Source organism: Ranitomeya variabilis, chromosome 4 (genome assembly GCF_051348905.1).
Source record: "Ranitomeya variabilis isolate aRanVar5 chromosome 4, aRanVar5.hap1, whole genome shotgun sequence".
In the NCBI taxonomy this organism is placed as follows: domain Eukaryota; kingdom Metazoa; phylum Chordata; class Amphibia; order Anura; family Dendrobatidae; genus Ranitomeya; species Ranitomeya variabilis.
In genome coordinates this window covers 529,617,309-529,689,397 of record NC_135235.1, presented here as the reverse complement: position 1 = coordinate 529,689,397, position 72,089 = coordinate 529,617,309, and the positions used below count along the sequence as shown (strand labels likewise).

The 72,089-nt window shown below is 47.2% G+C and overlaps 1 protein-coding gene across 1 annotated transcript; it reads left to right on the top strand.

Moving 5' to 3' along the window:
* The first annotated feature begins 54,455 nt into the window (after window positions 1-54,455).
* On the top strand, window positions 54,456-69,208 carry PGAP3 (post-GPI attachment to proteins phospholipase 3). Its single transcript, XM_077252353.1, has 8 exons — window positions 54,456-54,742; window positions 56,079-56,176; window positions 57,861-58,013; window positions 58,088-58,150; window positions 58,278-58,339; window positions 60,386-60,522; window positions 60,623-60,827; window positions 68,814-69,208. Exons 1-8 carry the CDS (start codon window positions 54,577-54,579, stop codon window positions 68,872-68,874), a joined length of 945 nt encoding a protein of 314 aa, XP_077108468.1. The 5' UTR covers window positions 54,456-54,576; the 3' UTR covers window positions 68,875-69,208.
* Window positions 69,209-72,089: the final 2,881 nt, after the last annotated feature.

The window sequence follows — 72,089 nt, the reverse complement described above, 5'->3', positions numbered from 1 at the left end:
TGCCTTACTCCCTGCCTTCTTCATCTTGGTTGACTGATAAAGATAAGCAGAAAAGTACTAACGGCTTAGTGTGCTTATTCCTGAACAGCTCCTAACAGGTATAAGAAACACTAATTTTCTAAAGTGTGGACTAAACTTTAATATGAGCTAATGTGGCCTACACAACTGTAAAGTGGTGTGTTTGGTGAACTTTATTCTTTATTTATTTTTTGGGGGATGAACTGACAACAGGGAGAGCTGCACTCACACGGAGACCGTGCAGACAGCCGTAAACGGCACTGCAAGGCCCCAAAAACCTCCTCTACGTTATCCTATGTAGTGTTTTTCCACAATTTAGCTGGATACGGGTGGAAAGCCACTAATAGGAATTATTTGAAAAAATGTGCAGCGGGCTGCACTATTTGCAAAAAAGGACAATGGAATGGATAGAACTGTATGAGTCAGTGAACCACCCTGAGCTGGATACAACCGGCTGTGGCTGCACACAGACTACAGGGCGAGCTGCACTCACACGGAGACCGTGCAGACAGCCGTAAACGGCCCTGCAAGGCCCCAAAAACAATCCTCTACATTATCCTATGTAGTGTTTTTCCACAATTTAGCTGGATACGGGTGGAAAGACACTAATAGGAATTTTTTGAAAAAATGTGCAGCAGCCTGCACTACTTAAAAAAAAGGAAAATGGATTTTACGGTATGACGCAGTGACGCACCCTGAGCTGGATACAACCGGCTATGGCTGCACACAGACTACAGGGCGAGCTGCAGTCACACGGAGACCGTGCAGACAGCCGTAAATGGCGCTGCAAGGCCCAAAAACACTCCTCTACGTTATCCTATCTAGTGTTTTTCCACAATTTAGCTGGATACGGGTGGAAAGACACTAATAGGAATTTTTTGAAAAAATGTGCAGCAGCCTGCACTACTTAAAAAAAAGGAAAATGGATTTTACGGTATGACGCAGTGACGCACCCTGAGCTGGATACAACCGGCTATGGCTGCACACAGACTACAGGGCGAGCTGCAGTCACACGGAGACCGTGCAGACGGCCGTAAACGGCGCTGCAAGGCCCAAAAACACTCCTCTACGTTATCCTATCTAGTGTTTTTCCACAATTTAGCTGGATACGGGTGAAAAGTCACTAATAGGAATTATTAGAAAAAATGTGCAGCAGCCTGCACTACTTGAAAAAAAAAAGAAAATAGAACAGTATGAGGCAGTGAACCACCCTCCCTGAACTGAATACAACCAGCTATGGCCAATGGCTGCACACAGACTAGAGAGTGGGCTGCACACACACACACACACACACACACACACACACAGACCTTGCAGATCGCTGTGAAAACAGTGCTGCAAGGCAAAAGCAAGGTCATTAGTAGGTGAACACAGCGGTTGCTAAATTAGCCTTGGAAAAGAACAATGAAGCAAATCGCTATCTCAACTGGCCCTCAGTCAGCACACAGCGTCCTGTCACTAACTGAATTCACAGCAGAGTGAGCGCAAAATGGCGCCAGCGACTTTTAAACTGCAGCATGACATCATTTCAGCAGCCAATCACAGCCTTGCCAGTAGTTACATGCCCACCATGCTGAACAGGATGTGCCCACACTCAGAATCATTCCTCATTGGCTGAATTCGTGCAGTTTGAATCCTGGGAACTTCCAATTCCGCTATCCGATATGCGGCAAGTATCGGATCTCGGTATCGGAATTCCGATACCGCAAGTATCGGCCGATACCCGATACTTGCGGTATCGGAATGCTCAACACTAGTTATCATACTTCTGTGGGCTTGAGTAACATAATTTACAAGAGGACCACCGATACCAGTGGCACACTATGCATGTCCAGAGAGTAAGCAGAGACGTAAGGCATAGCCAGCCGCAAGAGTTTGGGGTGACTGCCCACTAAGTCTTGCATCACCGCTGCCTCCCTGACAATGCACGGTAAGTTGGGTCTATGCTCCCCGGCTTCATCGGTGCATTGCGCATGTCCAAGGAGGCAATGGTGATGCAGGATCTACCAGCAGTTACCACTATCTCTCGATCCTGGCAATGTTTTCGTCACCGTTGCCTCCCTAGGTATGCGCAATCTGCCAATTAAGCTGTGGAGCGTATGTCTGGATTACTGGGTTAGTCAGGGAGGCAGACATTTGTAAAAAAAAAAAAACATTACGCTAATCTCGCAAATCATGTTATTCATGCCCACAGGTAAATAAATGGTGGTGGTTTTGGGGGCCTGGGGAAACTGTCAAGTTCCTTTACATTGTGCCTTACATCCATTTTTGGACATCATCCCTGACATGCATTACCTTGTACATTTGTTAAAGAGAAACATGATAAATGTATCATCTGTGCCCCTTTATAACCTTTATTATCGCAGATCATGCCTATGATTCCATGGAAAGAAATAAAGTCGTTTAGTATAAAAACACAAACCATGCCCTGCAGCCATAATGCCAGGCATCGTAAAAAGCTAATATGTAACTACTGAAATGTGTGCTAGTTACTCTGTAACTGAAATGTTGTTACCTTGAAGTAACCTAACAATGCCCACTGATAGCAACTATTTACTAAACATCAGATGGTTATAGTCTTTCTTAGCAGTAATCTTTGTATAGCTGCTTATAGTTCATCATTACCTAATTAACTAATTCCTGATGGTAAAGGAGAATACATAAACCTTTATACAGCTCTGGCAAAAATTAGGAGACCATTGCAAAACATTCAGCTTGTCTGATTTTTTGCTTTATGGGTATATTTTTGAGTAAAATTTAAATTGTTTATTTATTCTATAACCTTCTGTCTCCAAATTTCTAAGCAATACATTTCGTATTTTTTTTCTGAAAATGAGAAATGGTCAAAATTATAATAAAACAGCGCTTTCAGACCTCAAATAATGCAAAGAAAACAAGTTCATAATCATTTAGAGACAACAATACTAATGTTTTAACTCGGGAAGAGTTCAGAAATCAATATTTTGTGGAATAACCATGATCTTTAATCACAGCCTTCATGCGTCTTGGCATGCTTTCCACCAGTCTTTCACACTGCTTCTGGCACAAAAATGTAAGCAGTTCTTCTTTGTTTGATGACTTGTGACTATCCATCATCCTCTTGATTACATTCCAGAGGTTTTCAATAGGGTTCAGGTCTGGAGATTGGGCTGCCCATGACAGGGTTTTGATGTGGTGGTCTCTTAATTTTTGCCAGAGCTGTAAGATTTGTGTCATCCTCCAAACATATTTTATACAATGTCCAAAAATAACTTTTGATTTCATAAGGATCTTCATCGTTCATATCACTAATGTTTAACAATAGCCCAATTGCTTGGTGCCCCTGCCATGATCAAGATCCTAGTCAATCTGCCAGGACAGGGGATGTAGATGAATGAAGCATGTCACTGTTATATTAAGATGAGATGAGACTACCCCACTGATGACCAGAGACAAAACCCCCTCATCAGTCATGGTTTCCTGAACTGAGTACCAATGTCCGCCCACCTTTGCCCTAAGGAGATAGGACAACTGCCAGAAGGATGTTGCTGATTGACTCTGTTCCTAAATTACATTCTGTAGACATGATCATTAAAAAGCTTTTATTCTTTTGTAAATAAAGTTTAATTACGATATAAATAAGTTCTATAACTTTCTCTTAGTTTGTATTTCAGTTACTCTAGGTCTCTTACATTTGCTGCTATTATTGGATGAGAATAGTCTAGTTTACATCCAGACACAACAATCCCAAACATTCCTAGTTCTGCTCTAAGCAGTGCATACTATTATTTCCAGCTTTGGCAATGCTGCTAAATAGCCTGGACTTCAGTAATATACAGACGTGGACAAAGTTGTTGGTACACTCCTGTTTAAAGTAAGAAAAACCTACAATGGTCACTGAAATCTCTGGAATCTGACAAAAGTAATCTTCAATTTAAATTTACTGAATGTCAATTAATGAAAATCTGACATTGCTTTTGATTGTGGTTCAACAAAAAAATAAAATGAAAACAAAAAAAGCAAACTAATAAAAATGGCTTGGACAAAAATGATGGTACCCATAACAATATTTTGTTGCACAATCGATTGAGATAATCACTGCAACAAAGGAGTTTGATAACTTTCAATGAGATTTCTGCACGTGTACACAGGTATTTTGGCCCACTTCTGCTCTAGCCATCCAAGATGTGAAGGGTGCCTTCTCCAGACTCCATGTTTCAGATCCTTCCACAGATGTCCACTAACCTGTTTGCGTGGGTTTCCTCCGGGTGCTGCAGTTTCGTCCCACACTTCAAAGACATACTGATAACGAATTCAGTTTGTGAGTTAAGAACCATTTCTGCTCATTTTTCATTTTGTCTGGTTCTTAAAGGAGTTGCCACTACATTCTATAATTCCCCCACCTATTTAACTTTTGTATAGAAGTATATTTGTAAATACCTCTTGTTGTCCTCTCTGCCTGTGAGTGGCGCCATCGCTGACCGTTCACTTGGCATCACGTGACCTAGGCTGCAGCCGCCGCTTATGTCACATCAAGTACCAGAATGCCTTGCTTCACCTGGGCGTGACCCAGTTGCGCACACCTCTCTTGATTAACTGGTCTGTGGGCGGAGTTTCACCGCACGTCACAGCCCAGTATCCAGCGCGTGCTTGTGACTAATGAAAGCAGAGGAGAGGGGAAGCGCGCTCTGGATACTGGGCTGTGATGTGCAGTAAAACTCGGCGCACAGCCCAATCAGGAGGGGTGAGCGCAACTGGGTCACACCCGGGTGATACAAGTGATTCTGGTACTTGACCTGACATCAGCAGATGTCAGCAGCGGCTTTAGCAGGGGTCACATGATGCCAAGAGAGCAGTCACTGATAGCACCACTAACAGGCACAGAGAGAACAGCAAGAGGTATTTACTAACATGCTTCAATACATGGGTTAAATCGGTGGGGGGAATTATAGAAAGTAGTGGATCCACCTCTTTAACCTTGTATGGATTCCTTGTACTGTACTTTTTATATGTTTTTTATCAATTTTTTAATCTTTTGATAACATTGCATTTCTATATGGTCAGTCATGCTTCTAATGTTAGGGCCCTCATCTGTTCAAAGGACATTCTCCGATTTCACTATTTGTGATTTGCTTTCTATAGTTGGTTTACTCCTTCATCTTTCATGACGTACGCTTTGGCCAACATATAGACGGATGGTGCAATCTGACCTTCATGTACTTTTACCTTTGAGTTCAGCTCTAATCTTTCTGGAAGAGTTCCTGGGTACTTTGGTTTCCATTCATATATCTCTTCAATATGTCATCAATTTTCCTTTTGCAGCCACGTCCAGGAATGTTGGCTACAGTCCCATAAACCTTAAACTACTGAATAATATGTGTAACTGTAGTAGCGGGAAAATCACGTTGTTTGGAGATAGTCTTATAGCCTTTAACTTTAATATGTTTGTCAACAGTTTTCTTTCTAATCTCCTGAGACAGCTCTCGCTTTAGCTTTCTTTGGTACATGTTCAGTGTGGTACACCCTATGATACCAAACAGCACATTGACTACTTTTCACCTTTTAACCCCTTTACCCCCAAGGGTGGTTTGCACGTTAATGACCGGGCCAATTCTTACAACTCTGACCACTGTCCCTTTATGAGGTTATAACTCTGGAACGCTTCAACAGATCTTGGCAATTCTGACATTGTTTTCTCGTGACATATTGTACTTCATGATAGTAGTAAAATTTCTTTGATATTACCTGCGTTTATTTCTGAAAAAAAATGGAAATTTGGCGAAAATTTTGAAAATTTCGCAATTTTCCAAATTTGAATTTTTATGCAATTAAATCACAGAGATATGTCACACAAAATACTTAATAAGTAACATTTCCCACATGTCTACTTTACACCAGCACAATTTTGGAACCAAAATGTTTTTTTTGTTAGGGAGTTATAAGGGTTAAAAGCTGTCCAGCAATTTTTCATTTTTACAACAACATTTTTTTTTAGGGACCACATCTCATTTGAAGTCATTTTGAGGGGTCTATATGATAGAAAATAACCAAGTGTGACACCATTCTAAAAACTGCACCCCTCAAGGTTCTCAAAACCACATTCAAAAAGTTTATTAACCCTTCAGGTGTTTGACAGGAATTTTTGGAATGTTTAAATAAAAATGAACATTTAACTTTTTTTTACAAAAAATTTAATTCAGCTCCAATTTGTTTTATTTTACCAAGGGTAACAGGAGAAAATGGACCAAAAACTTGTTGTACAATTTGTCCTGAGTACGCTGATACCCCATATGTGGGAGTAAACCACTGTTTGGGCCCATGGGAGAGCTCAGAATGGAAGGAGCGCCGTTTGACTTTTCAATGCAAAATTGACAGGAATTGAGATGGGACACCATGTTGCGTTTGGAGAGCCACTGATGTGCCTAAACATTGAACCCCCCCCCACAAGTGACACCATTTTGGAAAGTAGACCCCCTAAGGAACTTATCTAAATGTGTGGTGAGCACTTTGACCCATTAAGTGATTCACAGAAGTTTATAATGCAGAGCCGCAAAAATAACAAATCATATTTTTTCACAAAAATTATTTTTTGCCCCAAATTTTTTATTTTCCCAAGGGTAAGAGAAAAAATTGGACCTCAAAAGTTGTTGTACAATTTGTCCTGAGTACGCTGATACCCCATATGTGGGGGTAAACCACTGTTTGGGCACATGGGAGAGCTCGGAAGGGAAGGAGCGCCGTTTGACTTTTCAATGCAAAATTGACAGGAATTGAGATGGGACGCCATGTTGCGTTTGGAGAGCCACTGATGTGCCTAAACATTGAAACCCCCCACAAATGACACCATTTTGGAAAGTAGACCCCCTAAGGAACTCATCTAGATGTGTTGTGAGAACTTTGAACCCCCAAGTGTTTCACTACAGTTTATAACGCAGAGACGTGAAAATAAAAAAAACATTTTTTTCCACAAAAATTATTTTTTAGCCCCCAGTTTTGTATTTTCCCAAGGGTAACAGGAGAAATTGAACCCCAAAAGTTGTTGTCCAATTTGTCCTGAGTACGTTGATACCCCATATGTTGGAGTAAACCCTTGTTTGGGCGCACGGGAGAGCTCAGAATGGAAGGAACAGTGTTTTACTTTTTCAACGCAGAATTGGCTGGAATTGAGATCGGACGCCATGTCGCGTTTGGAGAGCCCCTGATGTGCCTAAACAGTGGAAACCCCCCAATTATAACTGAAACCCTAATCCAAACACATCCCTAACCCTAATCCCAACGGTAACCCTAACCACACCCCTAACCCTGACACACCCTTAACCCTATTCCCAACCCTATTCCCAACCGTAAATGTAATCCTAACCCTAACTTTAGCCCCAACCCCAACTGTAGCCTTAACCCTAGCCCCAACCCTAACCCTAGCCCTAAACCTTGCCCTAACCCTAACCTTAGCCGTAACCCTAGCCCTAACCCTAGCCTTAACCCTAACCCTAGCCGTAACCCTAGCCCTAACCCTAGCCCTAACCCTAGCCCTAACCCTAACCTTAATGGGAAAATAGAAATAAATACATTTTTTTAATTTTTTAATTTTTCGCTAACTAAGGGGGTGATGAAGGGGGGTTTGATTTACTTTTATAGCGGGTTTTTTAGCGGGTTTTTATGATTGGCAGCCGTCACACACTGAAAGACGCTTTTTTTTGCAAAACATTTTTTTTGCGTAACCACATTTTGAGAGCTATAATTTTTCCATATTTTGGTCCACAGAGTCATGTGAGGTCTTGTTTTTTGTGGGACGAGTTGACTTTTTTATTGACAACATTTTCGGGCACGTGACATGTTTTGATCGCTTTTTATTCCGATTTTTGTGAGGCAGAATGACCAAAAACCAGCTATTCATGAATTTCTTTTGGGGGAGGCGTTTATACCATTCCAAGTTTGGTAAAATGGATAAAGCAGTTTTATTCTTCAGGTCAGTACGATTACAGCGATACCTCATTTATATCATTTTTTTATGTTTTGGCGCTTTTATACGATAAAAACTTTTATAGAAAAAATAATTATTTTTGCATCACTTTATTCTGAGGACTATAACTTTTTTACTTTTTCTTTGATGATGCTGTATGGCGACTCGTTTTTTGCGGGACAAGATTACGTTTTCAGCGGTACCATGGTTATTTATATCCGTCTTTTTGATCGCGTGTTATTCCACTTTTTGTTTGGCGGTATGATAATAAAGTGTTGTTTTTTGCCTCGTTTTTTTTTTTTTTTTGCGGTGTTCACTGAAGGGGTTTAACTAGTGGGACAGTTTTATAGGTCGGGTCGTTACAGACGCGGCAATACTAAATATGTGTACTTTTATTTTATTGTTTGTTTTTCTTTATTTAGATAAAGAAATTTCTTTATAGGAACAATATTTTTTTATCTTTTTGGATTTTTTTTTATTTTTTTTACACATGTGAATATTTTTTTTCTTACACTAAAACATTGCCCCGGGGGGGGGGGGGGGCATCATGTTATAGTGTAAGATCGCCGATCTGACACTTTGCTGTGCACTGTGTCAGATCGGCGATCTGAAGTGCACAGATCCAGGCTTCCCGGCGCCTGCTCTGAGCAGGCGCTGTGAAGCCACCACCCTGCAGGACCCGGATGCCGCGGCCATCTTGGATCCGGGCCTGCTGCAGGGAGGAGGAGGTAAGAGACCCTCGGAGCAACGCGATCACATCGCGTTGCTCCGGGGGTCTCAGGGAAGCACGCAGGGAGCTGTGCAGAGCCAAGCCGTATACACCCAGCCGAGCCATGCAGCCTGAGTGGAGCTGAGCCAGCTGTGCAGCAGCCTGAGAGAGAAGAATCCTGCCCTGAGAGCACCAGCAGCGTGCAAGCCAGTGCCTGTCATTGCCCGCCGCCAACAGTGGGGACCACGGGGAGAGAGAAACGTGCGGCGTGAGTCCGGTCTCTGTGTCCGTGAGTACTACACACATGCCCCATAAGGGTGACCAGGGAAAGTATAGACCTTCGCACCCTGACTGGGCCATTAAACACCTACCGAGCCACGCTGGGCTCGTACAAGACCGTAACCCGTATTACAGTCAGCCACTTTGGGCCCATGTGACCGAGACTGTCAGGAGAGTAGTACAAGAGACACGCCGGGCTTAGACAGTACTCTGGCCAGTAACCTTCGAGGCATCTACAGTATATGGACTGGGGGTAGTGGAAGGTACCGGAGACCGACCACTGTCATCAGAAGACGGGGTATTGTTGTTGCCGGCGTTATTGAGTGTTAGCGAACTGCCTTTATTTTGAACCGTTGTTCTTCACCTCAAGAATATCCTCTGACTTATAATGACAACTCTAAATTTTAAATCATTTTCTCTATGGCAAGAACAAGGAATAAAAAAAATAAGCGATATATATGACAGAGAGAACTTTACTACTTTCAGTATCCTGAAGAGTAAATTCCTTCTTCAGCATTTCTTTATTATTTCACTCTAAAAGAACAAATTCAAAACTTCATATTAAAAAAACCTTTACTTTCGGAAGCTACTACTAACCTGTTAAACAATCCTAAACATAATATATTTTGGAGCAATAAGAGTATCTACAAATGGTTTAATAGCGATACAGAGTTGTTTAAATCACCCTACATGAAAAAGTGGGAAGAGGAATTAAATTTATCACTAACCCCAGAGCAATGGGGAAACACTATCCACTTTTCCTACTCATCGAATATATCTATGACATTGCAAGAGTCTTATTTTTAAATCCTCACAAGGTGGTATTATACACCTGCCCACCTGTCACATATGGCCCCTGATAGCTCTCCTATGTGTTGGAGAAATTGTGGAGGATATGGAAGTTTCATATGTTCTGGAAGTGCCCAAGTGTAAAACCTCTGTGGAAACAAACCACAAAATTAATCAGTAAAATTCTAAAAATAAAATAAAAATCACCCCACAAATGGCTCTTTTATCGCTAGAAATGGAGTGCACTAACTCAAAAGCAAGACCCATTATAGTTCATATCTTCTTAGTTGTAAAGCAAACTATTGTTTTCTATTGGAAAAACCCAGTACTTCCAGCTTTCTCTGAAATCATAGAAAAGATCAACATGCACAGAGTCTATGAGGAAAAATTTGCGATTGCAAACAATTATTATGATAAATATGCTAAGCAATGGGAAAAATGGGTGGAAATTTACCCTGAGTTATTAGACTAAAAGAAAAGAGTGTGTTACTGCTAATATCTGTAATTTAGATAAGGAAAAAGTTAACAAAAGTTGTATTGCATGTTATGTACTGTATATAATTGAACCTGTTTAAGACGGAAAGTCCTCTCTGTTTTGTACCCAAAAACCCTTGGTATCCCCTCTGGCTATCCTTGTAACCCTCCCTCCTTCCCGTTTTTCCTCCCTATAAACCTGTGTCTTACTTTAATAGTCAATAAAATTACTTGAAAGAATATCCTCTGACTTAATGTACTGTTTGTCTCCCCTGTATAACCCATTGTCTCCCGACATCCTTTTCCCTTTATGCTGTCTAAGGTCTTTTTCACATTTCCGTAGGTACGGGGCCGTCGCAAAGCGTCGGCCCGACGTACCGATGGACGTTGTGCAAATTTGGCACAACGTGGGCAGCGGATGCAGTTTTTCAACGCATCCGCTGCCCATTCTAAAGTCTGGGGAGGAGGGGGCGGAGTTCCGGCTGCGTATGCGCGGTCGGAAATGGCGGATCCGTCGTACGAAAAAACATTCCCTTGAACGTTTTTTCATGTCGACGGTCCACCAAAACACGACGGATCCAGTGCACAACGGACGCGACGTATGTCCATAGGTCGCGATCCGTCGGCAATACAAGTCTATGGGAAAAAAACGCATCCTGCGGGCACATTTTCAGGATGCATTTTTTTCCCAAAATGATGCATTACGACGGAGGCCCCACGATGGAAATGTGAAAGAGGCCTAAACCGTTACTTCCCTGCATGGAGTAATGCTGTTAAATTAAATCATTCTGCTAACCCTTGCTCTGCCTCCCGTCTGTCACTGCATCCCTCGTTCCTGCTAGCTTCTTACATTTGGCGTAGTTGGCAGGATGCAGTCTACAGACACAGGGGGTGGCAGATCAAGCGGATGGGGGTGCCCCAAGGGCCAGTATACCGCTGGGGACAATTTTGAGTAATCTCTCCAAGTTCACAGGGAGCAAAGTTCGGTTATGGAGCTGGGCTGAGCAGGCCAAGGTGATGATGAGGATGTACCCCATAATTCCTACGTTAGAGGCGATTGTTGCTGTGATGGCCCTAGACGGAGAGGCGAGGAATTCTGTCATGCTATAACCACACCCCCCCCCCCCCCTAGGCATGAGACACCTTTGACAAAGTACTGAAAATACTTGAAGAGACCCATCAAGACCCCACTGACGTAGGGTAGCTGAGGACACGCCTCTTTAGCCACATGGACAGAGAGGGGGAGACTGCGACGCAGTACATGAGCGCCTGAGAACTAACCAGCGCATGACTTTTGCAGAAATTGGGGCAGAGGCGCGCATAGGCGAGCAGGAGCAGGGGATTGCAGCCTTGACAGGGATGGTCCAGTGTTGCAGAGTACCCAGCCCAAACGAGGAAGAGCCGGTGTGGACCCGCAAATTATGGCAGGGAATGCAGAAAGTAAGGGAAAAAGTTGAAAAGCTGAAGGAAGCTCTCCCGGCTGTCTTAGAGTCCCCTGTCATGCCCCAAGGTGGCTAGCAGCAAAACCTAAAAAAAGTTAGAGACGTGCGGAGCATCAGAAGTTCCCCAGCCGTTGTCCCAAGATTTACTTCCAGTACGCAGAGTGAAGAGCAAAGGAAAGTGAGATGTGCTTCCCGCCGAGGTCGACGATCCATTCCAAAGCGCTCGCCAAACAGATGCAGACGAGGGTGTTGGACTTGTGGAAGAATGGGACACCTGTCCAGAAATTGCCCCACCCGAAACAGACGACGGAGAAGATCCGCTCATCCCTCCAAGGGTCCTGCGAGTTGGAGAGATCGCCGTTCCTGGGAGAAATGGTACGGTGAGAAGAGAGCAGCCGCACCCAGAGCCAGACAGAGCCATGATGTCTGGTGCCGAGAAGAGATAGAGAGGGGTCGACTGTCTATGGTGGGGTGTCTCCATTGGTCAGGGGCGTGGATGCGAGCTTGGTAGAGCTCCAATTTGGATATGAGGGCTCTGTCTGTGAGACCCAGCCTGAAGAAGAGAAAGAGCCAGATGTCCCTGAAACTCCCACTCCCACGGTTCCTGTTTGTGAGAAGCAAGAATCACTTAACTTGCCATCTGAAGTGGACAGTTTTCCAGCCGTCGGCTCAAGAGACCCTGATTTAATGCAAGAGTTGCAAAATGCTCCTGAGGTACCTCCGCCAGAAGTGGTAGATTTAGAAGAGGAAGAAGTTCCTGGGATATTACCTCCGGCAGCTCTAGAATATGCAAAGGCGAGTCTGGTGACACTCCAAATTGGATCCAGGGGTGCCGCCCCTGAAGACCAACCCGAAGGGGAAGAAGAGGTGTCTAATCGAATGATCCTCTGAAGCCTGTCGTGTCCCTGCCTGTTACAGGAATCCGTAGAAAGGGAATTAGTGCCAAGTGTTCCCAGTATGCCCACTTCCACGATTCCCATTTGTGAAGAGGAAGAACCACTGACTTTGCTCTCTGAAGTGGAAAGTTCGCCGCCCAACAGCCCTGGAGATCTTGACCGGTTGGAAGAGGCAAAGCAGCCGGGTGAAGCAGAGAGTATGGCTGAGAAGCATTGGGAAGTGACGCCCGCAGTACCCAGCGAGGACGATGAAAGATTCGGTCTGCATGGTCTTGATCCATCCAAATTCAGTCCTAACTGGAGTGCGCCTGTCAAAGAGAGGGGGTGCTTTGGAGAAGAATTGCCAGTATTTAGTCCACAGACTGAGGAGTCTGAGCCAGAAGTTCCAAAGGTTTCCAAGGAAAATAAGAAAAAGGACAAACCGTCTGCTGGCAACAAAGCTAAGAAAAGGAAAAAAGAAGAAGAAGAAAGGTGTGAACGTTAGTGTTGAGCATTCCGATACCGCAAGTATCGGGTATCGGCCGATACTTAGCGGTATCGGAATTCCGATACCGAGATCCGATACTTGCCGCGTATCGGATACCGGAATCGGAAGTTCACAGGATTCAAACTGCACAAATTTGTACGAAATCAGCCAATGAGAATGATTCCAAGTGTGGGCACATCCTGTTCAGCATGGAGGGCATGAAACTACTGGCAAGGCTGTGATTGGCTGCTGAAATGATGTCATGATGCAGTTTAAAAGTCGCTGGCGCCATTTTGCTATCACTCTGCTGTGAATTCAGTTAGTGACAGGACGCTGTTTGCTGACTGAGGGCCAGTTTAGAGATAGCGATTTGCTTCTTTGTGCTTTTCAAAGGCTAATTTAGCAACCGCTGTGTTCACCTACTAATCACCTTGCTTTTGCCTTGTAGCGCTGTTTTCACAGCGATCTGCAAGGTCTGTGTGTGTGTGTGTGTGTGAGTGCAGCCCACTCTCTAGTCTGAGTGCAGCCATAGGCCATCCATAGCTGGTTGTATTCAGTTCAGGGAGGGTGGTTCATTGCCTCATACTGTTCTTTTTTTTTTTTTTTTCAAGTAGTGTAGTCTGCTGCTCATTTTTTCAAAAAAATCCTATTAGTGTCTTTCCACCCGTCTCCAGCTAACTTGTGGAAAAACACTACATAGGATAACGTAGAGGAGGGTTTTTGGGCCTTGCAGCGCCGTTCACGGCTGTCTGCACGGTCTCCGTGTGACTGCAGCTCGCCCTGTAGTCTGTGAGCAGCCATAGCCTGGTTGTCTCCAGCTCAGGGTTCTTCACTGCGTCATACCGTAAAATCAATTTTCCTTTTGTTTTAAGTAGTGCAGGCTGCTGCACATTTTTTCAAAAAATTCCTATTAGTGTCTTTCCACCCGTCTCCAGCTAACTTGTGGAAAAACACTACATAGGATAACGTAGAGGAGGGTTTTTGGGCCTTGCAGCGCCGTTTACGGCTGTCTGCACGGTCTCCGTGTGACTGCAGCTCGCCCTGTAGTCTGTGAGCAGCCATAGCCTGGTTGTCTCCAGCTCAGGGTTCTTCACTGCGTCATACCGTAAAATCAATTTTCCTTTTGTTTTAAGTAGTGCAGGCTGCTGCACATTTTTTCAAAAAATTCCTATTAGTGTCTTTCCACCCATCTCCAGCTAACTTGTGGAAAAACACTACATAGGATAACGTAGAGGAGGGTTTTTGGGCCTTGCAGCGCCGTTTACGGCTGTCTGCACGGTCTCCGTGTGACTGCAGCTCGCCCTGTAGTCTGTGAGCAGCCATAGCCTGGTTGTCTCCAGCTCAGGGTTCTTCACTGCGTCATACCGTAAAATCAATTTTCCTTTTGTTTTAAGTAGTGCAGGCTGCTGCACATTTTTTCAAAAAATTCCTATTAGTGTCTTTCCACCTGTCTCCAGCTAACTTGTGGAAAAACACTACATAGGATAACGTAGAGGAGGGTTTTTGGGCCTTGCAGCGCCGTTTACGGCTGTCTGCATGGTCTCCGTGTGACTGCAGCTCTCTCTGTTGTCAGTTCAGCCCCCAAAAAATAAATAAATAATAAAGTTCACCAAACACACCAGTGACACCACTTTACATTTGTGTAGGCCACATTAGCTCATATTAAAGTCTAGTCCACACTTTAGAAAATTAGTGTTTCTTATACCTGTTAGGAGTTGTTCAGGAATAAGCACACAAAGCCGTTAGTACTTTTCTGCTTATCTTTATCAGTCAACCAAGATGAAGAAGGCAGTGAGTAAGGCACGTGGGTGTGGGCGCGGAGCAGGGAGAGGACGTGGGGATTCTGTGCCTGCTGCGGGCACCGGTGACTCATCAGCACCCACTTTCACCAGGGAACAGTCCTTCATGCGCAGCTTTGTCGCAGAGCGCCGTACACCGCTGCTGCGTGAAGAACAAATTGAAGCCGTTGTCGGATGGATGGCAGCTAATGCATCAACTTCAATTAGTGCCACATCCTCTCAGACACAGAGCACTGGAGAGCAGCCATCTGTCTCTTCACCACCTGCCAAATTGCCCAGGCAGACAGAGATCCCAGGACAGGAGCCGTCTCTACTTCTGTTCTCTGAATCTCTTGGCTTGGAAACAGGGGGCCAGCCAAGCAGCATTGGAGAAATGGAAGAAGAGGCAGGGTGCAGTGATGCCCAACCGCTTTTTCTCTCTTCCTCTGAAGAGGCGGGTGGGCCAGTGCCTCCGGTCACCACATCGCAGGACGCATCCGCTGATGACACTCAGGTGCCACTTTCTGGTGCATGCTCTGCTGCTGAGACTACCCAGGAGGAGCAGTTGGGGGCAGAGGGTAGTGTAGATGATGAGGTCCTTGACCCATCTTGGCGTGAGGGACAGGAAGGTGGTGGGAGCAGCTCTGAGGAAGAGATTCCCCGTACGGCCCAAAGAGGGAGAGGGAGGGGGAAGACTGCGGATCCTGCAGCCTCCGCTTTGGCACCCGTTGGGAGCATGACTCTTCCAAAAGCCAAAAAGGGCGCTCCCAAGACTTGCAGTGCCTGGTCCTTTTTTGACACAGTTGCAGATGACATTTGCTATGTCAAATGCAAGGTGTGTCATCACAAAGTCAAAAGAGGTCGAAATGTCAGCAACCTCAATACCTCCAACATGTGGAAACATGTGCGCACCAGGCACTCGGCGGAGTTAGAAAAACACACTGAAGAGCTAGGCCAACCAACAGCGGCAGCTACCACCTCTTCAGCTCGTGTTGCCTCTTCCTCCAGCTCACACGCAGCTGGTTCGGCTTCCTCCCAGGATCGCTGTGGAAGAACCTCTGGCCCTGTTGTCCAGAGACCCGCTGTAATTCCACCCGCAGCACCACTTTCCCAGTCATCCACACACTCCCAGCCCAGTGTACAGCCATCGGTAGTACAGGCATGGGAGAAAAGGTGGCCTTTCTCGTCAAACCACCCACAAGCACAGGCTCTGACTGCAGGCATTGCCAAACTTCTGTCACTGGAAATGCTGTCATTCAGGCTGGTGGAGACTGACAGCTTCCGTGACTTGATGTCATTGGCAGTCCCACAGTACAATGTGCCCAGCCGCTTTTACTTCAGCAGGCAAGCCGTCCCTGCCCTGCACAAGCATGTGGAGGGACACATAAAACACGCGCTACTGAATGCCGTCAGTAGCAAGGTCCACCTCACCACCGATGCGTGGACCAGTCAACATGGACAGGGGCGATACCTTTCCCTCACTGCCCATTGGGTTAATGTCGTTGAGCCGGGTACAGATCGTGCGAGTGGCGCAGGACGTGTCCTGCCCACTCCAAGGATTGCAGGAATCCATTCTGTACGCATTGACTCCTCCTCTTACACCAGTTCCTCAGAATCATCGCTGCAGGAGCCGTCACAGTCCACCTCCACATGGACCCGTGATGAACGTTTACCTGTTACGACCGACATGAGCACAGCCGTGGCCAAACGTCAACAGGCCGTCTTGAAATTAATTTCTTTGGGGAATCGAAGCCACACAGCGCAGGAGCTCTGGAATGCCATCAAGCAGGAGAGCGATGTGTGGTTTGTGCCAGCGAATCTCCCGCCAGACATGGTAGTGTGTGATAATGGCCGAAATCTGGTGGCAGCTCTGGGCCTCGGCAACCTCACTCACATCCCATGTCTGGCACATGTGCTCAATTTGGTCGTGCAGAGTTTTTTGAGGGACTATCCGGATCTTGATGCACTGCTGCACAAGGTCCGCCTAGAGTGTGCTCACTTGTGGCGTTCCAGCACGGCAAAAGCACGCATTGCGGCTCTGCAGCGCCGACACCACCTGCCGGAACATCGCATCATATGTGACCTACCTACCAGGTGGAATTCCATGTTACATATGTTGGAGCGGTTGTGTGAGCAGCAGCAAGCTGTAATGGAGTACCAGCTGCATCAGGCGCAAAGAAGTCGCACTCCGCGCCGTTCAGACTTCACAACCACAGAGTGGGCCACTATGAATGACGTCTGCCAGGTTTTGCGTCCCTTCAATTATTTCACGCGGATGGCGAGTGCAGATGATGCACTAGTCAGCATGACTGTCCCCCTTATCTGCCTGCTTGAAAAATCACTGCAAGCGCTAAGGGATGATGTTGTGGAAGAGGTGGAGGATGAGGATTCACCATTTCCATCATCTTCTGGACAGTCAGCACCACGTGGTTCCTCACAAACGCGTAGGCAGGGGACAGTTTGTGAGGAGGATGAGGAGGAGTCAATGGAGGAGGAAGACATCCGTCCAGAGGAGGGAGTTACACAATTGTCCAGTACTCAGTGTGTACAGCGAGGGTGGGGTGATGACGAGCGGGCAGAGATCACGCCTCCAGCAGGGGACAGCGTTTCTTGGGCAGTTGGCAGTCTGCAGCACATGGTGGATTACATGCTGCAGTGCCTGAGAAACGACCGCCGCATCGCCCACATTCTCAACATGTCTGATTATTGGGTGTTCACCCTCCTCGATCCTCGCTACCGGGACAACGTAGAAAGCCTCATCACACCGTTGAACCGGGAGCGAAAAATGCGGGAGTACCAAGACACACTGGTGAATTCCATCATCTTCTCCATTCCAAGTGAGAGAAGTGCTGCTAGTGCATTACAAAGCAGCTCAGTGCGTCCAGGCAGTGGTGGAGGCTCTGCACAAAGAGGGAGCAGAAGCAGTGCCTCTGCCCAAGGCAAGACCAGTATGGCCCAACTGTGGCACAGTTTTCTGTGCCCGCCACAAAAGTCTACACCATCACAGACGGCTTCAGTCAGCAGGAGGCAACGGTTCCGTCAGATGGTGACAGACTACATGTCTTGCCCTCTTGCTGTACTCCCAGACGGCTCTTCACCTTTCAAGTTTTGGGTCTCAAAGCTGGATATATGGCCAGAGCTAAGCCAGTATGCATTGGAGGTGCTGGCTTGCCCTGCGGCTAGTGTATTATCGGAACGCGTCTTTAGTGCTGCAGGTGGTGTACTAACTGACCGTCGCATGCGACTATCCTCCGATAACGTTGACCGGCTTACTTTCCTGAAAATGAACAAGGCCTGGATCTCGCAGGAATTTGCCACTCCTCTTCCTGATTAAATAATTAGGTGACTGTCTACGTTATCCAGGTCTCCTGTTGTGCTCATCTTTCTACCACCTGAACTTAAATTCCTGGGCTCCAACACCGCCAGTTGAGGCTCAGAAGTGCCGTCTGCACAGTCAAAACATACGACCCAGTGTTATTGGGTTTCAGTAACGTCAGCTGATCCCCAGCTGTGTAGCTGGCAATGTGTCCTGCGACCGCCACGCTGACACAACAACTGAAATGTAAGGGAACCTGTCCCCCCCCCCCCCAAGGCGTTTGTTACTGAAAGAGCCACCTTGTGCAGCAGTAATGCTGCACAAGGAAAAGGTAGCTATTTTTGTTTAGCTCCTTGCACACGCAGAACTTAACACTTATAAAATGTGTCCACTGATACCGTAAAACCGTCCCGGAGGTGGGACTTTCCTTCGTAATATGACGCAGCACAGCTGTCATTCCTACCCCCTTGGCACCGTGCCCCGGCTCCTCAGCGTTGTTTGATTCCGTCACGGAGCCTGCGCTGTTATGTTATCCCTTGGCCAGGCACACAGCGCTGCCCATCTTCTGACATCATTTGGTGTCAGGCTGGCTGCGCCTGTGCGGCCGCGCTGGCCGAGAGCCCGCCTCGCATTGTCTTCTGATTTAATCCCACTGGGGGCCTGAGATCCATGGACATGCGCAGTGCATATCTGAACCTCCGCCTCTCACTCATCTCCCTACGCCTTCTTCAGACTGTGCGCCGTCAGCTGATCCCTAATAGCATGCCACGGCCGTGACGCCGCACAGTCTGAAGAAGCCGTAGGGAGGGGAGTGAGAGGCGAGGATATGCACTGCGCATGGCCACGGATCCCAGGCCCGCGGTGGGATTACATTAGACGACACTGCGAGGCGGGCTCTCGGCCAGCGCGGCCGCACAGGCGCAGCCAGCCTGACACCAAATGATGTCAGAAGATGGGCAGCGCTAAGTGTGCCTGGCCAAGGGATAACATAACAGCGCAGGCTCAGGGACGGAATCAAACAACGCTGAGGAGCCGGGGCACGGCACCAAGGGGGTAGGAATGACAGCTGTGCTGCGTCATATTACGAAGGAAAGTCCCACCTCCGGGACGGTCTCACGGTTTCAGGGGACACATTTTATAAGTGTTTAGTTCTGTGTTTGCAAGGAGCATAATGAAAAGAGCCACCTTTTCCTTTTGCATCTTTTGTGCTGCACAAGCTGGCTCTTTCAGCTACAAACGCCTTGGGGGGGGTTAAAGGTTCCCTTTCGACTTTCTCCAATCGGGCTTCGGCCTACATTGTGTTCCTCTGCTTCTCCTGCTGTCCCTGGGCTCCAACACCGCTAGTTGTTGCCTGGTAGTGCTGTACGCACAGTCAACAGTCGCTCCTCTGTTATTGGGGTTCAGTAACGTCAGCTGGTCCCCAGCTGTGTGTGTGGCAATCCCTCCTATCTCCTCCACCTCCTCCTCCTCCTGTCCCTGGGCTCCAACACCGCTATTTGCTGTCCAGAAGTGCTGTCCGCACAGAGCCAAACACCTCGCCAATGTGTTAGTGGGGTTCAGTAATGCCTGCTGCTCCCCTGCTGTGTGTGTGGCAATCCCTCCTATCTCCTCCACCTCCTCCTCCTCCTGTCCCTGGGCTCCAACACCGCTAGTTGTTGTCCAGAAGTGCTGTCCGCACAGTCCCAACAGTCGCTCCTCTGTTATTGGGGTTCAGTAACGTCAGCTGTTCCCCAGCTGTGTGTGTGGCAATCCCTCCTATCTCCTCCACCTCCTCCTCCTCCTGTCCCTGGGCACCAACACTGCTAGTTGTTGTCCAGAAGTGCTGTCCGCACAGAGCCAAACACCTCGCCAATGCGTTAGTGGGGTTCAGCACCGCCAGCTGTTCCCCTGCTGTGTATACGGCAACGTGTCATGCGTCCGCCACGCAGGCACAACAACTTAAATTTAAGGGAACCTGTCCCCCCCCCCAAGGCGTTTGTTACTGAAAGAGCCACCTTGTGCAGCAGTAATGATGCAAATGGAAAAAGTGCCTCTTTTCGTGGTGCTCCTTGCACATGCTGAACCTAACACTTATGAAATGTGTCCCCTCACACCGTTAAACCGTCCGGTAGGTGGAACTTTCCTTTGTCATGTGACGCAGCACAGCCGTCATTCTTACCCCCTTGGCGCCGTGCGCCGCCTCCTCAGCGTTGTTTGAATCTGTCCCGGAGCTTGCGCTGTTAGGTTAGCCCTTGGCCATGCACACATTTTGCGCTGCCCGTCTTCTGACATCATTTGGTGTCAGGCTGGCTGCGCCTGTGCGGCTGCGCTGGCCAAGATCCCGCCTCGCAGTGTCTTCTGATTTAATCCCACTGGGGGTCTGAGATCCATGGACATGCGCAGTGCATATCTGAACCTCCACCTCTCACTCATCTCCCTACGGCTTCTTCAGACTGTGCGGTGTCAGCTGATCCCTAATAGCATGCCACGGCCGTGACGCCGCACAGTCTGAAGAAGCCGTAGGGAGGGGAGTGAGAGGCGAGGATGTGCACTGCGCATGGCCACGGATCCCAGGCCCGCGGTGGGATTACATTAGACGACACTGCGAGGCGGGATCTCGGCCAGCGCGGCCGCACAGGCGCAGCCAGCCTGACACCAAATGATGTCAGAAGACGGGCAGCGCAAAATGTGTGCATGGCCAAGGGCTAACCTAACAGCGCAGGCTCCGGGACAGATTCAAACAACGCTGAGGAGGCGGCGCACGGCGCCAAGGGGGTAAGAATGACGGCTGTGCTGCGTCACATGACAAAGGAAAGTTCCACCTACCGGACGGTTTAACGGTGTGAGGGGACACATTTCATAAGTGTTAGGTTCAGCATGTGCAAGGACCATAATTAAAAGAGCTAAGTTTACCTTTTCCAGCATTACTGCTGTACACGATGGCTCTTTCAGCTACAAACGCCTGGGGGGGGGGGGGGGGTTAAAGGTTCCCTTTCAACTTGCTCCAGTGCAGGCTTCGGCCTACACTCTGCTCCTCCTGCTGACCCTGGGCTCTAACACCGCCAGTTGGCGCCCAGAAGTGCTAGCTGCACAGAGACAAACACCAGCCAATGTGTCAGTGGGGTTCAGCACCGCCAGCTGTTCCCCTGCTGTGTAGCCGGCAACGTGTCCTGCAACAGCCACACAGACACAACAGACCCAAAGCTGCCGCCAGTGCAGGCTTCGGCCTACACTCTGCTCCCTCTGCTCCTCCTGCTGACCCTGGGCTCTAACACCGCCAGTTGGGGCCCAGATGTGCTAGCTGCACAGAGAAAAACACCAGCCAATGTGTCAGTGGGGTTCAGCACCGCCAGCTGTTCCCCTGCTGTGTAGCCGGCATCGTGTACTGCAACAGCCACGCAGACACAAGAACTGAAATTGAAGGGAACTTGTCCCCCCTCCCCCAGGCGTTTGTATGTTTCACAGCCACCTTGTACAGCAGTAATGCTGCATGTGTGCAAGGTGGCTCAGAAACTTATTCTCCTTGCACACGTGGAACTGAACACGTCTAAAATGTGTCCTCTGTGACCATTAAACCGTCCCTGAGGTGTGACTTTCCTTTGTAATGACACGCTGCAACCCCCTTGGTAGCGCTGCCCGTCTTCTGGCATCATTGTTTGGCTGGCTGCGCCTCTGCGGCCGCCCTGGCCCACAAAACGCCCCTCGGTGTCTTATTTATTTTGACTGCGAGGGTGTGATTGATGGGCATGAGCAGTGCATATGTTCGCCTGTCCCTCATCTCCTTCGGCCTTCTTCAGACTGTGCGGCTTCATGGCCATGGCATGCGACAAGAGATCAGCTGACACCGCACAGTCTGAAGCAGGTGTAAGGACCCGAGTGTGAGAGGCGAACATATGTACTGCGCCAGGCCATGAATCCCAGCCCTGCAGTGTTTTAACAATGTAAAGACACTGCGGGGCTGGGATTCATGGTCATCGCGAACCGCACCGGCCAACATTAAATGATGTCAGAAGATGGGCAGCGCTAGTGTAGCGCCCCCACTGCCACAGGGCCGAGGGGTACCCGGTACCGGGCCTCTGAGTCTCTGCTCTGGGGTTGTCACGGTGGCTAGACCCGGTCCGTGGCCCTGCTGAGGGGCGTACAGTGATAGATGTAGATAGTGGGGGTGGTGCGGTGCAGTAAATAACGAGGACACCAGTTTGCAGTCTCTTTACCTCTTTACTGAAGGTCTCTGGGTCCTCAGTCCGGAATACAGTTCACCAGGCTGCGCAAGTCCGGCCGGTCCAATGGCACCTCCAGAGTTCTCCTTGCAGGTGGAAATCTGTGCCTTCCTGCTAGCGCTATGTGTTGTGGTCCTCCCCTGCTGTGCTTACGGGATAGTCCCCACAACTGTTGTGTCTGTTTCTCGTGTTCCCTCACAACTCGATTAGATGTTCTTCTGCTAATCTTCCGTAACTCCCAGGTGTTATGGTTGGGACGCACCCGTATGACGGGTAGGCTCGGAGCTCTTCCGGGACCCTAGAGTCGCCCCTCTCCACAGGTTGCCCCCTATGTCTGCGTAGGTGATTTATGTGAGACAGCCCGCCTGTGACTGACTGTTTTGCCGTTGGTTTGAAGTATTGCTTAGAGCTCGATGTATGAATACTTCCTCGGCGTTCCGGCCGCCGGTTGTGCGCCTCAGTAGGATGTTGCCTCGGTCTCACAGCACGACTCCTACTGGTATTCTCCTTGTTGCTTTGATCTCGTTTCTCACTCAGCACAATCTATCTCGCTTCTAATCCTTCCTTGGGCACCGCCGCTATCCTGAGCAGGCACGGTCCCGTCACGTTCTCTCAAGTTGCCAGACCTCTGTCAGGATCCCACCCCCGACAGGGGCCCTACCGAATCTTTCCCCACAACACCCTCTGCCACAAGGTGTTGCCTGGTTCCAACCCAGTCAGCTTTCTACCTAACTTCCTGCCTGACCCCCAGTTTTACCAGTATGTGAGGAGTGGCCTAATGAATAGAACCCTTAGCTCCCCCTGGAGGCCCGACTGTGAAATGTATTGGTGTCTGTGATACCTGGTCAGATGAACTCCTTCAGTGCCATCAGACGTACCATAGCTCCCCTTAGTGGCGGAGCCACAGTACTGCAACGACCAGGACTCTGGGGCGCTGCACTCCCCCCCCGGTTAAATCCAGTACTCCTGGACTGGGAAGAAAACAACAATACAGGTTAGCAAAAAGACATACAATTTTGAAAATGTAATAACAATAAGTAAGCTTGAACAGAGCTTACCTTTATGGGAGGTGAGGACACTTGAACGTTACAAACATGGTTAAACATTATAAATTACAGGCTATAAATAACTCCTGTTACCCAACCGGGTATTCTACGTAGTGCAAACTTTTGAATAACAAGTTGACATTGCCTTTAAGGACGTATACTCCCTATCCACTAAAGACTTACTTATAAAACATTATGAAACTGACTTCTTCTTTAAGGGCGTGCAAGCTGACCCACTAAAGAATTATTCTGAACATTATAATATTAATTAACTCTTTCTCTTTCATTCTTCTTCGTTAAATCTGCAGGACCGCCTGTCCTTACTGCTCCAGGCCTACTGCCTCTTCAACTACTATACACAGTATAGAACATAACATTTACTTTCGGTTTGAAATCACTGAGCCATCCTTACATGGCTCCTAAGAGGACTCACTGACTAACCCAGTACGGGTTCACTCTCTGTCCTCATTTTTCTATCAACTTTATCAATCACTTCATACAATCAACTAGTTGGATACATATAACTTTTACATGTAAGCATCATCATCACTTTCTTTTTGTCAAGACATTATTGCCATCTATCTGTCTTAAAGCAATACCATTCTTTAAGTGTGACAAGTGAACATCCCCTTTAAGAGGGGATCCAGTCTGTATGAGGTAGCACATCTTCTCAAGCTACCAGTCCGTACTCAGCAAAGGCTCCTGTGCGGTATCTTCGCAAAGAGTCCCTCTTTAAGTAAAACCAGTAGGGAGCACCTTTAAGAAGGTGCAAACTATTTACAAGCAGTTTGTATCATGCACTGTTCATGATTCCAGCAGTTCTTGGTAGCGAAGAAGAAAATAGAAAATAACCAAAAAGCAGTAGGGATCCCGGGTCAACAAAGAGATCCCTTTAAGAATAACCCTAGACGGGTTTTAGCAGCAACATGGTGAAAACAGTTAACTTATTTACAGTCATTAAAACTTATTCACTACTCAGTTTCTGGCAGCCCCCACCGAGGCTTTACCTGGCAGGTGGCTTTCTGCGGCCCGGATAGGCTGAACTCCAAGTCCACTCCCGCAGCCAGGTGTACCCCGTGGGTTCGGGTCTTCTGCACGACCAGGTCGTGTGCTGCAATGAGGGTCTGGGTGGGTCGATGGATGATGCTAGCAGCGGCGGCGGCGGCAGCAGCGGCGAGCTCCTCCCCCTCGGTTCGGGATACCGCCAGAACGGCGGTGCAGCGCTGCATATCCCGGGCCCACCAGCTGCTCCCCTTTAGGTGCCGGCAATATGTGACCACATCCCCCGGCTTCAGGAAGGACTTGGCGCCGTCTCCGCACAGGCAGGGCTCCACTTCATCCCGGGTGATGCGGACCCTCAGGGCTGTCCCGATCTCCTGCAGGAAGCCCTTTCCTGTCTGAGGCAGGTAAACAATCACGACACCCCACTTCGGCAGGGAGCCCTCTAGCAGCTCACCACGCGCCTCCCGCTCCACTTCCCGCTGGAACTCCGCAATCAGGTGATTCCTGTACTCTCCCCAAGGGAAGGGCCCCATGTCTGGCCCCCCCGGTTCTTTGGGAGCAGGCGGCAGGAATGCTGGAGCGCCAGTGGCCGCAGCGGCGGCCGGGTCTGGTGCAGAGGTGAGGCGGTCTCCCTGGGGGTCGCAGCACTCCGTACCCCTACCTGGGGTGACTCCCCCAGCGTCACTCCTTTCCCCTGGGGGAGGCACACGGGCTGGGGACTGCGCAGGCAAAGGATGCCCCATCGACAGCTCCCACGGATCCAGATCCTCCAGCGGGGGCATATCCGAATAATCCTCCGGTGACGGGGGTCGATGCGGGGCCATCCTTTTCTGCAGGCCTTCTCCAGTCTCCAGTCCCACCTCATCTGAGTCATAGTTTCGTATCTTCGGCCTCCGCCCGCCATAGAAGATCAGGAGGCGGATCTCCCCTGTTGACGGGCCCGCCCTTAGGATGGAACAATATTTAGACTGGGCGGCCATTGTCCTTCACGCTCTTCAGCTGGTCTACGCCTACTCCACGCCCCTCTTCTCTTCCTGCGCTCTCCTCAGCGCTGTAATGGCGGCGGATTTTGGCGGTAAATGGCAACACACAGTCTTTGCAATAAAGTACAGTCCAAGTATAATAAATCACAGTTCCAAGGCACACATGACCTGATCCTTCAGGCTTAAGTAGATCCTGTTTGTGACGCCAAGTTGTAGCGCCCCCACTGCCACAGGGCCGAGGGGTACCCGGTACCGGGCCTCTGAGTCTCTGCTCTGGGGTTGTCACGGTGGCTAGACCCGGTCCGTGGCCCTGCTGAGGGGCGTACAGTGATAGATGTAGATAGTGGGGGTGGTGCGGTGCAGTAAATAATGAGGACACCAGTTTGCAGTCTCTTTACCTCTTTACTGAAGGTCTCTGGGTCCTCAGTCCGGAATACGGTTCACCAGGCTGCGCAAGTCCGGCCGGTCCAATGGCACCTCCAGAGTTCTCCTTGCAGGTGGAAATCTGTGCCTTCCTGCTAGCGCTATGTGTTGTGGTCCTCCCCTGCTGTGCTTACGGGATAGTCCCCACAACTGTTGTGTCTGTTTCTCGTGTTCCCTCACAACTCGATTAGATGTTCTTCTGCTAATCTTCCGTCCCTCCCAGGTGTTATGGTTGGGACGCACCCGTATGACGGGTAGGCTCGGAGCTCTTCCGGGACCCTAGAGTCGCCCCTCTCCACAGGTTGCCCCCTATGTCTGCGTAGGTGATTTAAGTGAGACAGCCCGCCTGTGACTGACTGTCCTGCCGTTGGTTTGAAGTATTGCTTAGAGCTCGATGTATGAATACTTCCTCGGCGTTCTGGCCGCCGGTTGTGCGTCTCAGTAGGATGTTGCCTCGGTCTCACAGCACGACTCCTACTGGTATTCTCCTTGTTGCTTTGATCTCGTTTCTCACTCAGCACAATCTATCTCGCTTCTAATCCTTCCTTGGGCACCACCGCTATCCTGAGCAGGCACGGTCCCGTCACGTTCTCTCAAGTTGCCAGACCTCTGTCAGGATCCCACCCCCGACAGGGGCCCTACCGAATCTTTCCCCACAACACCCTCTGCCACAAGGTGTTGCCTGGTTCCAACCCAGTCAGCTTTCTACCTAACTTCCTGCCTGACCCCCAGTTTTACCAGTATGTGAGGAGTGGCCTAATGAATAGAACCCTTAGCTCCCCCTGGAGGCCCGACTGTGAAATGTATTGGTGTCTGTGATACCTGGTCAGATGAACTCCTTCAGTGCCATCAGACGTACCATAGCTCCCCTTAGTGGCGGAGCCACAGTACTGCAACGACCAGGACTCTGGGGCGCTGCACTAGCAGCGCAAGGCCAAGGGATAACACGACAGCGCAGACTCCTGTGCAGCAAATAACGACGCTCAGGATGCCGCGCCCAGCACCAAGGTGGGATTTTTGACAGCTGTGCTGCGTCTCATTACAAAGGGAACTCACGCCTCCAAAACAGTTTGACTGCTTAAGGGCCTAAATGTTATACGTGTTTCTTTCTGCGTGTGCAAGGAGCAAAATTAAAAGAGCAACCTTTGACTTGTGCAGCATTACTGCCGCCCAAGCTGTGGCTCTTGTAGTTTGTAACCCCTGAGGGGGGGTTAAAGGTTACCTTTAAAATCGGTTCAATTAGGCTTCGGCCTACACTGTGCTCCACCTGTAGAGCCCGGGCTCCAACACCGCTAGTTGCTGTCCGGAAGTGCTGGCTGCACAGAGCAAAACACACGCCACTCTGTCAGTGGGGTTCAGCACCGCCAGCTGTTCCCCTGCTGTGTAGCCGGCAACGTGTCCTGCAACAGCCACGCAGACACAAAGCTGCCACCAGTGCAGGCTTCGGCCTACACTCTGCTCCCTCTCCTCCTGCTGACCCTGGGCTCTAACATCGCCAGTTGGGGCCCGGTACTGCTAGCTGCACAGAGAAAAACACCAGCCAATGTGTCAGTGGGGTTCAGCACCGCCAGCTGGGTCCCCTGCTGTGTAGCCGGCAACGTGTCCTGCAACAGCCACGCAGACACAAGAACTGAAATTGAAGGGAACCTGTCCCCCCTCCCCCAGGCGTTTGTATGTTTTACAGCCACCTTGTACAGCAGTAATGCTGCATGTGTGCAAGGTGGCTCATAAACTTATTCTCCTTGCACCCGTGGAACAGAACACGTCTACAATGTGTCCCCTGAGACCATTAAAACGTCCCTGAGGTGTGACTTTACTTTGTAATGACACGCAACAACCCCCTTGGTAGCACAACCCTTCTTCTGACATCATTGTTTGGCTGGCTGCGCCTCTGCGGCCACCCTGCCCGGCACAACGCCCCTCGGTGTCTTATTTATTTTGACTGCGAGGGTGTGATTGACGGGCATGAGCAGTGCATATCTTCGCCAGGCTGTCACTCAGCTCCTTCCGCCTTCTTCAGACTGTGCGGCTTCAAGGCCGTGGCATGCGATAAGGGATCAGCTGACGCCGCACAGTCTGTAGCAGGTGTAAGGACACGAGCGAGAGGCGAACATATGTACTGCGCCAGGCCATGAATCCCAGCCCCGCAGTGTGAAACACTGTAAAGACACTGCGGGGCTGGGATTCATGGGCATCGCGAACCGCACCAGCCGACATGAAATGATGTCAGAAGACGGGCAGCGCATGGCCAAGGGATAACGCAACAACGCAGACTCCTGTACAGCAAAATGCGATGCTCAGGAAGGCCGCGCCAAGCACCAAGTTGGTATTTTTGCCAGCTGTGCTGCGTCTCATTACAAAGGGAACTCCCGCCTCCAAGACAGACTGACTGTATAACGGCCAAAATGTTGTACGTGTTTCATTCAGCATGTGCAAGGAACAAAATTAAAAGAGCAACCTTTGACTTGTACAGCACTACTGCTGCATAAGGCGTGGCTCTTCTAGTTTGTAACACCTGAGGGGGGGTTAAAGGTTACCTTTAAAATTGGTTCAATTAGGCTTCGGCCTACACTCTGCTCCCTCTCCTCCTGCTGACCCTGGGCTCTAACACCGCCAGTTGGGGCCCGGTACTGCTAGCTGCACAGAGAAAAACACCAGCCAATGTGTCAGTGGGGTTCAGCACCGCCAGCTGTTCCCCTGCTGTGTAGCCGGCAACGTGTCCTGCAACAGCCACGCAGACACAACAGACCTAAAAATGCCTCCAGTGCAGGCTTCGGCCTACACTCTGCTCCCCCTGCTGACCCTTTGCTCCAACACCGCTAGTTGGGGCTCTAGGAAGACAAGCTTGAATAGGTCCCCATCCTGGTTCCAGCACCGTTAGCTGGTTCCGGGCAGAGCCTTTGGCTTAGGTGCCTCCCTCTGGGTATCCGAGTTCCACCAACGTCAGGTGGTCCTTGGTAGTGCTTTCAGGCACGGGTACCTCCTGCTTAGTAACCGGGTTCCAGTAACGTCAGCTGGTCCTCGGTAGTTCCATTGGCTCTTGGACCTTCGGCTACCCATCCTGGTTCCAGTACCGTCAGCTGGTTCTCGGCAGTGTCTTTTGCTCTTGTACCTTCTGCTCCCCATCCTGGTTCCAGTACCGTCAGCTGGTTCTGGGCAGAGCCTTTGGCTTAGGTGCCTCCCTCTGGGTATCTGAGTTCCACCAACGTCAGGTGGTCCTTGGTAGTGCTTTCAGCACGGGTACCTCCTGCTTAGTAACCGGGTTCCAGTAACGTCAGCTGGTCCTCGGTAGTTCCATTGGCTCTTGGACCTTCGGGTAGCCATCTGAGTTCCAGTTCCATCAGCTGTTTCTCGGCATTTTCTCAGCCTTCTTGTACCTTCTGCTACATTTCCAAGTTCAAGACCCTAAAGACGACGACCCGGAAGACCACCCCTAAGATGACGACGACACCAGAGACGACAACCACTGAGATGACGACGACCCTGGAGACGATGACCCTGAAGACCACCCCGATGACGACGACCCCGGAGACGACGACCCTGGAGACGACGACGACCTGGAAGACCGAGAAGCAGAAGAACAAGAGGCTGCAGAACAAAGAGCAGAAGAACATTAAGCATAAGACTAAATATCAGAGCAAAAGATATTATCTAAATTATAAGCAGAAGAAGACTAAGCAGTGTATGGGGGTGAGTCCGTTCCTCCTCGTGGTGCCCCTGGATAAAGCCTGATGCTGCAGGCCAAACTGAACGCGGACAAATGTAACTGTTTTGTGACAGGCAGAACGGAAGGTGTAATCTTCAAACTTTTATAGATAACAACTACGGGAATGCCTGTCACAAATAAGAATATGATGAAGAAGTTGAATATGAAGAAGATAATAGTAAAATAAAAAGAATATGAACAATGTAACAAAAAAAATAATAGGTAGAAGATGAAGAAGAAGATGAATAAGGTGAAGAAGTTGATGTCAAAGAAGCTGATGATGAGGATAATGAAGAAGAAAGTGTGGGAGAAGTAAAAAAGAAGGTGAAGGGCATGGAAGTAGTGAAATATCAATATCTGACAAAATAAAAAAAAAATTAACATAGTCAAAATCTTTCTAACGCCGAACGTCATAAAAAACAAAACAAAATCCTGCTATTCTATTAGATTGGGCTAAACCTCTGTGCCTTTAATGTCTCCGCCACCTCCCCCAATACATCCTACATTATTCTTAGTTGTTTTCCTTCATGTAGAATGAACCTACAAGTTAAGAAAGGGTTTATTTTAATTCCGATATTTTTGTCCCATTGACTTGCATTGGGATCGGGTATCGGTATTGGATTAGATCCGATACTTTGACGGTATCGGCCGATACTTTCCGATACCGATACTTTCCGATATCGGAAGGTATCGCTCAACACTAGTGAACGTGACTGATGTTGCAGAGATATCGGATGAGACTGAAGATGTGAGAAAAGTGACTAAAGTCCCTACCACTTCACTCCGTGGTTGGAGTGACCTCTACAGGCCTTACTGGGAGAAGATGGAGCCAGAAAGGCAGGAGGAGTTGTGAAAATTGTGGGCATCTGTCGGCCCTCAGACAAGCAGCGTGGAGAACAATGAATCCTCGCCCATGGAATGGCGAGGTAAAAGAGAGGGGGAATGTAGGGAGGTATACCGGACTGCGGGTACCTGCATGCCAGGTCCGGAACTAGAAAGGCTGCATCCTGTGTTCCCAGGGGGAAGCCTGAGCACGGAAGACCTTCCTGGGGATGAAGAAGGGCAGAGAGAGCCAGAAAAGGGTGCGCAGTAGAGGCTTCACCCCTTTACCCCAAGGGTGGTTTGCACGTTAACAACGGGCCAATTTTTACAATTCTGACCACTGTCCCTTTATGAGGTTATAACTCTGGAACACTTCAACGGATCCCGGTGATTCTGACATTGTTTTCTCGTGACATATTGTACTTCATGATAGTGGTAAAATTTATTTGATATTACCTGCGTTTATTTGTGAAAAAAAATGGAAATTTGGTGAAAATTGACATTTTCCAACTTTGACTTTGTATGCAATTAAATCACAGAGATATGTCACACAAAATACTTAATAAGTAACATTTCCCACATGTCTACTTTACATCAGCACAATTTTGGAACCAAAATTTTTTTTTGTTAGGGAGTTATAAGGGTTAAAATTTGACCAGCAATTTCTCATTTTTACAACACCATTTTTTTTTTTTAGGGACCACATCTCATTTGAAGTCATTTTCAGGGGTCTATTATTGTGAATTAGACTTTTTTGGCTCCCTCTTGTGGTCACTAGTGATATGACTCTGGGATTGTCTTCCTCAGTTTGGCACCCACCTGGGTCGTTACTCCAGGGGTGTTGCTATATAAACTTCTTGGATTCTCAGTCCAGTGCCTGGCATCGTTGTAATCAGATCCTTTCTGTTTGCTCCTGTCTGCTGGTCCTGGATCTTGCAAAATTAAGCTAAGTCTTGCTTCCTTGTTTTTTGGTTATTTGCATTGCTATTATTTTTGTCCAGCTTGTACTAAATGTGATTCCTGATTCTGCTGGAAGCTCTAGGGGGCTGGTGTTCTCCCCCCGGGCCGTTAGACGGTTCGGGGGTTCTTGAATATCCAGCGTGGAAATTTTGATAGGGTTTTTGCTGACCGTATAAGTCATCTTACTATATTCTGCTATTAGTCAGTGGGCCTCTCTTTGCTAAATATCTAGTTCATTCTTACGTTTGTCTTTTCTCCTTACCTCACCGTTATTATTTGTGGGGGGCTTGTATCCAACTTTTGGGGTCTTTTCTCTGGAGGCAAGAAAGGTCTATCTTTTCTCTTCTAGGGTTAGTTAGTTCTCCGGCTGGCGCGAGACGTCTAGAACCAACGTAGGCACGTTCCCCGGCTGCTGCTATTTGTGGTGCTAGGATTAGATATACGGTTAGCCCAGTTACCACTGCCCTATGAGCTGGTTTTTTATGTTTGCAGACTTGGTATGTACTTTTGAGACCCTCTGCCATTGGGGTCATAACAGTATGCCAGGCCAAAGTTGAATGTTTAATGCATTGCAGAAGTGGGATAGTAAGAAAGGAAATTCTGAGTTTTTTTTTTTTTTTCCTTTCTTTGTTCCTCCCCTTTACCTCTGAGTGGCTTGTGCTTGCTGCAGACATGAATGTCCAGACCTTGATTACATGTGTGGATCAGCTTGCTGCTCGTGTGCAGGGCATACAAGATTTTGTTACCAGTAGTCCAATGTCTGAACCTAGGATACCTATTCCTGAATTGTTCTCTGGAGACCGATTCAAGTTTAGGAATTTCAGGAATAATTGTAAATTGTTTCTATCTCTGAGACCCCGTTCATCTGGAGACTCAGCTCAGCAAGTTAAAATTGTTATCTCTTTCTTACGGGGCGACCCTCAGGATTGGGCCTTCTCGCTAGCGCCAGGAGATCCGGCATTGGCAAATATTGATGCGTTTTTTCTGGCGCTCGGATTGCTTTACGAGGAACCCAATCTTGAAATTCAGGCAGAAAAAGCCTTGCTGGCTATTTCTCAGGGCCAGGATGAAGCTGAAGTGTATTGCCAAAAATTTCGGAAATAGGCCGTGCTTACTCAGTGGAATGAGTGTGCTCTGGCCGCAAATTTCAGAAATGGCCTTTCTGAAGCCATTAAGAATGTGATGGTGGGTTTCTCCATTCCTACAAGTCTGAATGATTCCATGGCGCTGGCTATTCAAATTGACCGGCGTTTGCGGGAGCGCAAAACTGCTAATCCTCTGGTGGTGTTGTCTGAACAAACACCTGATTTAATGCAATGTGATAGAATTCAGACTAGAAATGAACGGAAAAATCATAGACGTCAGAATGGGTTGTGTTTTTACTGTGGTGATTCTACACATGTTATATCAGCATGCTCTAAACGCCTAACAAGGGTTGTTAGCCCTGTCGCCATTGGTAATTTGCAACCTAAATTTATTTTGTCTGTAACTTTAATTTGCTCATTGTCTTCCTACCCTGTTATGGCGTTTGTGGATTCAGGTGCTGCCCTGAGTCTTATGGATCTGTCATTTGCCAAGCGCTGTGGTTTTGTTCTTGAGCCTTTGGTAAATCCTATCCCTCTTAGAGGTATTGATGCTACGCCATTGGCGGAAAACAAACCGCAGTTTTGGACACAGGTAACCATGTGCATGACTCCTGAACATCGGGAGGTGATTCGTTTTCTTGTTCTGCATAAAATGCATGATTTGGTCGTTTTGGGTCTGCCATGGTTACAGACTCATAATCCAGTCTTGGATTGGAAGGCAATGTCTGTGTCAAGTTGGGGCTGTCGGGGAATTCATGGTGATTCCCCGCCGGTGTCTATTGCTTCCTCTACTCCTTCGGAAGTTCCTGAGTATTTGTCTGATTATCAGGATGTATTCAGCGAGTCCAGGTCCAGTGCTCTGCCTCCTCATAGGGACTGTGACTGCGCCATAGATTTGATTCCAGGTAGTAAATTTCCTAAGGGAAGACTATTTAATCTGTCTGTACCTGAGCATACCGCAATGCGTTCGTATATCAAGGAGTCTCTGGAGAAGGGGCATATCCGTCCATCCTCTTCCCCTCTTGGTGCGGGATTCTTTTTTGTGGCCAAGAAGGACGGATCTTTGAGACCTTGTATTGACTATCGGCTTCTGAATAAAATCACTGTTAAATTTCAGTATCCTTTGCCTCTGTTGTCGGACTTGTTTGCCCGGATTAAAGGTGCCAAGTGGTTCACCAAGATAGATCTTCGTGGTGCGTACAACCTTGTGCGCATTAAGCAAGGAGATGAATGGAAAACTGCATTTAATACGCCCGAAGGTCATTTTGAGTACTTGGTGATGCCTTTTGGGCTCTCTAATGCTCCTTCAGTGTTTCAGTCCTTTATGCATGATATTTTCCGGAAGTATCTGGATAAATTTATGATTGTTTATCTGGATGATATTCTGTTTTTTTCTGATGACTGGGACTCGCATGTAGAGCAGGTCAGGATGGTGTTTCAGGTTTTGCGTGAGCATGCTTTGTTTGTTAAGGGCTCAAAGTGTCTCTTTGGAGTACAGAAGGTTCCCTTTTTGGGTTTTATTTTTTCCCCTTCTGCGGTGGAGATGGACCCAGTCAAGGTCCGAGCTATTCATGATTGGACTCAGCCCACGTCAGTTAAGAGTCTTCAGAAGTTCTTGGGTTTTGCTAACTTCTACCGTCGTTTTATCGCTAATTTTCTAGCGTTGTTAAACCTTTGACGGATATGACCAAGAAAGGTTCTGATGTTGCTAACTGGGCTCCTGCAGCCGTGGAAGCTTTCCAAGAGTTGAAGCGCCGGTTTACTTCGGCGCCTGTTTTGTGCCAGCCTGATGTCTCACTGCCCTTTCAGGTTGAAGTGGATGCTTCTGAGATTGGGGCAGGGGCCGTTTTGTCGCAGAGAGGCCCTGGTTGCTCTGTAATGAGACCATGTGCCTTTTTCTCTAGGAAGTTTTCGCCTGCTGAGCGGAATTATGATGTTGGCAATCGGGAGTTGTTGGCCATGAAGTGGGCATTTGAGGAGTGGCGTTATTGGCTCGAGGGTGCTAAGCATCGTGTGGTGGTCTTGACTGATCACAAAAATCTGATGTATCTCGAGTCTGCTAAACGCCTGAATCCTAGACAGGCCCGCTGGTCATTGTTTTTCTCCCGTTTTGACTTTGTGGTCTCGTATTTACCAGGTTCAAAGAATGTGAAGGCTGATGCTCTTTCAAGGAGCTTTGTGCCTGACTCTCCTGGAGTCGTAGAACCAGTTGGTATTCTTAAAGAGGGAGTTATCTTGTCAGCCATTTCTCCTGATTTGCGACGTGTGTTGCAGAGATTTCAGGCTGGTAGACCTGACTCTTGTCCACCTGACAGACTGTTTGTTCCTGATAAGTGGACCAGCAGAGTCATTTCCGAGGTTCATTCCTCGGTGTTGGCAGGGCATCCGGGAATTTTTGGCACCAGAGATCTGGTGGCTAGGTCCTTTTGGTGGCCTTCCTTGTCACGGGATGTGCAGTCATTTGTGCAGTCCTGTGGGACTTGTGCTCGAGCTAAGCCTTGCTGTTCTCGTGCCAGCGGGTTGCTCTTGCCCTTGCCTGTCCCGAAGAGGCCTTGGACACAGATTTCCATGGATTTCATTTCAGATCTTCCGGTGTCTCAGGGCATGTCTGTCATCTGGGTGGTATGTGATCGCTTTTCCAAGATGGTCCATTTGGTATCTTTGCCTAAGCTGCCTTCCTCTTCCGATCTGGTTCCTTTGTTCTTTCAGAATGTGGTTCGTTTACACGGCATTCCTGAGAATATTGTGTCTGACAGAGGATCCCAGTTTGTTTCCAGGTTCTGGCGATCTTTTTGTGCTAAGATGGGCATTGATTTGTCGTTTTGGTCTGCCTTTCATCCTCAGACTAATGGACAAACGGAGCGAACTAATCAGACTCTGGAGGCTTATTTGAGGTGTTTTGTTTCTGCAGATCAGGATGATTGGGTGACCTTCTTGCCGTTGGCTGAGTTTGCCCTTAATAATCGGGCTAGTTCCGCTACTTTGGTTTCGCCTTTTTTTTGCAACTCTGGTTTCCATCCCCGTTTTTCCTCGGGACATGTGGAGCCTTCTGACTGTCCTGGGGTAGATTCCGTGGTGGATAGGTTGCAGCAGATCTGGAATCATGTGGTGGACAACTTGAAGTTGTCACAGGAGAAGGCTCAGCGTTTTGCCAACCGCCGCCGCGGTGTGGGTCCCCGACTTCGTGTTGGGGATTTGGTATGGCTGTCTTCTCGATTTGTTCCTATGAAGGTCTCCTCTCCTAAATTTAAGCCTCGCTTCATCGGTCCTTACAAGATATTGGAAATTCTTAATCCTGTGTCCTTTCGCTTGGATCTTCCGGTGTCGTTTGCCATTCACAACGTGTTCCATAGGTCTTTGTTGCGGCGGTACGTGGTACCTGTAGTTCCTTCTGTTGAGCCTCCTGCTCCGGTGTTGGTTGAGGGCGAGTTGGAGTACGTGGTGGAGAAGATCTTGGATTCTCATCTCTCCAGGCGGAGGCTTCAGTATCTGGTCAAGTGGAAGGGCTATGGTCAGGAGGATAATTCCTGGGTGGTTGCCTCTGATGTGCATGCGGCCGACTTAGTTCGTGCCTTTCACGCTGCTCATCCTGATCGCCCTGGTGGTCTTGGTGAGGGTTCGGTGACCCCTCCTTAAAGGGGGGGTACTGTTGTGAATTAGACTTTTTTGGCTCCCTCTTGTGGTCACTAGTGATATGACTCTGGGATTGTCTTCCTCAGTTTGGCATCCACCTGGGTCGTTACTCCAGGGGTGTTGCTATATAAACTTCTTGGATTCTCAGTCCAGTGCCTGGCATCGTTGTAATCAGATCCTTTCTGTTTGCTCCTGTCTGCTGGTCCTGGATCTTGCAAAATTAAGCTAAGTCTTGCTTCCTTGTTTTTTGGTTATTTGCATTGCTATTATTTTGTCCAGCTTGTACTAAATGTGATTCCTTATTCTGCTGGAAGCTCTAGGGGGCTGGTGTTCTCCCCCCGGGCCGTTAGACGGTTCGGGGGTTCTTGAATATCCAGCGTGGAAATTTTGATAGGGTTTTTGCTGACCGTATAAGTCATCTTACTATATTCTGCTATTAGTCAGTGGGCCTCTCTTTGCTAAATATCTAGTTCATTCTTACGTTTGTCTTTTCTCCTTACCTCACCGTTATTATTTGTGGGGGGCTTGTGTTATGACCCCAATGGCGAGGGTCTCAGAGGAACAAGTAAGTCTGCGACGTACAAAAATCCAGCTCATAGGGCAGTGGTAACTGGGTTGACCATATAACTACTCCTAACGCCAACACTAGAAGTAGCCGGGGAACATGCCTACGTTGGTCGCTAGATGTCTCGCGCCAGCCGGAGGACTAACTACCCCTAGAAGAGGAAAACAAAGACCTCTCTTGCCTCCAGAGAATAGACCCCAAAAGTCGGATACAAGCCCCCCACAAATAATAACGGTGAGGTAAGAGGAAATGACAAACACAGAGATGAACTAGGTTTAGCAAAGAGAGGCCCACTTACTAATAGCAGAATGTAGTAAGATAACTTATATGGTCAACAAAAACCCTAACAAAATTCCACACTGAAGATACAAGAACCCCCGAACCGTCTAACGGCCCGGGGGGGGGGAACTCCAGCCTCCCTAGAGCTTCCAGCAAGGTTAGGATACAGATTATGTACAAGCTGGACAAAAATGCAAACAAAAACAAATAGCAAAAAGCAAGAAAGCAGACTTAGCTTAATTTAGCAGGAACCAGGATCAGTAGACAAGAGCACAACAGATTAGCTCTGATTACAATGTTGCCAGGCATTGAACTGAAGGTCCAGGGAGCTTATATAGCAACACCCCTGACCTAACGACCCAGGTGAGCATACAAGGGATGAATGACATACCCAGAGTCAAATCACTAGTAACCACTAGAGGGAGCCAAAAGGTAAATTCACAACAGTACCCCCCCCCCTTAGTGAGGGGTCACCGAACCCTCACCAAGACCACCAGGGCGATCAGGATGAGCGGCGTGAAAGGCACGAACTAAATCGGCCGCATGCACATCAGAGGCGACCACCCAGGAATTATCCTCCTGACCATAGCCCTTCCACTTGACCAGGTACTGAAGCCTCCGCCTGGAGAGACGAGAATCTAAGATCTTCTCCACCACGTACTCCAACTCGCCCTCAACCAACACCGGAGCAGGAGGCTCAGCAGAAGGAACCACAGGCACAACGTACCGCCGCAACAAGGACCTATGAAATACGTTGTGAATGGCAAACGACACCGGAAGATCCAGGCGAAAGGATACAGGATTAATGATTTCCAATATCTTGTAAGGACCAATGAAGCGAGGCTTAAATTTGGGAGAGGAGACCTTCATAGGAACAAATCGAGAAGACAGCCATACCAAATCCCCAACGCGAAGTCGGGGACCCACACCGCGGCGGCGGTTGGCAAAACGCTGAGCCTTCTCCTGTGACAACTTCAAGTTGTCCACCACATGACTCCAGATCCGCTGCAACCTATCCACCACGGAATCCACCCCAGGACAGTCAGAAGGCTCCACATGTCCCGAGGAAAAACGAGGATGGAAACCAGAGTTGCAGAAAAATGGCGAAACCAAGGTGGCGGAACTAGCCCGATTATTAAGGGCAAACTCAGCCAACGGCAAGAAGGTCACCCAATCATCCTGATCAGAAGAGACAAAACACCTCAAATAAGCCTCCAGAGTCTGATTAGTTCGCTCCGTTTGTCCGTTAGTCTGGGGATGGAAAGCGGACGAAAACGACAAATCAATGCCCATCCTACCACAAAAGGATCGCCAGAACCTGGAAACAAACTGGGATCCTCTGTCCGACACAATATTCTCAGGAATGCCGTGCAAACGAACCACGTTCTGGAAGAACACAGGAACCAGATCAGAAGAGGAAGGCAGCTTAGGCAAAGGAACCAGATGGACCATCTTGGAGAAACGATCACATATCACCCAGATGACAGACATGCCCTGAGACACCGGAAGATCCGAAATGAAATCCATAGAGATGTGTGTCCAAGGTCTCTTCGGGACAGGCAAGGGCAAGAGCAACCCGCTGGCACGAGAGCAACAAGGCTTAGCTCGGGCACAAGTACCACAGGACTGCACAAATGACCGCACATCCCTTGACAAGGAAGGCCACCAAAAGGACCTGGCCACCAGATCTCTGGTGCCAAAAATTCCCGGGTGCCCTGCCAACACCGAGGAATGAACCTCGGAAATGACTCTGCTGGTCCATCTAGCAGGCACAAACAATCTGTAAGGTGGACAAGAGTCAGGCCTACCAGCCTGAAATCTCTGCAACACACGTCGCAGATCTGGAGAAATAGCAGACACGATAACTCCTTCCTTAAGAATACCCACAGGTTCAGCGACTCCAGGAGCATCAGTCACAAAGCTCCTAGACAGAGCATCGGCCTTCACATTCTTAGAACCTGGTAAATACGAGACCACAAAGTCAAAACGGGAGAAAAACAATGACCAGCGGGCCTGTCTAGGATTCAGGCGTTTAGCAGACTCGAGATACATCAGATTTTTGTGATCAGTCAAGACCACCACACGATGCTTAGCACCCTCGAGCCAATGACGCCACTCCTCAAATGCCCACTTCATGGCCAACAACTCCCGATTGCCCACATCATAATTTCGCTCTGCCGGCGAAAACTTCCTAGAGAAAAAGGCACAAGGCCTCATAGTAGAGCAACCAGGGCCTCTCTGCGACAAAACGACCCCTGCCCCAATCTCCGAAGCATCCACCTCAACCTGAAAGGGAAGTGAGACGTCAGGCTGGCACAAAACAGGCGCCGAAGTAAATCGGCGTTTCAACTCCTGGAAAGCCTCCACGGCAGCAGGAGCCCAGTTAGCTACATCAGAGCCTTTCTTGGTCATATCCGTCAGTGGTTTAACAACGCTAGAGAAATTTGCGATAAAACGACGGTAGAAGTTAGCAAAACCCAAGAACTTCTGAAGACTCTTAACTGACGAGGGTTGAGTCCAATCATGAATAGCTCGGACCTTGACTGGATCCATCTCCACAGCAGAAGGGGAAAAAATGAACCCCAAAAAGGGAACCTTCTGTACACCAAAGAGACACTTTGAGCCTTTTACAAACAAAGAATTTTCACGCAGAATCTCAAAAACCATCCTGACCTGCTCCACATGCGAGTCCCAATCATCAGAAAAAAACAGAATATCATCCAGATAAACAATCAAAAATTTATCCAGATACTTCCGGAAAATATCATGCATGAAGGACTGAAAAACTGAAGGGGCATTAGAGAGACCGAATGGCATCACCAAGTACTCAAAATGACCTTCGGGCGTATTGAATGCGGTTTTCCATTCATCGCCCTGCCTAATGCGCACAAGGTTGTACGCACCACGAAGGTCTATCTTGGTGAACCACTTGGCACCTTTAATCCGGGCAAACAAATCTGACAACAGCGGCAAAGGATACTGAAATTTGACAGTGATCTTATTTAAAAGCCGATAGTCAATACAAGGCCTCAAAGATCCGTCCTTTTTGGCCACAAAAAAGAATCCCGCACCAAGAGGGGAAGAAGAAGGACGGATATGCCCCTTCTCAAGAGACTCCTTGATATATGAACGCATCGCGGTATGTTCAGGTACCGACAGATTAAACAGTCTCCCCTTAGGAAACTTACTGCCAGGAATCAAATCTATTGCACAGTCACATTCCCTATGAGGAGGCAGTGCACTGGACTTAGACTCGCTGAAGACATCCTGATAATCAGACAAATACGCCGGAACTTCCGAAGGCGTAGAAGAAGCAATAGACAAGGGCAGGGAATCTCCATGAATTCCATGGCAGCCCCAACTTGACACTGACATAGCCTTCCAGTCCAAGACTGGATTATGGGTCTGTAACCATGGCAAACCCAAAACAACCAAATCATGCATTTTATGCAGAACAAGAAAACGTATTACCTCCCGATGTTCGGGAGTCATGCACATGGTAACCTGTGTCCAAAACTGCGGTTTATTTTTTGCCAATGGCGTAGAATCAATACCCCTAAGAGGGATAGGATTTTCCAATGGCTCAAGAACAAATCCGCAGCGCTTGGCAAATGACAGATCCATAAGGCTCAGGGCAGCACCTGAGTCCACAAACGCCATGACAGGATACGATGACAGTGAGCAAATCAAAGTTACAGATAGAATAAACTTAGGTTGCAAATTACCAATGGCGACCGGACTAACAACCTTAGTAAGACGTTTAGAGCATGCTGAGATAACATGTGTAGAATCACCACAGTAGTAACACAAGCCATTCTGGCGTCTATGAATTTTCCGCTCATTTCTAGTCAGGATTCTATCACATTGCATTAAATCAGGTGCCTGTTCAGACAACACCATGAGGGAATTTGCGGTCTTGCGCTCCCGCAGCCGCCGGTCGATTTGAATAGCCAGGGCCATAGAATCATTCAGACCTGTGGGAATGGGAAAACCCACCATCACATTCTTAATGGCTTCAGAAAGGCCATTTCTAAAATTTGCAGCCAATGCACACTCGTTCCACTGGGTCAGCACGGACCATTTCCGAAATTTTTGGCAATACACTTCAGCCTCGTCCTGGCCCTGAGACATCGCCAGCAAGGCTTTTTCTGCCTGAATCTCAAGATTGGGTTCCTCATAAAGCAAACCAAGCGCCAGAAAAAACGCATCAATGTCAGCCAATGCCGGATCTCCTGGCGCCAGCGAGAAAGCCCAATCCTGAGGGTCGCCCCGTAAAAAAGAAATAACAATTTTTACTTGCTGAGCGGAGTCTCCAGATGAACAGGGTTTCAGGGACAAAAACAATTTACAATTATTCCTGAAATTTCTAAATTTAAATCGGTCTCCGGAAAACGGTTCAGGAATCGGTATCTTAGGTTCTGACACAGGATTTCTGATAACATACTCTTGTATGCCCTGCACACGAGCAGCAAGCTGATCCACACTTGTAATCAAGGTCTGGACATTCATGTCTGCAGCAAACACAAGCCACTCAGAGGTAAAGGGGAAAAGAAAAAAAAATGAGAGAGAGAAAAAAAAACTCAGAACTTTCTTTCTTATAATCCCGCTTCTGCAATGCATTTAACATTTAATACTGGCCTGGCAAACTGTTATGACCCCAATGGCGAGGGTCTCAGAGGAACAAGTAAGTCTGCGACGTACAAAAATCCAGCTCATAGGGCAGTGGTAACTGGGTTGACCATATAACTACTCCTAACGCCAACACTAGAAGTAGCCGGGGAACATGCCTACGTTGGTCGCTAGATGTCTCGCGCCAGCCGGAGGACTAACTACCCCTAGAAGAGGAAAACAAAGACCTCTCTTGCCTCCAGAGAATAGACCCCAAAAGTCGGATACAAGCCCCCCACAAATAATAACGGTGAGGTAAGAGGAAATGACAAACACAGAGATGAACTAGGTTTAGCAAAGAGAGGCCCACTTACTAATAGCAGAATGTAGTAAGATAACTTATATGGTCAACAAAAACCCTAACAAAATTCCACACTGGAGATACAAGAACCCCCGAACCGTCTAACGGCCCGGGGGGGGGGGGGGAACTCCAGCCTCCCTAGAGCTTCCAGCAAGGTTAGGATACAGATTATGTACAAGCTGGACAAAAATGCAAACAAAAACAAATAGCAAAAAGCAAGAAAGCAGACTTAGCTTAATTTAGCAGGAACCAGGATCAGTAGACAAGAGCACAACAGATTAGCTCTGATTACAACGTTGCCAGGCATTGAACTGAAGGTCCAGGGAGATTATATAGCAACACCCCTGACCTAACGACCCAGGTGAGCATACAAGGGATGAATGACATACCCAGAGTCAAATCACTAGTAACCACTAGAGGGAGCCAAAAGGTAAATTCACAACAGGCTTGTATCCAACTTTTGGGGTCTTTTCTCTGGAGGCAAGAAAGGTCTATCTTTTCTCTTCTAGGGTTAGTTAGTTCTCCGGCTGGCGCGAGACGTCTAGAACCAACGTAGGCACGTTCCCCGGCTGCTGCTATTTGTGGTGCTAGGATTAGATATACGGTTAGCCCAGTTACCACTGCCCTATGAGCTGGTTTTATGTTTGCAGACTTGGTATGTACTTTTGAGACCCTCTGCCATTGGGGTCATAACAGTCTATATGATAGAAAATAGCCAAGTGTGACACCATTCTAAAAACTGCACCCCTCAAGGTGCTCAAAACCACATTCAAGAAGTTTATTAACCCTTCAGGTGTTTCACAGGAATTTTTTAAATGTTTAAAAAAAATGAACATTTAACTTTTTTTCACAAAAAATTTATTTCAGCTCCAATTTGTTTTATTTTACCAAAGGTAACAGGAGAAAATGGACCAAAAAAGTTGTTGTACAATTTGTCCTGAGTACGCCGATATCCCATATGTGGGGTTAAACCACTGTTCGGGCGCATGGCAGAGCTCGGAAGGGAAGGAGCGCCGTTTGACTTTTCAATGCAAAATTGACAGGAATTGAGATGGGACGCCATGTTGCGTTTGGAGAGCCACTGATGTGCCTAAACATTGAAACAACCCACAAATGACACCATTTTGGAAAGTAGACCCCCTAAGGAACTCATCTAGATGTGTTGTGAGAACTTTGAACCCCCAAGTGTTTCACTACAGTTTATAACGCAGAGCCGTGAACATAAAAAATCTCTTTTTTTCCACAAAAATTATATTTTAGCCCCCAGTTTTGTATTTTCCCAAGGGTAACAGTAGAAATTGGACCCCAAAAGTTGTTGTCCAATGTGTCCTGAGTACGCTGATACCCCACATATTGGGGTAAACCCCTGTGTGGGCGCACGGGAGAGCTCGGAAGGGAAAGAGCACTGTTTTACTTTTTCAAATCGGACGCCATGTCGCGTTTGGAGAGCCCCTGCTGTGCCTAAACAGTGGAAACCCCCCAATTATAACTGAAACCCTAATCCAAACACACCCCTAATCCCAACGGTAACCCTAACCACACCCCTAACCCTTACACACCCCTAACCCTAATCCCAACCGTAAATGTAATCCAAACCCTAACCGTAACTTTAGCCACAACCCTAACCCTAACTTTAGCCCCAACCCTAACTGTAGCACTAGCCCTAGTCCTAGCCCTAACCCTAGCCCTAACCCTAGCCCTAACCCTAGCCTTAACCCCAATGGGAAAATGGCAATAAATACATTTTTTCATTTTTGTAATTTTTCCCTAACTAAGGGGGTGATGAAGGGGGGTTTGATTTACTATTGATAGCGGGTTTTCTAGCGGATTTTTATGATTGGCAGCCGTCACACACTAAGATACGCTTTTTATTGCAAAAAATATGTTTTGCGTTACTACATTTTGAGAGCTATGATTTTTCCATATTTTGGTCCACAGAGTCATGTGAGGTCTTGTTTTTTGCGGGACGAGTTGACGTTTTTATTGGTAACATTTTCGGGCATGTGACATTTTTTGATCGCTTTTTATTCCGATTTTTGTGAGGCAGAATGACCAAAAACCAGCTATTCATGAATTTCTTTTATGGGGGGGCGTTTATACTGTTCCGCATTTGGTAAAATGTATGAAGCAGTTTTATTCTTCGGGTCAGTATGATTACAGCAATACCTCATTTATACCTTTTTTTATGTTTTTGCCGCTTTTATTCGATAAAAACTATTTTATAGAAAAAATAATAAAGCGTTGCTTTTTGCCTCGTTTTTTTTTTTTACGGTGTCCACTGAAGGGGTTAACTAGTGAAGGAACAGATGAATGACCTTGGGGAGACCAAAACATCCAACACTGCGGAGACACCATCACGTGTTTCTCAACGCAGTGATCCAGAACACTGCCCCCATCCCTTATGGGAAATATGCAAACGCATGTAAAGTAAGCTGCGGAGACACCATCACGTGTTTCTCAACGCAAGCAATGAATAGCCAGGCCTTTCTCCGGGAAGGAACAACCATGGGAAGGGCAGCATCCAATAAAGGAGAATATCCAATAAAGGAAGACCACCTATGCCAAGCATGGTATCCATCCACAAACAGCTGTTTCGGGGTTTTTGCCCCTCATCAGTGTGGAGTAGGAAACTGGCTATTAGGAGCAGTGCCTGGTGAAAGGCTATGAAGGAACAGATGAATGACCTTGGGGAGACCAAAACATCCAACACTGCGGAGACACCATCACGTGTTTCTCAACGCAGTGATCCAGAACACTGCCCCCATCCCTTATGGGGGTTAACTAGTGGGCAGTTTTATAGGTTGGGTCGTTACGGAGGCGGCGATACTAAATATGTGTACTTTCATTGTTTTTTTTATTTAGATAAAGAAATGTATTTATGGGAACAATATATTTACAGTATATATATTGTAGGGGTTTCAATCACTCAGGTGCGATGGCTGACACTTCAGGAGGCACGTTCCTTTAAAAAGTTCATAGGTTTATTACATCATAAACCATGTGGCAAAATAACAGCAAACGAATAGCCTTTAGTTCAGGAAAAGGAAAAACAAAGTGTCCAATCCACCAGGCTCAGACCTGGAACTTTAACACACTCAGGAGCCTAGCAGCTCCACACATATCCACTGTGTTAAGTATTAGGCTTTCTTTTATAGGTCTAACCACACCCAGAACCCATCACATGATCAGGCATGTGGTTGTGACATCACCACAGGTCCTGACAGACATATAGGTAGCTATGGCTACATCACAGCGGCAAGCCATCTATGCGACACATATCTCCCATCGATTAGACACCCTTTAGCCACGCTACATACCTCCCCCCTCTGCCTAAAGCCATGGGGCTTGGCACTTTCCCCCACTAGACAAGGGATTCTTGACAGGGCATCAGCATTACCGTGCAGCTTTCCGGCCCTATGTTCCACATGGAAATAGAAGTCCTGCAGGGCTAAGAACCAACGGGTGACCCTAGCATTTCTACCCTTCGTTTCCCTCATCCACCTAAGTGGGGCATGGTCGGATATCAATCTAAATTTACGCCCCAGCAGATAGTACCGTAATGTGTCCACCGCCCATTTTATGGCCAAGCACTCCTTTTCAACGACTGAGTAGTTCTTTTCAGACGAGGACAACTTCCTACTCAGATAGAGGACAGGATGCTCCTCCCCATGTAAATTCTGACAAAAATAGCACGTCACTCCTTAGATAAATCTGGTGCACAGACGAGGGTCGCCAGTCCCTTTAATGCAAAAATAATCCAAAGTCCGGCACTCAGAAGAATATTTTTATATATTTTATTAATTCATATTTTCCCAGTATGTTCAATATAACGTTTCGGTCTAATTGACCTTCAGACAGGTATGTATGACTCCCATAGGAGTTCGCAATTAAGTCCGGTGATAGATATCCCCACTGACCGCAATACAGGCACCACGGAGTGATTAAGTTGCTGACCGCACAAAAGGCACTATGGAGTAGTGCCTTTTGTGCGGTCAGCAACTTAATCACTCCGTGGTGCCTGTATTGCGGTCAGTGGGGATATCTATCTCCGGACTTAATTGCGAACTCCTATGGGAGTCATACATACCTGAATGGTCGGTTGCTGTCCAGCCACTGCGTTACTTTTAGTTTGTCTATGTTTTACCTGTCTGATGAAGGTCAATTAGACCGAAACGTTATATTGAACATACTGGGAAAATATGAATTAATAAAATATATAAAAATATTCTTCTGAGTGCCGGACTTTGGATTATTTTTGCTCCTCCCCATGTAGCTCCTGGGAAAGGACTGCTCCCACCCCGACATCTGAGGCATCTGTCTGAAGAATAAACTCTTTTTTGAAGTTTGGGGCCATCAGAACGGGTTGCTTACACAAAGCCTCTTTCATTCCTTGGAAGGCTGACTCTATTTCTTCGGACCACTTAACCATTACTGATTTTGTCCCTTTTATCAGGTCAGTCAGAGGCGCAGCCATCGTGGCGAAGTTTGGGATGAACCTCCTGTAATATCCCACGATACCCAGGAAGGCTTTAACTTGCTTCTTGGAAACTGGTATTGGCCATGTTTGAATTGCCTCCACTTTACTGATTTGGGGTTTTATTTCTCCACGACCCACTATGTATCCAAGGTACTTAGCTTCTTCTTTACCCAAGGCACACTTCTTCGGGTTTATTGTAAAACCAGCCTCTCTTATAGCATCAAACACCGCTTGGACCTTTTCCAGATGACTCTCCCAATCCGGGCTAAAGATGACGATATCATCCAGGTACGCAGCAGCGTATGCCTTATGGGGTGCAAGGATTCTATCCATAGCCCTCTGGAAGGTCGCCGGAGCTCCCTGTAGGCCAAACGGCATCCGGACATACTGGAAACATCCATCTGGTGTAGAAAACGCCGTCTTCTCCTTGGCTTCCTGTGCCATGGGGATCTGCCAATACCCCTTCGTCAAATCCAAGGTGGTTATGTACCTGGCAGGTCCAAGCCTTTCGATAAGCTCATCAACGCTGGGCATGGGATAAGCGTCAAATTTGGAGACCTCATTCAACTTCCGATAGTCGTTGCAAAACCTCCACTCTCCATCAGGTTTTGGGACCAGGACAATTGGGCTCGACCAACCACTCTTGGATTCCTCAATGACTCCAAGCTTCAACATACGCTCCACTTCCTTGGAGATAACTTCTCGTCGAGCCTCAGGAATACGATAGGGCTTCACGTTCACCCGCACATGTGGCTCTGTTAGGACCTCGTGCGCTATGACCTTCGTGTGTCCTGGCAACTCTGAAAACAGGTCCCTGTTTTTCTGGAGTAACTCCCGGCACTGTTGTTTCTGGGTCTTCGATAGCGTCTCCGCTATAGTAACCGCTCCAACCTCACCTTCTGGGTTGCTTAACAACGATGGAGTTACTGTCGGCTCTCTATCTTGCCACGGCTTGATGAGGTTGACATGGTATACTTGGAATGGTTTCCGTCTTCCTGGTTGGTGAATTTTATAATTTACTTCACCAAGTTTCTCGACAACCTCATATGGCCCTTGCCATTTGGCCAAGAACTTGCTTTCCACCGTCGGAACTAACACAAGAACTCGGTCTCCCGGATTGAACTGCCTCACTCTTGCAGACCGGTTGTAGATTCTGGCCTGAGCTTCTTGTGCCTGGAGGAGGTGTTCTTTCACGATAGGCATCACCTTTGCAATCCTCTGCTGCATCAGGGCCACATGCTCAATGACGCTTCTGTGGGGCGTGGCTTCGGCTTCCCAGGTTTCCTTGGCTACATCCAGGAGTCCTTGCGGATGTCGGCCATATAGAAGCTCAAACGGTGAGAACCCTGTGGAGGCCTGTGGAACTTCACGAATGGAAAACATCAGATAGGGTAAGAGACAATCCCAGTCTCTACCGTCTTTCTCTATAGCCTTTCTCAGCATGCTCTTCAGTGTCTTGTTAAATCTCTCAACAAGACCATCTGACTGGGGATGGTACACCGAGGTCCTCAACTGGGAGATTTTCAGGGCTTTGCATAACTCCCTCATCACCTTGCTCATGAAAGGTGTCCCCTGTTCAGTCAGGATCTCTTTCGGCAGACCTGTCCGGGAAAAGACATGGACCAACTCGCGGGCTATACTCTTTGAGGAAGAATTTCTCAAGGGAATTGCCTCAGGATAGCGTGTGGCATAGTCCAGGATGACTAATATATACTGATGGCCCCGGGCTGATTTAACTAAGGGACCAACCAAGTCCATGGCAATTCTCTCGAACGGTACCTCAATAATGGGCAGTGGCACAAGGGGGTTCCGGAAATGAGGAGTGGGAGCAGTTAGCTGACATGTAGGGCAGGACCTGCAATAGTTCACTATTTCTCGGTGACACCCAGGCCAATAGAATCTCTGCACAACCCATTCCTGCGTTTTTTCCACCCCTAGGTGTCCACCCAAGATGTGTGAATGGGCCATGTCCAACACCTTCCGTCTATATGGACCCGGTACTACCAACTGCTCTACCAACTCCTCCCTTATTTTCGTGACCCGGTACAACAACTCCCCACTCATCAGAAAATGGGGAAACCTTGTGTCTGCCCCCGGCTCCTGTACCACCCCGTCAATAACTGTGACATTATTAAAGGCTTCCCTCAGAGTGGATTCCCTATGTTGGGCAGTCCCAAAATTTTCACTGGTTACCTCCAACTCCATAGTGTCAGATGCAGGGGACACTTCCTCCTCATCCCCAACCAGCACACAAAAAGGACACCTGTCTGTCTCTGGGTGTGGTGACACCCTTCCAGGGTTCACTGGTTCCCTTCTCTTGCTAGGCAGCTCAGAACCTTTTCCCCACAAATCCCAAAACAAACAGAAATCCCGGCCAATAATTATAGGGTGCAACAAGTCCTGCACGACGCCGACTATGTGGGACTCAGTGTCACATGCCGTTTCAATGTCCACCCTAGCCACAGGGTAGTCCTTTGCATCACCATGGATGCAACGCACTCCGACCTTCTTTCCCGGGAGTAGGTGGAGAGGAAAAGTGGCCCTCACCAGGGTCACTAGGCTCCCCGAGTCTAACAGTGCTGTTACTGCTCGACCGTTCACCTTTACGGGACACGCTTGAGGTCCCTCGTTGGGTGGAGAGTTCACACTGCAGGCTGGATACGCATAGTATGAACAACGGCATCCCATGCTGCAGTCCATCTGCTCAGTGGTCTGGGAACAATGGGCAGCTATATGTCCTGGCCCGTGGCACCTCCAACAAATAATATCACCCGTAGGGACCTTGGGCACCACCTCCCCCGCCCTTTGTGACCTTGGACGCACCACCCCTTTTTGGGACTCCGCTCTCTTCTGGGACCCCCAGTACGGCATGGGTTGTCTCCCGGAGGAGCCTTCCAACCCTTGGTATCTCTCGACCAGTCCGATCAGTTCGTCGGCATTCTGGGGATCACCCTGGGCCACCCAAGTCTGTATGGACCTCGGGAGGGAATGCACAAACCGATCCATCATCACTCGTTCTACCATCTGTGCAGGTGTAGAGGACTCTGGCTGCAGCCATTTCTGGACCAGGAGCAACAGGTCAAACATTTGGGAGCGAGGCGGTTTGTCCCGGTGATAAGCCCAGGAGTGAACTCGCTGTGCCCTAACAGTCAGTGTCACCCCCAAACGTGCGAGAACCTCGGCTTTCAATTTGTCATACTCCTTGGCATCCTGCAAGGTCAAATCATAGTATGCCTTCTGAGGTTCCCCCGTCAGGTAAGGTGCCAACACCTCTGCCCACTGCTCTGGTGGAAGTTTTTCCCTCTCAGCGACCCTCTCAAACACCGTCAGGAAGGCCTCAACATCATCCCCGGGAGTCATTTTCTGTAATGCGCGTCTTACCGTCTTCCGGACATGGGTGTCATCAGGCAAACCTGGGGTTGGGGCGCTCGTCTTGCCCTGGATGGCGGTTGCCAGAAGCTGCATCTGCTGCCGTTGCTCCTGCTGGCTCTGCCGTTGCTCCTGCTGGCTCTGTTGTATCTGCTGCATCAACAGCCTGTTGGTCTCTTGCTGCTGTGACTGCAACAGCCTGTTGGTCTCTTGCTGTACCTGCTGCCGTTGCTCCTGCTGTGACTGCAACTGGACCAAGTGTTTCAGCAGTTCCTCCATTTTCCCCGGCTGGCTTACAACAGACTTGACCCAGGACATTCAATAACAGACTTTTCGTCTCCGCTGGGAACGCTGCCCGCACGTCTACCACCAATTGTAGGGGTTTCACTCACTCAGGTGCGATGGCTGACACTTCAGGAGGCACATTCCTTTAAAAAGTTCATAGGTTTATTACATCATAAACCATGTGGCAAAATAACAGCAAACGAATAGCCTTGAGTTCAGGAAAAGGAAAAACAAAGTGTCCAGTCCACCAGGCTCAGACCTGGAACTTTAACACACTAAGTATTAGGCTTTCTTTTATAGGTCTAACCACACCCAGAACCCATCACATGATCAGGCATGTGGTTGTGACATCACCACAGGTCCTGACAGACATATAGGTAGCTATGGCTACATCACAGCGGCAAGCCATCTATGCGACACATATCTCCCGTCGATTAGACACCCTTTAGCCACGCTACAATATATATTTTTTTTATGAATTTTTTTTTTTTTTTACACATCTGAATATATATTTTATATTTTTTTTACACTATAACATTGCCCCAGGGGGGGCATCATGTTATAGTGTAAGGGTACCGTCTCACAGTGGCACTTTTGTCGCTACGACGGCACGATCCGTGACGTTCCAGCGATATCCATACGATATCGCTGTGTCTGACACGCAGCAGCGATCAGGGACCCTGCTGAGAATCGTACGTCGTAGCAGATCGTTTGGAACTTTATTTCGTCGCTGGATCTCCCGCTGTCATCGCTGGATCGGTGTGTGTGACACCGATCTAAGATCGCTGATCTGACACTTTGCTGTGCATTGTGTCAGATCAGCGATCTGACGTGCACTCCTGGAGGCTTCCCGGCACCTGCTCTGAGCAGGCGCTGGTAAGCCACCTCCCTGCAGGACCCGGATGCAGCCCCGTGGCCATTTTGGATCCGGGCCTGCAGGAAGGAGGAGGTAAGAGACCCTCGGAGCAACGCGATCACATCGTGTTGCTCCGAGGGTCTCATGGAAGCACGCAGGGAGCCCCCTCCCTGCGCAATGCTTCCCTATACCGCCGGAACTCTGTGATCATATTTGATCGCAGTGTGCCAGGGGTTAATGTGTCAGGGGCCGTCCGTGACCGCTCCTGGCACATAGTGCCGGATGTCAGCTGCGATAGTCAGTTGACACTCGGCTGCGATTGGCCGCGCTCTCCCCGTGAGCACGGCCGATCGCTATGACGTACTATCCCGTCGGTGGGCATACGGGCCTATCCCACCTCGACGGGATAGTACGTCTAATGTCAGAAAGAGGTTAAAAGTAAAAACGCACGCGAAAAGAGGTAGTCTTGCACTGGCAGAGAGGAGTGTGGGGAGCAGCGCAGAGAGCGGTGTGCAGAGCGGTGCGCTGAGCAGTGAGCAGCGCGCTCTGCTTCCCATTCCTAGAGGACTGGTGTGGAGATGGGCCATATAGAAGGAGCCTCCGTCGTATGCAGAGCAGAGTCATACAGAGCAGAGCCGTATACACCCAGACGAGCCATGCAGCCTGAGCGGAGCTGAGCCAGCTGTGCAGCAGCCAGAGAGAGAAGTGCCCTGCTCTGAGAGCACCAGCAGTGTGCAAGCCAGTGCCTGTCATCGCCCGCCACCAACAGCAGGGATCAGGGAGAGAGAGAGACGCGCGGCGTGAGTCCGGTCTCCGTGTCCGTTAGTACTACACACGTGCCCCATAAGTGTGACCGGGGACAGTAAAGACCTTTGCACCCTGACTGGGCCATTAAACACCTACCGAGCCACGCTGGATTCGTACAAGACCGTGACCCGTATTACTGTCAGCCACTTTGGGCCCGTTTGACCGAAACGATCAGGAGAGTAGTACAGGAGACACGCCGGGCTTAGACAGTACCGTGGCCAGTAACCTTGGAGGCATCTACAGTATATGGACTAGGGGCAATGGAAGGTACCGGAGACCGACCACTGTCACCAGAAGATGGGGTATTGTTTTTTGCTGAACCCATTAATAAAGACACCGTGCCCACCATTGCCGGTGTTATTGAGTTTGCAGCAGGAGCTACAGGTTAAGGACTTCCTGACACAAGTGGTAACGAACTGCCTTTATTTTGAACCGTTGTTCTTCACCTCAAGAAAACCCTCTGTACTGTTTGTCTCCCCTGTATTACCCTTTCTCTCCCGACGTCCTTTTCCTTTTATGCTGTCTAACCCTTTACCTCCCTGCATGGAGTAATGCTGTTAAATTAAATCCGTCAGTTAACCCTTGCTCTCCTTCCTGTCCGTCACTGCATCCCGCGTTCCTGCTAGCTTCTTACATTGGGACCAGGGCTGTGGAGTCGGAATCAGAGCCCATTTTCGTGGAGTCGGAGTCATGGAAATTGAGGAGTCGTAGTCGTAGGTTTGGCTTACTGACTCCACAGCCCTGACTGGGACAATTCAAACAACATGTGTAAAATAATGAAGCCATGTCTGCTTTATATTTTTAAAATGTCGCGCAGCTCCAGTTTTCAAACTTATGACATACTGTAGTAAGGCCACATTCACCCATCAGACTGAGTGTTACCATCCGAGAGAAAATGATCAATTTATTCTCAGGTGTCATCCAAGTTGTTTCCATGTTTTTCTCTTCTTTTTCTTCACCAAAGAGGTGTACTTGCTTCCAAACCAAGAAAAAGACTCTTGGCAGGTCACACGTTTTAAATGGAACCTGTCAGGCGATTCATGATGCCTAAGGTTTGGGCAGCATCAATCTGAGCTTGGCTGCACAACTGCAATATTGAAAACCTATGGCTGCACTTTCCCAGCACCGGTGCAGGTGACTGACAAGTCTCTACCTCACATGTACATAGGGAGAGACCTGTCAATTACTTGGAGCTTCACTGAGACAGGGACAGCGATGGACTAGTCTCATCTCTGGCTATGGCCCCCTGCCAGATCTTAAAGTATATTTTGTCTGAAACACCGAATCATTTAAAAGAATAATATAATAATATACTCAGCTGCAACACGTGCTGTTCACAGTTTGGGCAGCATGAATCGCCTGACAGGACCCTTTTGATAAAAGTTATCATTGAACAGCATATCTGTGGCTTTTGATTTGCATCTGTTTCTCATGAATCCCAATAGACTTTAATGTTTAAGTCTGATATGCAAATTGAGATCTCAATAAGACATGCTCTGAGAATCTCACTCTCGGATCCATGATCTATATGTGTGAATACGTCCATTCTACTCTATGGATCTGAGTGCTGACCTATAAAAAAAATCAGACAGCATTCAGACTTGTCACACTGATGTGTGAATGTAGTCTAAATCTTGGCCCAATCATTTTTAAAAGATTAAAGGGTTATTTCCAAGATCTTCGTCAGAGGCTCCTGGATTCCATCTTGCTGGGGTCAAGTCCTTCTGCATGACTTACATTCCGGACCAGAAGCGCGTTTGTGCCATTGGCCCAAACTGTGTGTTCTTGATGCAGCTCTATCAGGCACTTTCCCCCTGCAGCATAAAAGGAGCACAATTGCATTGAAACTGGTGATGATTGGGAGTAAACAGTGCACTCCAGTGATCAGAGCAGCACTTACAAGTTACATTGAAAAGGGCTTGTAAGCACTGCTAGACCAGAGCAGTGTCTGATAACCCAGGCAATGAACAGTAAACAGGAAAATTAAAAATGACTCTGTTCTTCAGAATAGACAGGATTTCCAATGAGAAGAAAATTGCAAAGATGATTGTAACTACACCTCGTAATTTTACATATAAAAGAACATGGGAATAACCCATTACGTTTGCATCAGAGAGATTTTCATAGCCTCTATTGTCTACTGACTACTGGAATGTCAACATATGACTCTAAATTATAGACTTATATAACGGTGCCAATACACCGAAATGGTGGTTGGCCAAACGCTTGATGGCTATTCCTCCAACTCTACTATACACACAGTGTCAGACTGGGGTGCTAAGGACCGCCAGTAACATTAACTTTGGGGGGACCCACTTTACACTTGCACACAAATATTACACTACCTCGTTCACAAATTTACTTATATCTCTATAGAATAATAAACTGAGTAATTTGGTTAATGAATGATGAGATGCTTTTTATGTACAGAGTGACTCAATTGAATTATGCCAAATAATACCCATATAATGGGGTTGGGGGCCCAGATCTGAACAGGGGCCCCCGGGGGATTCCCCTGTTACCCTGTGGGCCAGTCCGAGCCTGTATACACATGCCATATGCCTGCTCAGGATGTAATAATGGATGTCTTGAGGGCCGACTGCGTACCAGAACCTCTTTCGTGCCTTAGTCATCGCTGAGGACAAGCTGCCCACTAATGCTAAATTCTGGAGAATACACTTCTTTTATGGTTAATGATTGCTAATAATACTATATTTATGACTGGTAGTGTTTATTGTTTATAAAGGTGTATTTGTTGTATGTTTATTACATGATTGTATTTCTTCCTCTGATATGAACTATCACATTTTTATTACACGGTATTAGAGTGCTTGCTGTGCTGACACTTATATTAGTGCTAGTAGAGCTGATGCAGTGGCGGCCGCAGTGTGCTCTGTGTTGTTGCCGGCACCTTCGCACGGAATTCTGTTTCCGGGGGGACACTGCTGACTGCAGGACACACCACGGAAGTGGCTTCAGAGGCGGAAGTGCCGGTTCCCCGGTCATGGCCCCGTTGCTTGTATTTTTCCTGGCCGGGGTGGCACTTGCTTCTCGGGGTGACCGGGAGCCTGTGTACCGGGAATGTGTGTCTGCCTGCGAGCAAAGAAACTGCACCGGGGCCCGACTGCAGGATTTCCGGGCGGAGCAGCCCCTGTACATGAGGCTGACTGGTGAGAGGAGCTCTAGTGACATCTCCAGGAGGGGAGGGGGCAGTTCCAGAGGAGGCTGGCTGCTCTATATGCTACAGTGCTAGCCACAGTTAGTGCCTCGTTACAGCAGTGAGGGGGTGAAGTGCCAGCCACTGAGTCCTGTATAATAGAGATGACTGCCCAGAGAGAGCTTTATACCATTGGCAACCAACTGTGCCCCCATGTCTTGGAGGTGCGGCAGCGTGCCCCCATGCCATGGAGGTGCAGCACCCTGCCCCCATCTGTAAAGAGTTTGCATGTTCTCTCCATGTTTATGTGGGTTTCCTCCTGGTTCTCCGGTTTCTTCTCACACTCCAAAGACATACTTATAGAGAATTTATATTGTGAGCCCCAATGGGGACAGTGATGATGATGTCTGTAAAGCGCTTTAGAAATTAATGGAGCTATATAAGCAAGTAAAATAAATTATCCACCATTTCCTATAACATGTTTTAAGTGGAAATAATTAGAGCAACCTGTGGCCAAATCCGCTAAACTTCTGCATTGCTTCCATCACCAAAGTAGCTCCTGTACCATTCTGTGTGTCCATAAAGCAATGAAGGGGACTTGCTCACAGGCTCTTTTCATTAGCTAAGCCAGCCCCCTTTTCCTTCACAGCTGATGTAAAGACAAAGGAGACTTGCTTAGCTATTGATGTGACCCAGTCAGCTAACCCCTTTCATCACCTCTCTAACACTGAGGGATGGGAAAGCTGTCTCTGGTGTTGAAACCAATGCTGAAGTGGAGCTGAGAACGGTGCACAAATTTGAACATTGTTCTGTTCTAATAATTAGTAAGAGTAATGTTTTTTTCAATTGAGACACGTCCACACACTTTTTTTTTTTTTTTAGCCAGGATATCCCGTTTAATGCCTGAAATATCTATATTAGTGATGAGTGAACGTATTCGGATAACGTGTTATCAGAGCATGTTCGAGTGCTAACCAAGTGTCTTTGGCGCTCTCAAATAATATGTTCGAGTCTCTGCGGCTGTTAGACAGCTGTAACAAATGCAGGGATTGCCTAACACATACAATCCCCACATGCATTGCAGCTGTCTAACAGCCGTAAAATATGCAGTCGCAGGGATTCGAACATATTATTCGAGCCCGCCCAAGGTACTCGGCTAACACCAGAGCATGCTCGGATAACACATTATTCGAGCACGTTCACTCATTACTAATCTATACCCATAGTAAGATGGAATGCCTGTCAAGTGATGGAAATTTTCTGTAAAATTACCTTTTTACATACATTTTGGTTGTGTTCTTATGTAGATTGCTTCACTTTTGTTTCTCTTATCTTCATTTTTTTTACAGGATGGGCTTGCTTGGATGATTGCAGGTACGAGTGTATGTGGGACACAGTGTCCCTGTACATCAAAGAAGGGTATGCTGTGCCACAATTTCATGGCAAGGTAAGTTCTACGACAAGTTTAAAATGTAATTTATGTTCTAGACTGGAGCAGAGAATCAGGCATGTTAAAATTAACAATGACCCCATAAATATAAGCTGGTCAAAATATTTGCATTAGTAGGATGGTCGAAATACTGCTATACCCATTGGATAGTCTCCTGACTATGCCAGCCAACATTGTCAAGTTTAACCTACTTTCCATCTATGTGTATGGGAAGACAACCAGTTTTATTGTTGAGATCTGCCTTTTGAAAAGGATTAAATGTTTATTATTACCACTGGTCATCAATAAATGATTGATTGAGCAGAACTACTCGTTACTCGAGTTTGCCTAAGGTGCTCGTGTATGTGCCAAGTATCGCGGGTGCTTGAGTGACATGTTTGAGTCCTCACGGCGTGGGAACTCCAACATGTCACTCAAGCATCCGCGATACTCGGTGCAAACTCGAGTAGCGAGCACTTGTGCTCCTCACTACTCATGATATGTATGTCTCCCACCAACCATTCGAGAACTGCTTGAATCTCTCTCCTTAGTAATTTAGTGATATGGCTGTCTGGGGCAGTATGCCCTGATATTTCAGGGAAAATGCTTCTGAAATATTAGAAAAATAATACTTTAGCAAGTGTGTGTAGTTATTCAGTGATTCTGCACCTTTCTATTGAACCGCTGACTACACCAGGCACTCTGTGAGGTCATATTCCTTCATTTACTATAAAGTAATTTAAATGCAGTTGTTAATGATTTTGCCTGTTTTACGGAACATAACTAGATAAAGCCCCTCTATATTCTTCATAAATATACAGATGTGAGATATCTTGGCCACTAGTGCTGAACTTAAAAGAAGTACAACATTTTTAATGCCTAAAACTATGGAAATGTGTGTAGTGTACTGTAGGTGTGGGAATATACTCACGAATCGCCATCTTCCTTCATCGCTCTGGTCCTCTTCTGGGTCATGTGATGGCTATTCTTGCTCACTGGATCACACTAGAGTGTATGTGTGAGCCGAAAGTCACTTGTATAATGTAAGTCTATGCAGCCTCGTTCTGACACTCAATACACTTACATTGTAAAAGCAAATTGTGGCTCCCACATAGATCCTGTTGTGATCCAGAGTGTCAGAACAGCAGCCCACTACCTAGCAAAGGACCAGAGAAACACTGGAAACCAGGGAAGACTGCAAGTGTGTGTATTACGGCACACTACATATACATTTACACAGGTTTAGGCAATACAAGTTTGGTGGGAGTTCGTCTTTAATAACTAAAGCAGTAGTTCTGTAATTTTATATAGAAGTCTTCTACTATTTTGCAGCTCTTTAATATCTATTAGTGTGTGAGCAGGAAGGAGAGGCTATCTGTATTTAATGCGGAGCCTGGTGTTATTGGTGTGGTAGTGATGTGGTGCCAGGGGGTGTCTCCTATTGATAGCTTATACCATTAAAAATCCAGGAAAGCAATAAAATATAAATTCAGCTGTAAATTTCATTATACTATGAAACATGAACCATCATCCAATAAGCTGTCAACAGATTTCTTTGAACCATTTTCTTTTGTATGATATCGTTTTTCATTTGTCATTGATGAATACACCTTGTAAAGCATATGATATTGATAAAGATACAGACAGATAATCCTTTTAATCGTTTAAGATTATCATATACATATTTTTTGATTATTTGCAGTGGCCATTCTCCCGATTCCTGTTCTTCCAGGAGCCAGCTTCTGCCCTGGCCTCCTTCCTTAATGGCTTTGCAAACCTTGTGATGCTGAAACGTTACCGGTCCTCTGTACCTGTTTCGTGCCCAATGTACCAAACATGCCTAAATTTTGCCATCGTAAGTACCAGATGTGCGTCATCACAGCTAAATAGCCTTACAGCCAAGCTAATGGATGTTTGATTTTTCCACAGGTTTCCATAAATGCCTGGTTCTGGTCCACAGTTTTCCACACCAGAGACACTTCTATTACTGAGGTAAACGGTGGAAGGAAATGAGATTTGTGCTGTACAGAAACGGTTGCTTGCCCAAATATGCTCGTGCATGCATACAGTGTCCATCTGTCAGTATACCCTCTGCCACATTCACTGTCTGTCCCCACAGAAAATGGACTACTTCTGTGCCTCGGCAGTCATTCTGCACTCCATCTACCTTTGCTGTATGAGGTGAGTCCAGGAAGTGGAGAAAACATAAAAAAAAAAAGTCCTCGTCTTCCTCACAGTATTTGAGCTGTTTTCCCCTTTCTTATGTAATGTTCACTGCAATGCGTTTTCCTGGTGTGAAATGCCTGTCTTAGCTGGTTCCCCCTTGCTCATATTGATTCTATTGGATAATTTTCCATAAGGTGTGCTGCCTTATTCATTGGCCTTCTCATGGCAATAGCAATGGCTTTCTTCTATCGTGAAATGCTTCTCTCTGCTAATTTCCACTTGCTCACACTCCATCTCCCTCTTCTTTTTTTTTAAATCTTTTTATCTTCCACCCTCATGATTTCTTACGTTTTCACCAACCTCTTGCACCAACATCATTCGTTGCCTACTCTTCTCTTGTCCAACAACCTGCCTAACCTGCTGTCCTCTTGTTCCACAACCTGCTCAACCTGTTGTCGTCTTGTTCCATGACCTTCCTAACCTGCTGTCCTCTTGCTCCACAATCTGCCTGAAGTGCTGTCATCTATTCCCACTATCTTCTTAAGCTGCCTTCCTCTTTCCCCATAGCCTGCATAAGCTGCTGTTCTCTTACCCCACGGCCTATTTCACCATTACCTGCCTGACTTGCTGTCTTCTTACCCCACGACCTGCCAAACCTGCTGTTTTCTTTTGCTCCATGAACTGCGGAACCTGCTGTCTCCTTGATATTCTCTTGCCCCACTACCTGCCTAAGCTGCTGTTTTTCTATTTTCCCATTACCTGCTTTCTTCTTGCACCACTGCTTGCCTTACCTGCTTTCCTCTCATCCCACGACCTACCTAAGTGGCTGTTCTTTTGTACGAAGACCTGCCTAAGCTGCTTTCTTCTTGACATATGCTGCTTATGCTGCTGCCCTTTTGCCCCACTGCCTCCTTTTGCTGCTGTCCTCTTGCCCTACTACCTCCTTATGCTGCTGTCCTCTTGCCCCACCTCCTGCCTCTGCTGCTGTCCTCTTGCCCTACTACCTCCTTATGCTGCTGTCCTCTTGCCCCACCTCCTGCCTCTGCTGCTGTCCTCTTGCCCCACCTCCTGCCTCTGCTGCTGTCCTCTTGCCCCACCTCCTGCCTCTGCTGCTGTCCTCTTGCCCCACCTCCTGCCTCTGCTGCTGTCCTCTTGCCCCACCTCCTGCCTCTGCTGCTGTCCTCTTGCCCCACCTCCTGCCTCTGCTGCTGTCCTCTTGCCCCACCTCCTGCCTCTGCTGCTGTCCTCTTGCCCCACCTCCTGCCTCTGCTGCTGTCCTCTTGCCCCACCTCCTGCCTCTGCTGCTGTCCTCTTGCCCCACCTCCTGCCTCTGCTGCTGTCCTCTTGCCCCATTTCCTGCCTCTGCTGCTGTCCTCTTGCCCCACACCCTGCCTCTGCTGCTGTCCTCTTGCCCCACACCCTGCCTATGCTGCTGTCCTCTTGCCCCACCTCCTGCCTCTGCTGCTGTCCTCTTGCCCCACACCCTGCCTATGCTGCTGTCCTCTTGCCCCACCTCCTGCCTCTGCTGCTGTCCTCTTGCCCCACACCCTGCCTATGCTGCTGTCCTCTTGCCCCACCTCCTGCCTGTGCTGCTGTCCTCTTGCCCCACCTCCTGCCTGTGCTGCTGTCCTCTTGCCCCACCTCCTGCCTCTGCTGCTGTCCTCTTGCCCCATTTCCTGCCTCTGCTGCTGTCCTCTTGCCCCACACCCTGCCTCTGCTGCTGTCCTCTTGCCCCACACCCTGCCTATGCTGCTGTCCTCTTGCCCCACACCCTGCCTATGCTGCTGTCCTCTTGCCCCACACCCTGCCTATGCTGCTGTCCTCTTGCCCCACCTCCTGCCTCTGCTGCTGTCCTCTTGCCCCACACCCTGCCTATGCTGCTGTCCTCTTGCCCCACCTCCTGCCTCTGCTGCTGTCCTCTTGACCCACCTCCTGCCTAAGTTGCCCATCTTTCCTCATTTGTTGTCGTCTAGCCCACATTGCACCTATAAACCTTCATGGCCAATTTGGATATGGGGAGGGTTTATCCTGAATCGATTGTAATTATATATCTCCTCCCAGGACTCTGGGTCTTCGATATCCTTCTGTTGCCAGTGTTTTTGGTGCTCTCCTGGTCCTTTTGTTCGGGTGCCATGTGTCTTACTTGACCCTTGGGCGATTTGACTATAGTTATAATATGCTAGCAAATGCTAGCTTTGGTGAGTTGAGATTTGTTATATACACCTTGTGATTTATATATTTCTGTGATTTTACACTTGTATTGGGCACTGGATCACATATGTCATTCTTTTTGAACAGGCATGATTAACCTTATATGGTGGCTTATGTGGTGCTTGAGGAGACACTCTCATCAGCCCTACCTCTGGAAATGTGTCCTGGTGGTTGTGCTATTACAAAGCCTGGCACTTCTGGAGTTACTAGATTTCCCCCCTGTGCTGTGGGTACTGGATGCCCATGCCCTCTGGCACTTCAGCACCATCCCTCTAAATATCCTTTTCTACAGGTGAGTGACTATAGCAGATGTTTTCAAAGCTGATCAGGATATGTGTATGTGGTTTTATTTTCCAGTCCATATTTATAGGGGTTGCCTCCTCTTGCTGTTTTGGGGAGCACCCGCTCCCCTGCCCCCAGCTTGCTGCTTGCCTTGGGCACTGTGCTCTAGTTTTGATGAGTGGCCTGGTCGTGCAAGCAGATGCAGCATTTGCGGAATACAGGGGCATTGAAGCTGGATCCAACTATCAGGTCAGCTTAAGAGCAGGGCATACAAGCTCTATGAAAAAAGAGCACCTTGTAAGCCATGTTCTCTTAGCCTTGCAAACTGGCCACCTCTGTAATGTAAGCAATAAAATTAAAGGGACTGTCCACTACTTGGACCACCCCCTTCTCAATCACTGTGTCCCCCCACGTTAGAGAGGATCTATCACCTTCACACATATTAGCATATATCATAGCAAGGAGACTGTATGTATAGATAAACGTGGAATAAATCGCCGTTGGAAAATAAATAATTGTGAATAGAATTTATGGGGCGGCCATCTTGAGCTTGGCAGCTCAGCATGTGTTGTTCTAATGAGACACGCCCCCAGATCCAGGCTGGTTGCTAGGCAGCGCCTGCGGCTGCAGAGTAAAGCACCAGCATGTCTTACCAGCTTACTCTCTGGTAACATGAGTTTACATGAGAGCGGTCATTTATATTTCTGGTGAATGCGGTCCAAGTGTGAGATATATAGATAGATATATATATATATAATATACACACACAAATGCACATACTGTATATATCATAATACATTAGGAACATGCACGTGTTTATGTGCATATATTTTTCGATATTTGTGCCAGGGGCATAAAAAAAAAAAAAGATAGGGCCCTAAAACTAAAGTTGTAATTGCCCCCCGCTCCAATTCGCCAATAAAAAAAAAAAATAAAACATTGGCCCATAGGTGTAGTTGCATGGCACACCTCCCAACGCTTAACCCCTTCACAACATCCACCGTACATGCACAGTACAAGTCGTAAGCGAGTGTATGGAATGGGCTCACGGGGTGATGAATTACGGCCTGGACCTGCCTCTAACAATCCTGGGTGGTGCGATTACTGACCTGGTAAATGCCACTGTCAATCTCAGCGGCATTTAACATGCGCCCGGCGTGTCCACGCCTCATTCCCTGTACCCAGTGGTGCGCCCATGACTTGATCGCAGGTCGTCGATGGGTTTCTATGACTGCAGTGGGTCTAATGAAGACCTCCATGCTTGTCATTATGGCGCTCCTTTGAAACAGAGCCTGTGGTCTGGCTTCAAAGGAGACTGTGATTTCTGCTATAAACAGCAATACTGTGGGATCGCTGTATAAAACACAAAGGATCAGAAGATCTCAACTTCAAGTCCCCTAAGGGGATTAACAAGTACAGTGAAAAGTGAATTTAAAAAAAAGCAGCAAAAAAACATATCAAACAAAACATAAAAGTTAAAATCACCACCCTTTCCCTCTCATTGAAAATAAAAATATAAAAAATATATATTGTCTCGCTGCCTTCAGAAAAGTCCAATCTATCAAAACATAAAAATAATTAACTCAATCAGTAAACACTATAAACAAAAAAAAAAAGTTCAAGAACACCAAAGTTACGTTTTTTTTTGGTCGCTGCAGTTCCACGCAAAATGCTGTAACAAGCGATCAACATGTCACATCTATTCCAAAATGGTGTTAAAAGCGTTGTCTCGCCCTGCAAAAATCCGCCTTCACACAGCTCCATTGGCTGAAAAATGAAAATGGTATGGGTTTTTGGAAAATGGCAACACAATCCAAAAAATATATATTTTTGACAGCTTTTGTTTTTTTTTGTTTTTTTGTTGTTTTTTTTACCTCTAAAAAACTGGACATATTTAATATTGCTGTAATCATATAGATGAACAAGTCCCAAAAAACAATGTCAGAATTGTGGTGTTTTTACAATTTCCAAAGACATACTGATAGGGAATATAGATTGTGAGCCCCATTGGGGACAGCGATGATAATGTGTGCAAACTGTAAAGCGCTGCGTAATATGTTAGCGCTATATAAAAATAAAGATTATTATTATTATTCTCCCCACTTTTTTTTCCCCATTTTTGAGTACACTATGTGGTAAAATTAATGATGTCACACCCAAATTTTGAGAGGAAAATAGGCAGCATTTCCCCACTCCTGCTGCGGTCTGCCTCCTGTGACCCTGCTCCACCAACCCTCCCCCTCCCTGGTAAGCTATCTTCGGATTATAAAACACACCCACATTTTCCTCCCAAATTTTAGGGAGAAAAGTGCATCTTATAATATGAAAAATACGGTATCTCTGGGGAAAAAAGGGTGGCAAAAACTGAAACGTGAAGGGGTTTAAGACAGGGAGAGTGATATGTATTGTGGCAAGTACACAGAAATAGTGCCCCTGAGTTTTCACTTAAAAAGGGCTCATGCTGCGGTTGAAATGTTGCATACTTTGGCTTGGAATAAGTAACTTTTCTGTCTCTGAAATGAGCTACTTTCACACTTCCGTCGGTACGGGGCCTTCGCAAACCATCGGCCCGACGTACCGACGGACAGTGTGCTAAATGTAGCACAACGTGGGCAGTGGATGCAGTCTTACGACGCATCCACTGCCCAATGTGATGAGCGGGGAGGAGGGGGCGAAAAAAAGCGGAACCGAAGGACAAAAAAATTTAAATTGAACGTTTTTCTGTGCGTTGCGGCCGTCAAAACACGGATGCGACGTGTGTCCATACGTCGCTAATGCAAATCTATGGAGACTTTTTTTCTCCAAAACGACGCATTGCGAGGTACGCCATAAGACGGAAGTGTGAAAGTAGCCTTACCTTTTTATTTTTGTACTTTGAGGGCCAATGGTCGCTTGCATTTTGTGGATTAGTGCTGCCTTTGCTTGCGATGACATCTCAGTGCAGACCAATGTTTCATACTCATCCATAGACTTTTATGGGTGCTTGCTATCTGATTATCAGATGCACTCACACAGTATGCTGCGATTATTATTATTCTTGGACATAAGAAAACAATCACTGATCTGCACTGCCCCATAGAGTAACATTTGGGCCGACAGCTATCCAATAAAACATCAGTAACTCGCCGTCTTTTATGCTCGTGTGAACGAGCCCTCAGAGGAATTGTATAATAGAAACACATCACCACTTCTGCTTCTCCATTTGCAAGTGCGCCGCCCCCAGCAGCCATTTTCCCGGAGTCCACCGCAAAGTAAACCATGGAAGTGCGGGGGCTCCAGGCTTTCACAAAATGTCAGTGTAGCCCCCGCACCACCGAACACTCGCAGCGTCGCATATTCGAACACCCCTTTCTCCCAGTCTGGTGTCCGCAGCATCTCCCCACTCCTGCCCCCGCTTCACCGAAGCCACCACCCCCGGTAATCATTAAGACGCATGGATTGTAAGAAGCACCACCATTTGATTGAAAAAGGTTTTTTTACCTATTTTTCTCCTCAAAATTTGGGGTGCATCTTATAAATTGCAAAATACGGTTAATGTTATGTATAAATGATTAGGAGGCTTTATTCTCTGGGTCGGTGCGATTACCGGGATACCAGATTTATAAAAAGTGTTTTATAGGAATACGATACGAGGAGGACGTTTTTTTTTTTCTTCTCCAACGAGATGGCGCCTTCACAACAGCAGCTATCGGATCTATACAAAGCGATAGCTTCTACTGCGCAGGCGCGGCGGGCGCCATTTTCAAACTGACTTTTTTTTTAGCTTGCTCAATTAAATCTGAAAAAGGGATTCAGCATAGAGAGCATATCAGCATAAATAAAAAATACACAACCCCCATAAGACAATGTGCCTATGTAGCAAAATCCAAATATATAGGTAATCTATCCCCAAATATTTTGGAGAGATGTAGGAAAGAAATATGCTGATCTTCCAATTAGGAGAAAGCATCAGCGTTACCAAGGCCACGATCACCCAATCCTAGAGCGTCTGGCCATAGAAGCGCACGGCGCCTATGCAGACAAAGTCCATTCACAGGACAAAAAGCGCTGTCTATAAAAATGAAGTGGGCTTCGCTCTGCCCCGAATCAGATGAAAGCGTCTATGTTGTCATGACAACCATTACCCAATCACAGGTCCACTGACCATAGAGGCGCAATGCACCTGTGTGTGTGACACCCAATCACAGAAGCTAATACCTATCGCGTCATACAGTGAGCGGTCACATGACAGCAACCCGGCAGCCGCAATAAGCCAACATCTACATGGCGGTATTCGAGTAATAGCTATTGATCCCAACATCTAGAAGATAAGAGATCGCATCGGAACCTGAAACAAATAGGTCCCGATGATGTCACCAGTCAGAGCTAGTGTTCTGCACCTGAATCCCGGCGCTTTCAGGATTTGGGGTCTGCAAGACTTCCAACCATAAAGAAACGTCGGCATTGCACAAAGCCCAGGAAACCCCAGCGTTAATTTATCATCGGCGGTCAGGAACAGGTTAAAGGGGAATATGTCCCTATGATTTAGGGATAGAGACCCTGATTCCAGGCATGTATCACTTCCTAGGCTGATTTCTGCAGTTCTGATATAGTCACTTATTTCTCTGCTAGCAGTTCTCTGAATGCTGAGCTCTACAGAACACCCCCCACCACCACTGATTGTCAGCTTTCTATTGATGGGGACGCAGTTATACAGAGCAGGAGGACTACATAGTACAAGACATCTAGTCTAGTGATAATCACCTGCTGATCAAGCACTGATTTTATTGAATCTACAGCAAGCAACCTAATAAGTGACATAGTGATGGAAGCTGGGTCTCTGCCCCTACATCATGCTTCTCTCAAGATTACATAGCAAAAATATACTGACAAATTCCCTGTATTTAAAAAATAAATAAATAAATTATTTTGCTTTTCCTTTTGCTTTTCAATTGGGTTATTACCAAAACAAAAGAGGATACCAGGTGTCTGAGATAACACACTTTGTTTGTGTAAATGCCCTCAGGTGTAGGTACAAATCCAGCTCCTGCCCTTGTGCCACCTGGTGATGGCTCTCGATAGGTCTATTATACACTTAATAAGCTCACTTCAGTGTTTTGTGTTCATCTAACTAGTGGTTTAGTGTAGCTCTGGTTTGAAGGAAAAAATAAAATGGAAAAAAAAACGCATGTAAATATAACTATCATTTGCTGTGATTTACTGAAAATCATTAAGAAACCCATAAATACAACATAGGAATCACACACATGGGCACATCGCTGCTTTATACAGCCTCCAGAGTTAGAGGATTACTGTTTCTCCAATGCCAATTTTTCACAGAGCCATATTGAAAAACCTTGTGGTATGTCTGATCATAGTTCATATTTGCAGAGGAGCAGAGAATGTATCTATAGGTACAGGACAGGCTGATCCTGCATGGCAGCACACTGAGTTCTCAGCCTGCCTGCATTAACCCTTAGATAAACAGGTAACTTTCTCATCATAGTCCACAGCTCGTCACGTATCATTGTCATTTGAAATTAGTCAGGATAATTTTTTTTTGTAATTTATACTTTTTTTTTTTTTTTTTTTTTTACTGTAATACTAAACAGATCAGACAATGAATTTCCACTACTGATCCTTCACCTAATATATTTAGCTCTCCTGGATGAGCATAGTGATATCACAGTGGGGGTGGAAGATTAACCCACATGAAGACACCAGGCACCTCTGTTATTAGGGAGAGGGGTTGTACAATCTAAAGTCTGAGGAAGCAAAGTAAAGCTCTTTACTGATGTTATGTAGTTGGAGAATGAAAAAAGTAGTGTCTTTAATTTGAAATGTAAGGACTCCAGAGTGTTTTTTCTTCCAGATTCCATATAAATCCATGATAATTATCAGCATAGAGCATCACATATTCTATTACTATATTATTCTGTACTTTTTGTTAGGAGTGTGAAAGATATTTGAAGCACCGTGCACAAATTTGCTAAAAAAAAAGTATTATTTTAGGACTTGTGTGAAAATCTGATGTAGTTTTAGGTCAAACTTATGCAGATTTGTAAAATTCTGAATGGTTTACAAATGTTTAAGCACCGCGTATGTACACATTACCGACATTTTAACCAGGTGACCTGCATTTGAAGAATTGGTCTTAATGGGGTTTTCTCATCATGATAAATGGATAAAATTGCAACATGCTTATAAAAACAAGTTGCCTTGCAATTTATACTTTCCCTTCTTAAGCTTGGAGGGATTTTTAATTCTATAGTTTATTGCTTGTTGCCTAGAGAGGCTGGGGTCTCCTAGATACTGATGCTGCCGTGCCCCACCCCTGTGCTCCTCTGATGCTGCCGTGCCCCACCCCTGCGCTCCTCTGATGCTGCCGTGCCCCCCCCCGCGCTCCTCTGATGCTGCCGTGCCCCCCCCCTTGCGCTCCTCTGATGCTGCCATGCCCCCCCTTGCGCTCCTCTGATGCTGCCGTACCCCCCCCTTGCGCTCCTCTGATGCTGCCGTGCCGCCCGCTGCGCTCCTCTGATGCTGCCGTGCCGCCCGCTGCTCTCCTCTGATGCTGCCGTGCCGCCCGCTGCGCTCCTCTGATGCTGCCGTGCCGCCCGCTGCGCTCCTCTGATGCTGCCGTGCCGCCCGCTGCGCTCCTCTGATGCTGCCGTGCCGCCCGCTGCGCTCCTCTGATGCTGCCGTGCCGCCCGCTGCGCTCCTCTGATGCTGCCGTGCCGCCCGCTGCGCTCCTCTGATGCTGCCGTGCCGCCCGCTGCGCTCCTCTGATGCTGCCGTGCCGCCCGCTGCCCTCCTCTGATGCTGCCGTGCCGCCCGCTGCCCTCCTCTGATGCTGCCGTGCCGCCCGCTGCGCTCCTCTGATGCTGCGCTCCTCTGATGCTGCCGTGACCCCCCGCTGCGCTCCTCTGATGCTGCGCTCCTCTGATGCTGCCGTGACCCCCCCGCTGCGCTCCTCTGATGCTGCCGTGACCCCCCCCCGCTGCGCTCCTCTGATGCTGCCGTGCCGCCCGCTGCGCTCCTCTGATGCTGCGCTCCTCTGATGCTGCCGTGACCCCCCGCTGCGCTCCTCTGATGCTGCCGTGACCCCCCCGCTGCGCTCCTCTGATGCTGCCGTGACCCCCCCCCGCTGCCCTCCTCTGATGCTGCCGTGCCGCCCGCTGCGCTCCTCTGATGCTGCGCTCCTCTGATGCTGCCGTGACCCCCCGCTGCGCTCCTCTGATGCTGCGCTCCTCTGATGCTGCCGTGACCCCCCCCCCCGCTGCGCTCCTCTGATGCTGCCGTGACCCCCCCCCCGCTGCGCTCCTCTGATGCTGCCGTGACCTCCCCGCTGCGCTCCTCTGATGCTGCCGTGACCCCCCCGCTGCGCTCCTCTGATGCTGCCGTGACACACACACACACACACACACACACATCCCCCCCCCCCCCCCCCGCTGCGCTCCTCTGATGCCGCCGTGCAAAGTTCCATATGTGTGCAGCAATGGCGAGTGCACAATTTGGGCCAGTGGCTCAACCACTCCAAACTGTCTATGAAGCCGGAAGATACTGTGCATGTGCATGAGCTTTTGTTTTTCAGTATCCGTTTTTCCTTGTGTTCAGTGGAAACAAAATTTCTGTTGCTACATGGAAGCCATCAACAAGCAGAAAGGACATGGCTTTATTTTAATTATTTCTTGCGTTACCACCTAGGACTGCACAAACAATTGACCTATAAGTATTTGATGTTCATTAACACAAGGACATCTACATAGTTTACTCTTCATAAACCGGACTCCTGTAGCCTGTAACTATGGCGGTACATGTGTCTGCAGCTCTTATGCAGATCTAAGTAGATTTTTTTGTTTTGTTGCTGTTTTATTTTAGAATCCTTTAATTTTACCATGCAGTCCTCCTGAATTGCTGTACCGCTATTCTGCCAGGAGATGGTGAAATTGTGTTTGGGATGTCAGATAAGCTCTGTGCTTCTCACTCATTTACAGCTGTTATTTCTGTCCCCATCTAGTTTCTTGAAGGACGACAGCTTATATCTTCTGAAGGTGAACTCTGTACAGAAACTGGAATAGACTGGGAGAGATTCCTGAATGTGGGTCCTACGCCAGCTTGCCCTGTCTGCAGTATTGGAAGTTGAAGTGGCCATGATGTACCATTGTATTTCCCGCTTGGAAAGTGGGAGTCTCTAAAGTGCCTTATAGCTATTGTGAAAGTGACTGTGACATGAGTCTGGTACCCAGTGCAGTCAGTATCCATTTTCCATGTATTTCTTATCCTGTGTCTGTCATTGGTGTATATTTTGCACACTGCTGTAATCGGGAGGCTGCAAACCAGTCTTAGGGCGCAGTCAGATGACCATCACGTTGCTCGGAATGGCTGTTGGCTCTCCTGACCTGAGCGTGACAAGTGCATAGAAATATACAATAGATCAATGGCCAAACTTATATGTGCTAAAAAACAAGGAAATGTGAAATATGAATAGCATACTGGCTTATGAACTTTATGAACAAACACATGAGATTTTTAGCACAAGATTTGCAAACGTTGTGAGCCCATTCACCAAAACGTCAAGGTAATCTCAGATCGAATGGGTAACTACACTGACTGTCTGGTGTGAACACTTACCTATGGTATCTGAGCTGAATGCCTAATGTGAACACTTGCTTATGGCTAATGACAGGATAAAGCCTACTTATATAGGAGGCTCAGAACCAATTGTGTTGAGATGTAATTAAAACATGGAGAAGGGCAGGGCGTTCAAGTCAGAAAATAATATATAGTAAATAGATCAACTGACCGAACAATATATATATATATATAATAGTTTGTAGCCAAAAAAAGTCAAATATACAATAGATCAATGGCCAAACTTATATGTGCTAAAAAACAAGGAAATGTGAAATATGTGAAATATGAATAGCATACTGGCTTATGAACTTTATGAACAAACACATGAGATTTTTAGCACAAGATTTGCAAACGTTGTGAGCCCATTCACCAAAACGTCAACGTTTGCAAATCTTGTGCTAAAAATCTCATGTGTTTGTTCATAAAGTTCATAAGCCAGTATGCTATTCATATTTCACATATTTCACATTTCCTTGTTTTTTAGCACATATAAGTTTGGCCATTGATCTATTGTATATTTGACTTTTTTTGGCTACAAACTATTTATATATATAATATATATATATATTGTTCGGTCAGTTGATCTATTTACTATATATTATTTTCTGACTTGAACGCCCTGCCCTTCTCCATGTTTTAATTACATCTCAACACAATTGGTTCTGAGCCTCCTATATAAGTAGGCTTTATCCTGTCATTAGCCATAAGCAAGTGTTCACATTAGGCATTCAGCTCAGATACCATAGGTAAGTGTTCACACCAGACAGTCAGTGTAGTTACCCATTCGATCTGAGATTACCTTGACGTTTTGGTGTATGGGCTCACAACGTTTGCAAATCTTGTGCTAAAAATCTCATGTGTTTGTTCATAAAGTTCATAAGCCAGTATGCTATTCATATTTCACATATTTCACATTTCCTTGTTTTTTAGCACATATAAGTTTGGCCATTGATCTATTGTATATTTGACTTTTTTTGGCTACAAACTATATATATATATATATATATATAGATAGATAGATAGATAGATAGATAGATAGATAGATAGATAGATAGATATAGATTGTTCGGCCAAGTGCATGGAAATACATGCTGTCTGGCTCTGGTCAAGAGAGCTGCCGGCCAGTCCAACAATGCAATGCGATCATAATCCACGTTATACGGCGGTCTTACTGTGCCCTTATCGGAACTCTAGATAGGCCCCACATACCCTGTGGTAGGATGGCAAACGTAGAGCTTTTGTCATTGTCATTTTTGCTTCTACTTCTGGACGAAAATATATAGAGACCTGTGCTTTTTTTTCTTTAAGGCTATGTGCACACGTTGCAGATTTTTCGCGTTTTTTCGCTATAAAAATGCTAAAAAAAAGCATACATTATGCATCCCATCATTTAGAATGCATTCCGCAATTTTTGTGCATTCGCGGGAAAAAACACAGCATGTTCATTAATTTTGCAGATTTTTTGCAGATTTCCCACTATATTGCATTGGGAACCTCCGGAAAAATCCGCCCAAAAAACCGCACTAAAACCGCGGGAAAAACGCATGCGGATTTCTTGCAGAAAATGTCCTGTTTTGCTCAGGAAATTTCTGCAAGAAATCCTGAATGTATGCACATATCTTAAGGGATATGCCAGTAATAAGGGATAAGCGATCACTGCTACATTTTTGGGATCTGACTGCTGACTCTCAGATTGGGTGTCTTGTCCCCTGTTTATTTGCTCGTCAGCCTCTATGCGACTGTCGGACATAGCCAAGTACAGGGCACAGCCATCTTTGCCAATCCCATAGATTTTAGATAGAACAGCAGTGCGTATGTGTGACCTCTACTCAGGCAGAGTACATGACATCCCCATTTGGTGGTCTCAGATCCCACCAATCTAACATTTAACGCCTGTCCACACTTAACTTATTATTGCTGCAACACTCCTATAATTATGTAGACATCAGTTCCTGTATGGTGCCCCAAAGAAAGTGTAAAACTGGTGGATTTTATTTACCCTGCACTTAACTTTGTTTTGTCTAAAAATGTAATTGTTTTGTCTTACTATTCAGTTTCCAGCCTTAAGTGTTTTACCATTGAACCTTACTCACATACCTATATGATTTGGTGATAAATGTTGGGTCAATAGTGGTCTACGGACCCCAGCTGACCTTAAATCCTAGCCCTTGTCTACTCTAATCCGGCAGAGTAATTGCATGAAGCCGAGCTAGTTCCAGCTTCTTCTCTAGAATGTAGAATTGACTGTGTTGCTCATATGTATAGCCATCACTTTATACATCTATTAGTCCATGAGCCGGGCCAGATATCGGTACCACCCGGAGTGACTAATTTTCTTTGGTATTTTTAGGTAGATGCATGTCTGTAGTTTATTTTTTGATATGATAGCCCTTACATATACGTAGCTTATTAACCCCTTCAGCCCTAGGCCTATTTGTACCCAAGTGCCTAAGCCAATCTGACCTGTGCCACTTCATGGGCTAATAACTTTGGAACGCTTTCACCTATCCAAGCCATTCTGAGATTGTTTTCTCGTGACATATTGTACTTCACGTCAGTGCTAAATGGGAGTCAATATATTTTACCTTTCTATATAAAAAAATGCTAAATATTCGGAAATTTTGGAAAAATCGGCAATTTTTTAACTTTGAAATTCTCT

Coding starts and splice junctions, on each gene's coding strand:
- PGAP3 (XM_077252353.1), top strand. CDS start 54,577: ATGGCCCCGTTGCTTGTATTTTTCCTGGCCGGGGTGGCACTTGCTTCT. Junction 54,743..56,078: donor CCTGTACATGAGGCTGACTG/GTGAGAGGAGCT, acceptor TTTTTTTTACAG/GATGGGCTTGCTTGGATGAT. Junction 58,340..60,385: donor ATCTACCTTTGCTGTATGAG/GTGAGTCCAGGA, acceptor ATCTCCTCCCAG/GACTCTGGGTCTTCGATATC.